The sequence below is a fragment of the Blennius ocellaris genome (assembly GCF_963422515.1).
Source record: "Blennius ocellaris genome assembly, chromosome: 2".
Lineage (NCBI taxonomy): Eukaryota > Metazoa > Chordata > Actinopteri > Blenniiformes > Blenniidae > Blennius > Blennius ocellaris.
Window position 1 is genome coordinate 4,158,505 of NC_137651.1, and position 71,877 is coordinate 4,230,381.

A 71,877-nucleotide genomic window follows, 5' to 3' on the forward strand; every position below is an offset into this window, starting at 1 on the left:
TTGTCTCTTTTTGAGCCACAAATTAGTAGAGAAGGATGTTTTATACCTGGCATGTTTCGACTGTGTCAAAGTTTTTCCTCACGCACCATCTGACGTGTGTCATGCCTTGTCCTTTCATCTTTTTTCTTTTCACGAGTGGCCCTGATGCGCTCCCGTACAGACTTGTGTGTCTCTCTGCACATGCGGCTCATTTATTTGGTGCACAGTTTGCTGTGATTGTTTTTAACGTCACATTCGGGACAAACTAAATTGTCCTGCAGCCGGTCTGTCTCCGAGCAGCTGTTTCAGTACAGCAGAGAGTTGAGTTTTGTTTTCACATTGACACTGCCAAACTTTTTCTCTAGTTCTCAGCCTTCCTGGTGTTTTTTTTTCTGTGTGTGTGATTTTTCTGCGTTCAGAGAATGCTGGACTACCTGAAGGATAAGAAGGATGTGGGATTCTTCCTGAGCGTTCAGGCTCTGATGCAGACCTGCAGGTCTGTGACTGTACAAAGTCTGCATTCCAAAACGTGACACGTGAAAATGTCAGTGGTTTAAATTTTTGTCGTGTATTTGTTGACAGCGTTTTGGACTTGAATGCGTTTGAGAGACAGAACAAGGCCGAGGGTCTCGGGATGGTTTCAGAGGAAGGCACGAGTAAGTATGATTAGTTTGTTTTGTTTGTCTCACGCGCGCACACACACACACACACACACACACACACACACACACACACACACACACACACACACACACACACACACACACACACACACACACACACACACACACACACACACACACACACACACACACACACACACACACACACGATAAGCTGCTATATTTCTGGTTCTCCTGCCTTATTTTCCAGTGGTTGTTGATACGAGCATCTTTTCAGATACGGCATAAACTCTTGTTCCAATGTTGCATTTTTGTGTCTTAAGTGTGCATTTTTCCTGTGATGGCCTGATTGCACAGTATGTTTTTCACGTAAGTGTGTTTTAGAGGCCTACAGCCGTGACACACTTGTATAAGTCACAGCATTCTGACTGTAGCTGTATGAAACTGTTTTATCATCCACTGACAGCCATGAGATTTGTGCACTCACTTCGTCTCTCTCTGTTCTTCTCTCCTCTACATCATTTGTTCACTTTGCCTGTTTCAACTCTTTACCGCTCGCGCCCATGTCCCTCCTTCCCGTCAATTTGCTGCTCTCACGGTTCTCAGATATGAAGCTAGAACGTGGTAAATGAATCTTTGCTGTCATATTATTTCCTTTCACTCCCTCTTTCCTGTCCTCCCTGTCTCTTTTAGCTCTCAGTCACCCGACTGGCCTTTTTATTCCCCCTTGCTGTGAACTTACTATGCATTTCATTTCACACTCAAGGAAACAGTGTAAACAAACCTTATAGTCACTTGCTCACTGTTGCATTACGATAGAAAACTCCCAAAAACAACACTTGATGCTAAAAGCATGTTATCTCAATTTTCTTTCTTTTTGAAGTGATTATAAAGTTTGAGCTTCACGCTTGAGTGTTTAATCACAGATCTACTGTAACTCCAACAACCTCAGTCGAGACACTGATCAGCGGGAAGGTAACCCCAATAACCTCAACCCTCCTCTCCCACTTTTGTCTCTAATAGACTGCAGATTGACAGCTCCTCTCCTCTGAAATGAATTGCAGCAGCAGTAATAATCACTTAATCATCGATTATCCTCCATTTCCCCCACCGGCTGGTGTGAACCACGAGCGTGAAATCTCTGCACAAACCCTAACACAAAACTTACCTGAATTCTTCCGTCAATTCTATCCTGAGCATCATGCAAAGAGAAGGATATTTGTATGAAATAGAAAAAAAAACAGTCGATTAGTCCAGTTAGCTGGAAAAAAAAATGAGGCGAGAGTCCAGACCACTGCAGATCAGCATATTTACCTCACTGCCTCTGTCCCAGCAAGAATTTATTTTCGTCCTCCAAATACTCCAAAGCTTAAATACAAGGATGCAAATTGGGTTTCAACGCCAACGTTTACTCATTCGTTCACCTGTGCAGCCTGTATGTCATGCTGAAACTCTGTTGGTTGTGACCCCGACACCTTGCTTGCTCCGGAGACAGTAATCGTTACGAGAACCGCGTCTCCCCTCCTGCACCATCTCTGTGATTGTTGTTGTACAAAAAAATAAATACCACCCAGCTTTCACTGTCTTGTTGTCGTGACTCAGCCAAAGCAGGCTTGTGCATGTCTGAAAGGTTATTTTTAAAATACGCCTTGCATTTTTTTTTTTTCATTTCATTTTATTTATTCTTTTTTCAAGGTAATGCAACCTAAAATAAAGCAACAATCCAACAAAAAACAAACAAGCAATACATTCCATGAAAAGAAGAACAGGAGTTGGATGAAGAAAAAAAAATCTTATAAACTCCAACCCCATTCTTGAAGAAAAACGTACAAACTAGATGGCCTAACCGATGTAAAAAACAGCAACAACAAAAAAACAACAATTTCATATACACATACATACACATACACATATACACACATATACATACATTTACACACATATACACACATATACACACAATACACACATATACATACACATACACACGCAAAAACCAGATGTAATCAACTTTCGATTTTAACTTTTTATTTTTTTATTTTTATCATTATTATTACTATTATTATTAATGATTGTTTGCTAAAACAACAGTGATGCAATGGTGACAACAGTGGCAATGGAAACAACGACAAGGCCACCAGACCACACAACGAACACCCACACACGCACACAGGCAGGCATGCACGGGCACACACAGGCACACACACAGCACACACACAAAAAGAAGAAGAGGATGTATGGATGTATATGTGATGAGCCCTATGCTGTGTATTGCATTAAAAAACAAGGTTTGAGTGGGCATCTGTCGAAAGATGTTCACCCTCTCACAGCTGCCCAGCACCTGCTTGTCCTACATTTGTGATTGACTGTGTGATGCCCTAAAATAGGTGGTGTGTTTAAAAAAGAGACAGGAGTTAGCAGAAGTCCAGAGGTGCTACGCCCCAGACATTCCCCCACTCCTGCTTACCCTATACTGAGGAGGATGTGTATGTTCGTGATGAGCCCTATGCTGTATGGTGTGTTAAAAAAGCGAGGTTTGTGTGGGCAGATGTTGACAGATGTATGACCTCCCACAGCTGCCCAGCACCTGCTTACCCTGCACTAAAGAATCTTTAATGATTTTATTATTATTGTTTTTTTTCCTCTTTATTACTTTTTTTTTTTTTTTTTAAATATACTTTTGTTTCATATACTGTAAGCATACCCGTATGCACCCATACACACACACCCATACGCATGCATAGGTACACGCCACACAACCAGACAGTCCCGCCACCGCCCCCATCACCACCGCCGCACCACCACATCACCACCACATTAAAAAAAAAAAAAAAGTCAACAAAGATCTATACATTCAGTAATGTTTGACATGTAGTAAAGCGCAGTCCACACCCTCCCGGAGTCTTTCATTGTAACTTGTCAGTAGACAACAACAACAACAACAACAACATATCCACTTATCATGTTTTTATGGAGTTTGTTAGTGTGTACTCGGTGTTTCCTCCCCATTAATACCGAAAGCTAACTGGAGTTTGTTGAGTTCAGTAGATCTGTCCTGCATGATGTGGTGTCTGTCTGTAATGTTCCATCACAGTGTTCACATGTGTATTTTTATGTGTCGTTCCCTGATTTGTGCCGTCTTCTTTCAATGTTTCCCCTGTCCATTTGACTGTGATGTGACCGGTGTTTGTTCTGCAGTCCATCTGAGTTCTGTTAGATACGTCTTTTCTGTGGGAAGAATTTCATTAATGAGCCAGACTCACTGCTGACGCCTCAGCCTCCAGTGGTCCCGTTGACAAGGACTCGGAGGTCTTTTTGGGTTTCACTAACATTTCCTAATGAGAGCAGGAGAATGATATGAGGTGACATTCCTCAACAATATCATTCTTTCTGTGGTTCGTCTGTAAATACCCTCCCTTTATGTCACAGCCATACATTTATTAAAAATTACTATAACACTTTGTCATGGGTATAATAGATATTAGAAATGTTAATACTACTTTAAAGTACTGTGCATCACTATATTTTTATTTTACCACAATATGTGAATCACATCTGTTATAATAAAATACAAATAACTAAATATAATAGAATAATAATGAAAATAATTGTGAAAAACTGTCGATTCTTTCATCACACCTGATGATAATGTTTATTTTATTTTCAAGAGGATTCTGACAAAAAGTGAATTTATATTTGGATCTGTTTACAGGAAGGAGACCTACATCAGATTTATAGTCCATGTGAGGACCGACTATTGGTTTATTTTATGACAAACAGCACAAATCTGACTTTTATTCAAATCAGATCCTGATCATAATCATGAAAAAAAATCAGATCTTGGTGTAGCCCATCTATAGCCTGCAAGCCGATAGAAATAGGGCCCTGAACTCGTTATTATAAAAACAACAATAATATTAGTTTGGGATTTGAAAATTAAGAGTACCAGGAAACAATCAATGGCAGCCGATGATGGTAAGTAGAGTTCACTGTTTGGTTTTTTCACCTTTCACCTCAAAACAATTCACAGCCAACAATATGACAAAGAAAGTTTAGTAAAAGTTAACAAATAAGATGCTACTTTATTACAAAAAAAAGAAACATTGCAACAATAAACAAACAATCATGAAAACCTCGGCTAAGCCGGCATAAAAGTCTTTCAAATCAAAATAACCCGTAGCGGGCCAGTTAAGTGGGAGTTCATAGGGAAAAATAAACTCAGTCTTGTTCTCCCAAACAAGTGGAATCAAATTCCATGCAATACCTTCTAGAGGTGGTGAGGTGAGTCGGTGGTACAAGTTGGAGCTGGGACAGGAGCAGGATGCAGGAGGTGGTGCAAGTTGGAGCTGGGGGCAGAAGCAGGATGCAGGAGGTGGTGACGAGGGGCGGCTGGGGTCCCACGTGGCCAGAGGAACTCTGAGCCTCTCGGGGCTCAGAGCGCTATCTGGTGATGGCTGGTCGTCTTCGGAGGGAAAACAGTTCAGTTGCCGTTGATAGCTCGGACACACGCTGCGAGGAGTGGACGTCTATTCCACCACTGCTCACTTGGTTGATGGCAGTACATCTACAATGAAGTTCTGGGCTAAAACTTCATCTGTCGTTCGCTCAGTCCACACTTTGCTTTGTCAACAAAACTCTCTCCCTCTCTCTGTCTGTGTCTCCTTCTCTGCTCTCTCGCTCTCTCTCTCCTCACACCTGTTTCCCTGCACCCCCTCTGCTCACCTCAGCTTCCCAATTATCCAATGAGCAGCCATCAGGCTGCAGCCAGGCCCACAGCCATCTCTCCACCCAGAAACATCACATTTCGGAAATACACAACATGAAGTACACAAATAAACAGTTGAATACACAAAATGAAATACATCAAACATTCAAATAAACTTTTACATGTTGTACCTTTAACAAACCAAAATAAATGTATTTGAATCACCTTTTAATATATTTTAAACTTTTTATCCCACTACCAGGGGCATATATTTATCAATGTTTTAATAATATTTTCCACTGGGCTACACCCTCCCCCTTCTGAAGGTCTGATGTCCTCAGCAGACTATCAATAGTTCACCTAGTGGACAAGAAGTGGGAAGTGGTCAAGTGAAAAGAAAATGTAGGAATTGAGTATAGAACCTGTTGTATGAACATAGTTGTTTCCATTTTAAAAGATTATTCTTGGAAGATAGTACGAACAACAACAAGCTTGCTACGAATGCGTTTGGAGATTTGTTTTTTGAGATAAAAACTTTTAAGGAAGGAAAAAAAAGTACAATATTCGCAATTCTTAAAGGTGAGGACAAATATGTTTCAAGATTATTCAGAAATATTCACATACCATTGAAAAGTCATGGGTTTGTATAACCCTACTATAAATCACAGGTCCAAAGTTTCAGGCATTTCCTTAATGCCACTGAGTGAGTGGTGCGTTTTGACCACTGTGTATTCTAACAGAACGACACAGTCAAACTGCAGACGTCACACAGACTTGTTGGTTTTACACGGATTAATGAGCATTACTCTTGTTGCTTCGCCCAGATGAGAAAGTGATGGCGGACGATGAATTTACCTGTGACCTCTTCCGCTTCCTGCAGCTTCTTTGTGAAGGACACAATAATGGTGAGTCAATCAAAAAAAACTAAAAAAACTGAACTCTTTATCACAGGTGAACCTCCACCGTTAGAATGTGAAGCATACATACACATATGTGATATGTGGACCAATCAGAATCTTTGCTGTCTTTCTCACATTAAATGACATACATTTGATGTAAATAGTAACATATTTGCTTGAAGAAAAAGGCAGTTGACTCTCCCATGATGAACTTGAAACACTGTTACGTAAAAAGATATTAAGAGGGAGTTCTTGTAGTTTGAAATATTGCAATCAAGCACTGAATACGTTTGGACTTCACTGAAAAAACAAGTTTGGATGCTTTCGCCCATTTTCCTCATCTCGACCACAGATCCATGCTGATCTTGTGTCTGGATTTGTTTTCCGTTTTCATATTGTTTCAGATTTTCAGAACTACCTGAGAACTCAAACGGGCAGCACCACAACCATCAACGTCATCATCTGTACCGTGGACTACCTGCTTCGACTCCAGGTCACTCTGACAAACTCATACCGATCGACATATGGAATGGAATCAAAATCCAGAAGATCGAGAAAGAAATAGTCCCATTCTCATTTTGTTGTTTCTGGAGAAGCGTATACACATAATGATGATAATGGGGAGTTACTTTGGTGGGGTTTCAGGTCGTAGGTTCACAACGTTTCACAATAAGTAACAAGTGACTGTAATCCATTTTCTTTTTCAGTAACTTGCACAACACTGTTAATAGTTGAAGTCCTCCCAAGTCACAGAAATCAAAAGTTGATGTGTTCTTCCTTCCTTTCTGTTAACAGGAGTCGATCAGTGACTTTTATTGGTATTATTCAGGAAAAGACATCATTGATGAGCCTGGTAAGAGGAATTTCTCCAAAGCAATGACTGTGGCCAAGCAGGTTTTCAACAGCTTGACTGAGTACATCCAGGTACCAGAGTTACTGTCTGAACTGTCCTGAGAATGAAATCTTCATTATGATGAAACGCTAAAAGCTCTGGTGGAGCAGCTTCGTCCTTCACACGGCGCCTCTGTGTCCTTCAGGGTCCCTGCACCGGGAACCAGCAGTCTCTGGCTCACAGCAGGTTGTGGGACGCTGTCGTCGGCTTCCTGCACGTTTTCGCCCACATGATGATGAAACTGGCACAGGTAAGAAACACCATATATTAAAAAAATATATAATCATTTCTTTCAAGCCATGATATTTATCCAATTTGTTTCACGTTGAAAATTTAAGGGAAGAATATAAGGAATCCATGAAATCAATACTTTCTTGCATCAGTGGCTCATATTCATACTATTTATTTACATTATATTGTAATTCATTTGTCCTTTTTGAGTATAATAAACAGTCTCTCAATGATTCCTGCAGAGCAAAGTATGTATTTATTTGATTATTATTCCATTTAATGAACCTTCTTCCTCCGTCTTTCACTTTGCATCTTTCATGCTACATTTAATACAGTAGTTAAATTCTTGGTTAGTATTATTATTATTATTAATAGATATTCACCCAGCATTCCATTCTGCTTTGGATAAAATATGTGCAGTAAATTTGCTCTAATGAGTCACGGCACTCTTATGTTAACAATGTTTTGCTGATTAAAGAGCTACTCTTCTAACTGACTTACAATTAGTTTAAAAAAATTTTTTTTACCACAATTTTCATCAATCTTACTTGTTTCAGCCTCTTGTAGTGAGAGGAAACATGTCGTTGCATCATGGAGATCAAAGTTGCTCATCCTTTAAACTCCTTAAACTGTCCATCACTGAAGGCCAGAGGAAATTCACTAGTCCAAATGTTTTAGCAAAGACTAATGGCAAACCTTTATGTTTCAATTGAATATGAACTTGTATTCAGAAAATACCACAGATACACGAGTTTAGGTGCTTGTACACTAGTTAATAACTGCCTGTTTGATTTACATATAAAATACATCTGGAGGCATTAAGGTAAATACATCTTAGTGTCAAGATGAAATTCAAAATTAAATGTACTGAAAATTACTTTGATGTTTTTATTTTGAACGAGAAGGTTTATTCATACTGTTGTATTAAACTCCAAAACGCCAAACTTGCCTCATGTAATGTCCCGGCTCACACCATCAAGAAATAGAGTTAAGATATTTTTGTGCAACGTTTTTATTTTCATATGTAATCCTGCTAGATGCACCCCGATCTTGGACAACGGAACGGCGTAAGAATCTGTGTTTTTCGTTCCGACGCCATCTTTTTTCAGGCCCTCCATGTTTCTTTGCTAATTTTCTTTACCGACCTGCCTCCTCGACGTTCTCCTCTGTCAGTTCATTCTGCAGCAGTCCGTCTTGTCATATGGCCGTTTATTTTTCTTGTTTTTGCGGTTATGCAAAGGTTTTTATCCTAATTATTCTTCATCATGTATAGGTGTAGACATCTCTCTGTACATGTAGATATGAATCCCGTATGTGAATTGATAGATTGATTATTTTACTGTATGTTGCTCTGAAAAGCATTTGAATGTTTAGCATTGCTTTCCTCCATTTACTTTTGTTGTTTTTGCTGTGGGAGAAAGGTCCTGCTCAGTTTTTATTGGCAGCTTTCCACAGGCGTGTCCCGGTATCATTTTCTTCCTTTAAATGTTTTCATGTATTTGCGTTTCTTGTAATCTGACAGGAGTGCAAAGATCAGCTTTTGCAATTCACAGTTATGTTTTTCCATACCGCAGCCTCATTTATTTCCTTATGTTTTTGACCTGTTGAAGAGCCAATTCGTTCCCTTCTCTCTTCCTCGTCTGTGTTTTTAGTGTCTGTTTCTAAAATGCCTATTCTTGATTTAATAATGCAAACCAAGGATCATTTTTGGAGTAGAGCACACTCTGAGGTAGTGTCTTCCACTTGTGACTTAAAACAAGCACACTCACACCCTGAATTTGAAATGTGCTGTTGAATTAAAGTTGTAATTCTCACTCGGTTGTTCCTGTTGCTGCGTGTCCGTGTGTCTGGCCTGGTGGCAGGACTCCAGTCAAATCGGTCTGTTGAAGGAGCTGCTGGATCTGCAGAAGGACATGGTGGTGATGCTCCTGTCGCTGCTTGAAGGTAAACTATTTTGTGTATTTTACTATTGTAAAATAGAAAAGGGACTTCCTTAAAGGTGGTACCAGGTTTGAAAACCTTTGGCCCAAATGAAGAACTCCAACAAGTGAAAACCAAGTGATTTTAATGTTTCTTTCTTTTGAAGAAATAAGTAAATAAGCTTTGCTACCTCCTACTCTTTTTCCGATATGTCGGGCCATTATTTATTTAGCTAACAATTACATAGTTTTTTTTCTTGCGTTGCTCTGTTATGTTTGTTTGTTTCTTTGTGTTTTTATTGTATTTTTTGTTTTGTTGTACCCACATGTCCGAAATTAACAAAAAAAGAAGTTATGACAATGTGAATTTTCTGTTCTTCTTTGAATATTTTAAATGATATTTATGACTTTTTTTTATATTGCTCTTGATATATGTTTTTCTTTCAAATTAATGCTTAATATTTAATTTATAGTTATAATTTCAACATATAAAATGTGTGTCTGATTCAATTTTGTCTCATATTTCACAATTGAAACTTTTCCAAAAAACAATTAATTCATTTCAGATGCACACTGATACTCCATCTGCTCATACATATACTCACATACATGTACATGTCCATATATAAAGCCCTCTTGATAATCAATATAAATAGTTAATGTATATTTTATGACAATATGTTTACACAAAATAACTAATGTGTTTCCAAGTATATCCACATACATACATACATACATACACACATACATACATACATACATGATGTACATGACGATGTTCTAAGTGCACAAGATGTTTTATTTCTCTTATTTCTACTCAATTTGGAACATGTTGCTCTGTTCTTTCACGCAACTATTTTTCCCTGTTATTTTATTATTATTTTTTTTTGTTAAATTGTATTACTTTGTAATTTTTTTTGATGATCTTCAAAGTAATTTTTTTTTTTTATTATTTCATTGTATTTCAAAAATAATCATTTTCTTTCTGCCCTCAGGAAACGTGGTGAATGGCACCATCGCCAGGCAGATGGTGGACATGTTGGTGGAGTCTTCCAGCAACGTGGAGATGATCCTCAAGTTCTTCGACATGTTCCTCAAGCTGAAAGACATCGTGGCGTCGGACGCCTTCCGCGACTACGTGACCGACCCGCGCGGCCTCATCTCCAAGAAGGACTTCTCCAAGGCCATGGACAGCCAGAAGCAATACTCTCCCTCGGAGATCCAGTTCCTCCTCTCTTGCTCCGAGGCCGACGAGAACGAGATGATCAACTTTGAAGAATTCGCTGACCGTTTCCAGGAGCCGGCCAAGGACATCGGTTTCAATATTGCCGTTCTGCTCACGAACCTGTCGGAGCACGTGCCCCACGACACTCGCCTGCAGAACTTCCTGGAGCAGGCGGAGAGCGTGCTCAATTATTTCCGGCCTTTCCTCGGTCGCATCGAGATCATGGGCGCAAGCAGGAAGATCGAACGAATTTACTTTGAGATCAGCGAAGCCAACCGCAACCAGTGGGAGATGCCCCAAGTCAGGGAGTCCAAGCGGCAGTTCATCTTCGACGTGGTCAACGAGGGCGGCGAGAGCGAGAAGATGGAGATGTTTGTCAACTTCTGCGAGGACACCATCTTTGAGATGAACATCGCCGCGTCCATCTCCGAGCCCGAGGGAGACGGCGCCGAAGAGGAAGACGATGAGGAGGAGGAGGAGGGTGGAGGAAATGAAGGCGAGTCCGGAGAAGGAGAGGAAGGCAACGGCGAGGAAGAAGCTCCCGAGTCGACGTCCGCCTTTGCAGAGTTCTTAAAGAGCGTGGTTGACTTCTTCAACATGTTCACCTTCCGTAATCTGAGACGTCGTTACCGCAAGCTCCGAAAAATGACCGTGAAAGAGATGGTGATCGGACTGGTAACGTTCGTCTACACTATTCTGATGGGCATCCTGATGTTCGTCTACGGTATCTGCAAGGGCTTCTTTACGCTAATATGGAAAGTCCTGTTTGGCGGCGGCTTGGTGGAGGGCGCCAAGAAGATGACGGTGACTGAAATCCTCGCCAGCATGCCCGATCCCACGCAGGACGAAGTTCACGGCGACCTGCCGCCTGAACCCGGCGTTCGAGAGATCCAGGATGCAGACGGGGTAGCGGACCACTTGGACGCTGGGGGAGGAGAGGAGGAGGAGGAAGACGGAGAGGAGAGGGAAGGTGGACGCCTGCCTGGCTTCAATACTCCCGGAGGACTCGGTGACTTTGGAGAGACGACTCCAGAGGAGCCTCCGACTCCCGAGGGCACGCCGCTGCTGAAGAGAAAACTGGTAAAAATGAGATGTTTTTCTGTGTTAGTTGTGCAGCACACTTTAATTAATACGTAATTAACTGCTCTTTGTCATTGAAGCAATTGGCTGCTACAGCCGGTGGACAAGGAGAGGAGGAAAAAGTGGAAACCGAAGAAGAAGTCCCTCAAGAGACCGAGAAAGCGGAGTGAGTTTTCTGTGACCCGCAGGAAAAAGACTGGTTCAGTTTGGATGTGACCTTGCTTTGCAGAGTGTTCACATAACACGTTAAGTGAAAACTGCACTTTTACACTAAGACTAATTTCTTTTATGCATTACGTCTTAAAGGAAATGCTGAATTTGTTGGTATTCATGGGTCATTTTAGGCAAATCAGGCTCAAAGTGCAAAACACAATTATTAAAACTCTAGTTCCCGCTATATTAAAGTATCATACTTTAGTGCTCTATATGTTTATTCCAGCACTGAGAATGGAGAGAAGACGGAAAAGGAGGAGAAGGTGGAGCCTGAGCCGGAGGTGCAGGAGGAAGAGGAGGCGGAGAAGGAGTCACCAGCAGTGAAGACCAAAGTGAAGAAGGACAAGCAGCCTGCTGAGGAAGGCTTTGAGCTGTGGAACGAGCTGGAAATCCAGAGGATTAAATTCATGGTGAGCAGTTCTCTCATGTAGTGCATGTTTGAAATGTTTGATGCCTTTTTGGGGCCAAATGAACCTCACAGGTTCAGTAAGCGACCTCAAGAGCTTTTATATTGCTCTAATCCAGGAAGCTTGTTTTATGATATTCTATATCAATAAGATTGAACACTTCATCGTTGTGTCTAAATCAATTTTAGTCTTCAAGCAATTAATCTTTTTAGTGTTCTGTTTTGCTGAGTGTCTCACTCCTTCCTCTGTTGCGTCACAGAACTACCTTTCTCGTAACTTCTACAACTTGCGCTTCCTGGCTCTGTTCATCTCCTTCGCTCTCAATTTCATTCTGCTCTTCTACAAGGTCTGTGCGTTTCTGCCGCACCTCAGATAAAGCTGAGACAAATAAACCATGTTCACTATTCCTGACACGTTTGAAAGTTTTCAGATTCCCTCAATGACCTTTTGACCTTTCCAGGTATCTGACAGTCCTCCGGGCGAGGAGGAGTTTGAAGCCTCTGGTCTGTTTGAGGGATCCGGCTTATTTGAAGGCTCCGGTGCTGAGGAGGACGGTTCTGGACTAGAGGAGGGAGGAGAAGATGACGACGAAGAAGGCCCCATGTACTACTTCCTGGAAGAGAGCACGGGCTACATGGAGCCGGCCATGGCGTTCTTCGGCATCGTCCACACCATCATCTCCTTCCTCTGCATCATCGGATACAACTGCCTCAAGGTGTGTTTGCACAGAGCTTTTCCTGATTCTGCTGGTAATGTTCATGCCACATGTCGTCTGCTCCTTATGTTTGTATCTGTGTCGGCGTTTTAGTCGTCCGTGTTGAGAAACAGCTTTTTCCTGTTTTCTATCAGACTTGTGAACTTAAAAGAGTGTCACTTTTAATGCGTTTAATGCCCTTAACGTGGTAAGATTTTATTACCTCCCACACTCTATTGTGTATATCTTGCCTCTTATTGCATATGTTTGTATATTTTAATATAGTCATGCTTTATATGTACATTCGATTTTGTTATTTATTGTTTTTAATGTAGCTTGTTATCAATGCACTGTCCAATGGTAGCCATTTATGTACAATGACAATATAGATATTCTATTCTATTCTAAATTAGGGCTGGGTGGTTTGGCCTGAAAAAGATTGTGATTTAAAAAAAAAAAAAAAAAAAATAGTTTTAGCTACAAACTCGATAAATCGATTAAATTGATGTTTAACCCTTCAGGTACCCCTGGTCATCTTCAAAAGGGAGAAGGAGCTTGCCAGAAAGCTGGAGTTTGACGGTCTGTACGTCACTGAGCAGCCTGAGGACGACGATATCAAGGGGCAGTGGGACAGACTCGTCCTCAACACTCCGTAAGACCTTCCGTTACGCCTTCAGATACGTGCGCGAATGAATGTAGACATCGAATACTCCTGCCCGGAGTTACCAGCCTGGACCAGCTCCGCGATATGAACGATACAGTTCTGATGGCTCTGTAGCGCCGATTAGTGGCAGGTGGCTGCATAACAGTTGAGCAGCCTTGTAATTCTGATGGCAACTATTGAATGATCAGTGTGTTGAATAGATGCATGCATTTCTATTATTAACAGATAACAGAGTCGAGCAATTCCAACTTAAAACCTGTTTACTAAAACTTCATGACTGAAGTGCTGAGATGCCAAACATTTTTAAAAAAAAGTTTATAAAGGAAAAGTAATATTAACAAACTCTGACTTTCCATGCAGGAGTTTCCCAAACAATTACTGGGACAAGTTTGTGAAAAGAAAGGTGATTTATTTTTTTTTTTTTATTATATCACCCATGTTTTTGCACTATTATGTCATAAGTGGAATAAAAAAAATCCTAGCGTCTATGTGTGATATCCAGGTTTTGGATAAATACGGTGACATCTACGGCAGAGAGAGGATTGCCGAGCTGCTCGGTATGGACCTGGCTTCTCTTGACGTCAGCACCATGACACACGAGAAGAAGCCTGAACCCGACACCTCCATGTTCAGCTGGTACGTACGGCTCAGCTTTAAGGGAAACCAGCAAATTGAAATCCAAAGTGTAACTGTGTAACTGTGCGTCTCCCTGTAGGATCACTTCTATCGACATCAAATACCAGATCTGGAAGTTTGGTGTTGTCTTCACTGACAATGTGAGTTCAACGGGTGGTTTCAACAATGACGCATGCATTTTGAGCTGCGGGATGTTACTTGACACACGTCTTTTATTTTGTAGACTTTCCTGTACCTGGTTTGGTACATGGTGATGTCTCTGCTTGGGCACTACAACAACTTCTTCTTTGCCTGTCATCTTCTGGACATCGCCATGGGTGTGAAAACCCTGCGCACCATCCTGTCCTCCGTCACCCACAACGGCAAACAGGTGAGACTCGATGAGGCTTCCCGGGGCTCCCCGTCCCCCTCCACCTTGTTTTTCACCGCCACTCTAAGCTGCCCTTGTACCGTCCGTTCCTTGCAGCTGCTGATGACCGTGGGCTTGTTGGCCGTCGTGGTGTATCTCTATACGGTGGTGGCCTTCAACTTCTTCCGCAAGTTCTACAACATGAGTGAGGACGAGGACGAACCGGACATGAAGTGTGACGACATGATGACTGTGAGTGGCGCCGTGTCGGGCCAGACTGTGGAAAAGAGCAGATGGGATTAATGCATGAAAGTCGTATTTAATTTATGAGTCCAGGCTTCTTTTTTTCTTTTTTGTTCCCCCTCCCTGGAAAACCGTTCTGTCCAGCCACAGCAGGAAGCCTCATAAATGAGAGGATTCTGTTGGATATGAACAGCAGAAGGTTGTCTTGCCGGGGGATGAAAAGTCACCTTCAAATGCTGGACGGTGATAACAAGTCTTTCAAAATGATGTGGTTCAAATGCTTGTGATGGCAGAGACCATAAAACCAAATGGGAGAAGCAGAAGTGGAGGAATCGGCGTGACCAGAGCAGGAATCAAACACACCTCACCACGTCACCTTGTTTTTTTCTTTTAAATTTGACATGTTTTCATTATCAAGAAATCAAACTTCATCAAAACAAGATTTCATGAACAAAATTTGTACCCAAATGCTTTATAAAGCTGCTGAATGTGTCGGCTCATGAGATATAAAAACAGTGTTGCTTGTCGTAATTGCTTTTGGTTGTCATTTCAAAAATTAAGTTGGGGAGAAAAAAAAAGGCAAAATTTAAAACAAAACCCCACAGAAAAAAATGAAAATAATTGAAGTTAGGGTATAATGAAACAGAGTTGTTAGGGCCTTTGCTGTGCGACTCAACAGGATGATGTGGGATCAATTGTCTTTGCTGACCTCCTTCCTCTCCTCCTCCTCCTCCTCCTCCTCCTCCTGCAGTGTTACCTGTTCCACATGTACGTTGGCGTCCGTGCTGGCGGTGGCATCGGTGATGAAATTGAGGATCCAGCTGGGGATGAATATGAGCTCTACCGAGTCGTCTTTGACATCACCTTCTTCTTCTTCGTCATCGTCATCCTGCTGGCCATCATCCAGGGTGAGTGGCTCTTCTCTCTTGTGTTGCCAGTCAGCCATTTCCATCATTGACTGTGTTGTTTTCAGAGTAGAAATTATAGCTTTGGATAAAAGTCACTTTGGGGGAGTGCACCGTTATTAATGCCAGTTAGTCTGATTGATCTGAGAAAACGAAGCAGGGGAAAGCGTCTTTGAAGTTGAGTGTCGAGAAGTTTTACATTTAAAATCGTCATTAGATTTCACTCAAATGAACAATTATCATTTGTGAGAAGCCGGTTGGTCCTCAGACTAGTGAGAGAAGGGTGTGTCTGTGTGTCAGGTCTGATCATTGACGCCTTCGGAGAGCTGAGAGACCAGCAGGAGCAGGTCAGAGAGGACATGGAGGTAAGACAATCAGTCTGAACGGAAAACTAAATGGTTGCTTTTCTCTCTTTTCCATTTTTACTCAAGAATGTGTCTCATCTAACTCGATCTGTGTCCCTGCAGACAAAATGCTTCATCTGCGGAATAGGAAGCGACTACTTTGACACGACGCCGCACGGCTTCGAGACGCACACCTTAGAAGAGCACAATTTGGCCAATTACATGTGAGTTTAAGTACAAGCTGTAGACGTAACTGTTTCTTGCATGTTTTCTGTGAGTAACCTGGAAAGCAGACACCTTGTTTTGTTTGACAGGTGCACACAATGACAGTGAGGGGTTTCTCAGTTGAAATCAACTCCAGGAAATGCAGCTGTTTATAGCCGCTGTATGTTTTCTCATAATTACAGAAGTTTTAGTTATTCTAGCAATTAGAAAAAAAAAAATTTAATAATTTTTTTGTTTTTTTTCATGCGATTTGTTTTCAATTCCCCCCCCATTTTTTTTTCATTTTATATTTTTTTCAGAATTTCTTTTTTCTTTTTGCCACCTTCTTTTTTTCTTCCCTTTTTTAGTCTTTCCTTTTTTTCTTCCTTTTGTCCTTTTTTTCTCTTCCTCGAAGCTGCCTGACTTAGCTATTTTATCTTATTTGGCAGTTTTCAGCCTGGAGATTGGACCAATTCTGAAAATCAGTGTGGAATGCAAATAAAACTTAATTTAAAACAAATATTAATACAAAGTATAGACAATACAAAAAAGAATTGTTTTTGCTGTCTCAGCTTGCCTCTATTTAAATAGTTTCTGTCCTGATGTATTTGCAAATACAATCTTTTTTTTTTTTTTTAACCTTTCCCAGGTTCTTCTTGATGTACCTGATCAACAAAGATGAAACAGAACACACAGGACAGGTTAGTCAATATAGTTAACACATGTAAAGTACACACAGTTGAATTCTATGAAGATTATTTTATCCAACGCCGTTGCGCTTTCTCCTCGTCTTCCAGGAGTCATACGTGTGGAAGATGTACCAGGAGCGATGCTGGGACTTCTTCCCTGCTGGAGACTGCTTCAGGAAGCAGTATGAGGACCAGCTCGGATAACGTCCAGCTTCCATTCAGCTCGTAGGGGAAAGAGAGAAGAGAGGAGGCGATGATTGGCGAGATGATCTGAACATGTCTTTTATTTATTTTTTGTCTTTTGTCTGCACATTTCTCTCCTCTTTTGAAGCTATGCACAGTTTGACTGCACTGTTGTGACACCTGCGGCACAATACTGATGGAATTGATCGAACAACAAGAACGACACAAGAAGCCAGGGGCCTTTTTTATTCCGAGATGAATACACTACATGGCCTTTTTTGTGTAAAGTCTACATAAATTGCCTTGTTTATCACCTGTGTATTTACACAATGTGCTATTTTAGTCACTGCTGCTGTAAACATTATAGTGCCTATAGTGATCTCACTGCTTCTTAGCCATCACACAGATCAGATTTGTAGTTTTAAATGCTTTTTAGAGTGAATATTTATTTTATTTTTACTGTTTGTGAGACTGGGATTTTTTTTTTTAATGTTATTTCTTGTGTGATATGTTGAGAGAGTTTGAAAAACGATGGCTCTGTGACTTGCAGTCGTAACTGCAAGCAGTGAACATTGCTGGTCCCCACTCTCCCTCTCTCGCTCTCTCTCTTTCTTTCTCTTGCTCTCGTTTTCCCTCATGACATAAGAAACTTGTCTTCACATGATTAGGAGTTGAAGTTAATGGACTGACTTGCCAAGATGATATCATCTAAATCAGCGGTACTCAATAGGCGGCCTCCGGGCCGCATCCGGCCCGCCGGCCACCTATTTGTGGCCCCCGAACTGTTATTCCTTCAGTACGTGTTTTGGTTGGGTCAACACGTGTATATCGGGACTTGTCTCCATGCCAACGATACATACACAGCCTTCTACTGGGTGGCGCTGCGAGCGCATTTTTAAGTTTCACTTTCGTTTTTGAAGGCGTCCTCATATTGCCACTTTGCCAGAGAAGGAGCCTAGATTGCGCACAGAGGAAAAAACAAAAAAAAGATTGCATGAAAATGGCGTGTTCCAAGTTCTCTGCCAAAAGAAAGGTGGACAGTGAAAATCGCCAATTCAAAGAAGAATGGACTGAAAAATGTGCATTCATTCTCCCTCCAACCAGCACAAGACCCATGTGCTTAATATGCCAGGAGACTATCGCTGTGATGAAGATTTCCAATTTGAAACGGCATTATGAGGCAAAGCACACAAATTTGGAAGAAACATATCCTCAAAATTCAGAGGTAAGAACAACAAAAATAAATGCACTAAAATCATCATATCAAGCTGCAAGCAGGATTCTTGTCACATCTATGACACAACAACAAAAAGCAACAGAAGCCTCACTTAGAGTGGCTTGGATTTTGGGCAAACACAAGAAGCCATTCTCAGATGCAGAAATATTAAGAGAATGCATGACTGAAGTGATGGACACAATGTTTGAAGGCAAACAAAAAGAAGAAATTAAAGCTAAAATTAAGCAAGTCCCCCTCTCAGATTCCACAGCAAGCAGACGTACTGAAGTTCTGGCAGGTGATCTAGTTAAGCAGCTGTGTGATGGAATAAAAAATGCAGAGTGCATTTCCCTAGCTGTGGATGAATCCACTGATACCACTGATAATGCACAGTTGATGGTCTTCGTGAGATATTATGATGAGTCAAGAAGGGAGTTTGTTGAAGATGTGTTGGGCATGGTAAACCTCTGTGGACAGACAAGAGGTGAAGACATTTACAAGGCAATACTGCAAATGCTGAATGAAAAAGAAATTGATGTGAAGAAAGTTGTGTCAGTTGCTACTGATGGAGCTCCATCTATGATGGGCAGAGAGAAAGGACTGGTTCAGCGGCTGAAAGTTCTCCACCCTCACCTGATATCTTATCACTGCATAATTCACCAGTCCGTCCTTTGTGCAAGTCTTGGGGAAATCTACTCTGAAATCATGGTGACAATGATGAAACTCATAAACTTCTTGAGAGCATCATCTGCACTGCAGCATCGTTTGCTGCGCTCGTTCCTGACAGAGGTCAATGCTGCCTTTGAAGATTTGCTCCTGCACAACAACGCCAGATGGCTGAGCAAAGGCAAGGTCCTGGAGCGTTTTGGGGCCATCAGGAATGAACTACAAGTGTTTATGGCAGAGCAAAAGAGTGCTAAAGCAAAACTGTTCACAGACTTCCTGCAAAATCCAGAAAAGATGGAAGCTGTGGCATTTTTGACTGACATAACATCTCACCTGAATAACCTATACCTGAAGCTCCAAGGGAAGAACAACACAGTGTGTGACCTGATCTCAGCAGTGCGGGCTTTCCAAAGGAAACTGGAAGTCTTCAAGAGTGACCTACAGGTAGGCTGTTTAACATTTTCTACCACACACATTATCTGGGTTTTACTTCTTTTCTTTTTTTTAAACTTCATGCCCTTTTTTTAATTGATTGTACCTTTTTCATTTTTACCTATAGGAGGAATTGCTTCATTTCCCCAAACTGTTGGAACAGACCAAAGACAAAGCAGCTCATCAGCAACATGTTCAATTTGTGGAGAAGCTGATTGAAAACTTCAAGACACGCTTTGATGACTTCATATTGGGAAAACAAGTCCTTCTTTGCATTGACAATCCATTTTTGGTCAGAAATCTGAGAGAGTTCACTTCAGAAGCACAACAAATCTTCCCATGGGCCACAGCTGCTTCACTGCAAAGTGAGCTAATTGACCTGCAGGAAAACATTGCACTGAAAGAGACTCAGTGTGACGTTATCACCTTCTGGACGAAGATGGTAACTGCAGCTAGTTTCCCTCTGCTGCAGAAGATGGCACTTCACATTCTGACGACGTTCGCATCAACCGACTGCTGCAAATCTGCGTTCTCAACAATGAATGTGGTGAAGAACCAGTACCGCAGTGCACTTACCAATGAACACTTGCAACAGTGTGTCCGCCTGGCCATCACACCATTTGAGCCAAAGTTCCAAAAACTGGCAAAAGACACAAGATGCCATTTCTCCCATTAAGCAGTGTTTCATACTGACAGGAAGGATGTAAAATAGTTTTTCGTTACACTTTGACTCCTTTTTTTGGGTCCCATGACAGGTGTCATTTCTTGTTTTATTCAAATATTTATTTTAATTTAGTCAAAATGGAAATTATATTTTATTTAACTGCAGTTGTTATTGTTTTGAATAAAAAGGACATCTTTTGAATATTTCAGTACAGTACCGACCTCAATAAATGGACCTTTGAGTCACTGAAAAATATCTTTGTGGCCCTTGAAGATTTGTATTTGAGTACCCCTGGTGTATATGTTGGCTGAAGGGTCATCTGTATAACTGAGTGACGACGAGGCTGCTGAAGTGGCCTTTTGATGAGAAGACATATTTTACATAAGTCATAGATACATATATTTATTTTTCTCCTGTTTGCTTAGAGGTGTTTGAATGAGCCATGCTGCTCCATCAGACACCTGTTTGTGACCCTGATGAAGAAAAATCAGTCTTAACACTGAAGCAAATGCCCAGTTTGCAGTCAGAAGAGAAAACTCACTTTTGGATTTTTTTTTTTTCCTGCCAGTTTTAAGTTATTACAATAGATATTTTTAGGAACTCTGCATACAAGTTATTTTTCTCGGTCCAGGAAATCATGTGCGATGCGTTGATCTCAGACTCAGTTCTCTGTCATTACGCTTCTTTCAGAGCAGATCCTCCATCGTGTGATGACTCTGGAGTGTGTTGACGGTATGGAGCTGATGGAGATCACTACTTTCCACTTGACTGAGTGTCCTCTGACTGAACTCTGTGTTTAAATACAGATTAAACAGATTATTTTAAGGAAATTTCCAATGTGCTTCATTTATTGTATGTGATGTTTATCCACTGACAGTCTGTGGGGAGCAGTTGGACGATGTGTAAAAATCAATTTAAACCCTGAACTGGTTGACGGTCCATCATAAAGCAAATGCAGCGGAACAGACGGCCACATTAGTGTCTACAGATACTTTAGGGTTACCAATTCACTTAAAAGTCATGTTTTCACACTGGCAAGATATGAGAGTACCATGCACACATAAGAACATGCAAACTTCCATTTATGTAGGTTCACTGTGTTTGAAAGATTAGTTTGAGTCATGATCCGACAAAACATGTGTGGCAGTATGAGTAAGTTCATGATTGGAAATAGTTTCCCACCCCCATTTTATTCCTAAAGTCACTTGATGTTTATGAATGTAATTTCAAGAGTTAATCTGTGGCACTCGCGGTCAATAGTAGTTATTATAGGTTTCACCAGCAGAGGGCACTCGGTGCGCATCAGTGGCTGACCGCTGGAGCGGAAGTCAGTACAGGATGCGGTGGAGTAGGAATCACACCGAGCGTGCTCCGGTTGACCGATGTTTTTCTGTTTTACAGTGATACGAGCAGAAAATAAATATGTTGCATGGGAGATGAGTGGCTCATCATTTTCACAAGTATGACACATGCAAAGAAATACAAAGAGTTAACAGATGCACGTCAGTATGTTACATGTCTGCTTTTATAAAGACATTAATTCCTACTGAGGCCCATCACAGTCTTCATTATTTTACATGTGGTTCCCCTCAGGGGAATTCATTGTTTCATCTGAACAACCTAGCTCACACAGTAATGGAGGGAAAATATTCAAACTCTCCAGAAATGTCCCAAAGCCAGAAGCTGAACCAAGGACATGGCCTTTACATTAATGTATAATTGAGCTATTATTAAAATAATCAAATCTACTCTTGGCCGTCTGTCTGCAGACTTCCTGTTGGGTTTGGCCCAGTTTTATCGAAATCAAACAAAAAAATTGCATTCTTGAGAACTCGGCTGTTGGAAACATCCAAGTTTCACCTTAACAGCTTTTGTTCTCAGAGTTCTGCCGTGTGTTTGTCTACAAACCCTCCCAGTGTGTGTTTGCTCTCCAGAGGATCAACCTGCAACCTCCTTTCATCACGTGTGTTGGGATCTCACAAGACCACAGAAAGTTTGTTCATTTCAAGGGAAAGACAATTTTCATTTGTCATGATACACAGTCAGGACATATGAATTCGGACCCAGGAATGTGATTAACCATCAACCTGCACAAAGTTTCCTCAGAGCAAGACAAGTGCTGCTTGCGTTTCTATTTGCCTTCAGTGGATTGATTCGACTTCTCTAATCAAGGCCGAGGGGAAATGTGACGTACATTTAATGAACAGATGAATGAATGAATGAATGAATGAATGGCATTTATTGTCATTGTAACAGGTACATCAAAATTACTTAGAAGTTTGGGGGAACGAAGGACAACAAAAGGTGAGGAGACGAGGAAAAAAAAGACAGATTACATACTCTGAGGAGCACAGTATGTAATTAGAAAAAAATATCCACCTCAGGCACAATGAAACATTAGCACAGACAGTTTACAACAAATCTCAACAACATAACTCAAGACAAGGCACTTTGGTCATAGGAAGGGTAGTTTTTCACGCCTGATGGCTGCAGCCCAACAGGCGTGCAGCCATCTTCCCCCCACAGCCTCTGCTTGGAGTTGGGGAGGGGGGGTGGGGGGCAGCAAAGGCAGTGAAAGGTACTGGTGAGTCCCAGTGGGCCAAGGTAGGGAAGGGGGGGGGGGGGGGTAGACCTTCGTTCCACGCTCACATCCAGGAGAGTTGAAGACAAAGCACCAGCCTTGGTGACTGGGTGTCTGGGAATCCGAAATGTAGATTGGGTTTGTTTTCGTTCAGGTGATTCAGTTTTATCTGTCGACCTTGAGTGTCTCTGGTCTCCAATGCTGCTCCTATATTGGCAAGATTTTAACTTTCCAACCGAGTTCTAATATTCTCCAAGATGGTTCCAAATTCGCGTAAACGTTCAAGAGTCGTGACTTGCGTACTCTTGAGTTTGTTGATGTAGGAAGGTTAAATATTGTTCTGCAGTTATTCACATTTCCGTGTTTAAAAAAAACCTATGAGAATGAACACGAGCCACTGTGGCATTGATAAAAGGAAGTAGATGAGATGTATGTCTCACACACTGTGTTAACATTCATTCATTCATTCATTCAGTGTAGTCCTACTCTGAGATGTCATGGGTCTGTAACCTGCAGTTCTGAAGCCACATGTGGCTCTTCAGCTCTTCTGTAGCGGCTCCGTGAAGCTTTAAATATATTTTATGGTGAGAAGCATTTTATTTTTATTTTATTTAGACACCAGAGTTATTTTCAAAAGGACTCATCTCTGGACTATAAAAATAGCTTTTAAAACAAAAAGCACAAGAGCTAAAATATTGAGAAACGGGGGGAATAAAATGCAAAAGCAGTTGAAAAAAAAACTCAAATGAATTTCTGAAACCAAAGAAATGTTAAAAATGGAAACAAATAACTACTATAAGAAGAGCCCGAATGGTTGAAACAGATAAATGATCAACATTGTCAAAAAATGTTGAATAAAAGGGTGAAACACATACAATCATGTAAATGAACTTTACTCAAAATTGTAATTAAATGTTGTCAGGATCTGAGGACGACCCAGAAGCAGACTCACACACAAGACTGGCGTTTGCAGGTTTTATTGGATTATCAGGGCAAACAAGTGTATGACCGGCGTTCACGGAGGCAGTCCAGGCCCAGGCAGAGGTCGGGACACGGGAAGACGTATGACTTTCCCTCCACTACATTTCAAAGTCAATTATTGTACTTTCGACTAAATTTCAAGGAAGCTTGTCGTCACTCGTTCCTTTTAAGCTCAGCAAAGTCAGCTGTTGGTGTTTTTAATTGTTTAAATGTAATTGGCCACATGCTGTGTTCCTCACGCACAGAAGAGAACCAATCACAGTCAGCGCTCACACCTGGGATGGATTTGGAAATACGTCACCTCCGCTGTGTGTAGCAGCTCTCCCGCCTTCATTGGAACAAAACTCTGTAATGGAGATGGTAGGAGAACCTCCAGCTGAGGAACCAACACACCCATGGCGAAATCTCAACAAAATGTTGTTTGTCTTGCTGAAAGAAGTATTGCTGAGCCAAGTATTGAGCTAAATTCATCTGTGCAGAGCATTCATTGCATTGTAAGCTTGTGCTGTGTTGAAGTGTGGCAGTACATTCAATTATCAGTGGTACTGTTTCCTCTCCTGCGTTACTAAATGTGCATCATCATCTTTTAGAGATTTCTATCACTTTCCAGCGACATGGAAAAATGCCGGACGGATATTCTGCGTCGTTTACAGATTTTTATTAAGGTATGTGTCATGTTGCCATGAAGCCAAGTGGTTCAACAGCTTGATGTGTTCTTGAAAGCAGAGTTCAGGTTTGTTTGCGGTAATGGACTGAATAAAAAAAGAGGCCCTCTTGTTTTTTGGGTGGGGATGTTTTAAATAAAAAAATTCAATGACAGTAGATGTCCTTATTGCTTTTGATTGCATTTTCATGCTGAAGTTTTTACAGATGTTTCTATAGACTTTTTGTAGCAGAGTGGTTCTACATGTAAGTCAGTACATCAGTTGCTGGTTTCAGAGTTACAAGGTTCTGTAAAAGCACTGAGAAAACAAATAGCAACGCACCGATATTAGAAAATGTACTTTTGAATACCTAAGTACTTTTTAAAAGTAGGTACTTTAGTACTTTAACTTGAGTAAAATTTTGACCAAGCAACCTTTACTTGTAGTTGAGTAAAATTTGACCATGAGTAATCAGTACTTTGACTCAAGTACTGGAGTACTTTGTCCACCACTGGTTAATAATAAATTCAGAAAAACAGAAATGTGTTCAATTTGTTAATGTTTATAAATATTTATGCTCATATGTATTAATGACTGAAATTCTAAAGCTTAAAGAAACTGTTTATTTTACGCTTCTTTATTGAGGTTTCATTCAAAGCATTCTAAAAAAATGGTAAATGGTCTAGATTTATATAGCGCCTTCTAACCACACTGAGGTAGTCCCAAAGCGCTTTACATATCAGCTCACTCACCCATTCACGCTCACATTCACACACCAATGGGACAGAGCTGCCATGCAAGGCGCTAGTTGACCACTGGGAGCAATTTAGGGTTCAGTGTCTTGCCCAAGGACACTTCGACACATAGACCGGGATCGAACCTCCGACCTCTCACTCTGAAAGACGACCACTCTACCACCTGAGCCACGGTCGCCCACAAATATAAAAATAAAATGAAAAAATAAAATGCCTTGAAAGATGAATTAATGTGATGTTTAAAAATATACCTGATATACCTTTTGTTTTCTCTAAACTCAGACTAACTGTTGTTTCAAGTAAACCAGCCCTGAAACACATGAATTTTCTAAAAGGGACTAATGAAGCTTGTTAGAATTATGACGTTTTCTTTGACCTCCGAACTGTGATGTTTCATGCATAGACTTACTTAAAACTGTCAACATGGCGGCGAACTGTTTGTTATTGAGCTGTAGATTGTGGAAAAATACTGAAATGCATTATGGGTAGCGTAGTTTATTCAGTCTGTGTGAAGGCCCGCCAATAGGAGATGACGTTGCTTACGCCTCTTTCTAGCGGTGGCCAATGGGAAGAGGGGATATAGCGGAGCGCAGGTTTTAATTAGTGGGAGCTCCGGCTGGCTCTCTCTCTCTTGTTTCCTCTCTGCTACTGACCTGACGCGCGTTTATCCTCAGCTGCTTTTCTCCGCGTTTAACGGCTAAGTATAAGGCAAATCTTTGTAAGGCCAGTACTTCTGTCTTTTGTAATAAATTACTGTGTTAATCCAATCTCAAGGTTTGTAGAATTACGACTCACTGTTCACCGTTCCTTCCCAATAGGAGATTGTGTCCTCTCCTCCGTGTGCGGTGAGATACAGAGACATAAACGGACAAGCTTCTGCTTGTATTTGTTTAGTATATTAATAACATAGTCTTAATAAGTGTCTTTATTCACTTACTGTTTCAAAGAAGCATAATGTTTCATCACTGAGGGCCTCATTCAATCTAAAAACATCTAAAAAAAACTTATGAACTTATTACAATATTCTAAGATTGTGCATGCAATGCAGTTAAACTCCTGTTTTTGTCAGCTATTGAAATGTTATTAATTACATTGTTGGTTCTTACAAATGTGACCTCCATTGTACGTTAAGCGTTAAGCTTTTATTCCATTTAAATAAATAAAAACTAAACCAGATTCACTCGTGTTTCTTTAGAATTTAAGAAAACCAAATTCATTGTCAGTTATGTGTTTTGTGGTTAACCAAATGAAAACTGATACAATTACTGCAATGCAAATTATTAACTGAAACTATTTAATTTAATTTAATAGCACTATACCAAATAAATTAGCTTACGTATATGTGATTGGTTTGGTTTTGGAAAATGTGAAAACGTTTAGCGCAGTTTGATTGTTGTGCAGAAACAAACCCAAATTGAGTTGGATTAAGAAACTTTATTGGATGGAAAAACTGCCCAAAATACAATTGAGTTAATCCAATGAGTTATTTGTTTGAGTGTACTGTGATAACAGCATTTCATGCGTCTTGTCTTGACTTGTTTTACTCCTTGTTTCCTCCCATTCTTCCTCCTGTTCAGGCCTGAAAACACAAATAGAAAGAGAAAATGACACATGAATGTTTTATCATAGCAGATTAGTAAGACGAGCAATGATGTAAATGTAAGACATCTGGGGGGGGGGGACCACATTTCTTTGAGAACTAAGGAACATGTGGATACCACGGGAAAAAATTGACAGTGGTCACGTGACGCCCCCTTCGACTTCAACAATTATCACCCCATCTCCAATTTATTTATCCTTTTATCCTTTTATTAATGAATAAGTAATGAATGTATTCAAATAAATGATTTTTCATTAATAAATGATTTTTGATCATTTATTAATTTTAAGTAATTACTTTAGGAGTTGTTAATGAGTAAATGACCGTTTACTTCCAGTAATCATTTAGATTTTTCATAAATTACTTCCAGTGATTTATTACTTTCAGTAATCTATTATTCACAGTAATGTAATGCTAATAACCAACCATGAATCCCAACACATTCAACGTCAGTGAGAACAAAACAAACTGAAGCTTTTATCTTTTAATAATTATAATACTCGCTCCCTTTCCTCCGGGATACTGATTCATGCCTCCTCCTGCCCCCTGGCACACACACAGAAATCCTCACTATCATTTCTGACTTGTAGCAAAGCAGCAAGCAGCATGTGGAGGAGTTCAACCCTCACCTCATTCACATCGATAACGTGGATGGTAACGTCTCCTCCGATCTGCAATGCAGCAACTCTATTCACAGGCATACGAAAGGCGAAGGTGTAGAATTCTCTTCCATCCACATGAATCTGCAAGGAAACGACTTCCTTAAATTATATGTGACAACAATATCATTTCATACAATTTAAACACGGGTTAAGGGAAAAATAAGAAATCTCTTTTAGAGAGGGATGGTTGCTTAAAAATTCAATTAAGTGCTTTGATTAAACTGCAAGGTTAAGTTACTCTTTTTAGTAGTAACTAATAATGTTGAAAGAACTAACTAGTAACTATAATTAAATAGTAGAGAGAGAGAGTGATATCTATTGAATACTCAACTATCATTTACTCTTAAAAGCCAGCATTCAATTCACTTCACTTCACTTCACTTCACTTCACTTCACTTCCATTCAATTCAATTTTACTTAAAATAATCACATTTTTTAGACAAATATTAAAGTATATGAAAAAATACCCTCAGATAATTTGAGTTCTGGAAGAAATGAAGATCAAAAGCAGGAGTTTTGTCTCCAATTGGGTAGATTAATGAATAAGGTTTGAACATGATTTAATATTGTGATTGTAATCAGTGTTGTAATGAATTATGAATTTCTGAATTATAGCAAAGAAGGAGGTTGGATTATATAATTTGTACTTAAGTATGAGTAACATTGCATCATTACATATTTTACCATTGCCTAAAATAATGCATATAGAAAATCCTATCGTACAAGAATAGGATTGGCACACAACCTCTTTACAGTAATGTCATGACAGAGTATAGTAATCAAGTATTTGATAGTATTTGGTCATTTTCAGTACCTTGCACAACTGTGATTATTATTATATTTCCTTATAAACTGTTTTGACAGGGAGAATTTGACATTTTCTTCCATTTGAACACACAGACTCCAGCGCTCATCCTCCAAATGCATGTTTCTTACTAATATGGCTCAATTAGTCAGGGTAATAGTGAGACTTTTCAACATCATCAGAATTATTGCTAAGAATCATTGTTACAATGGAACTGTAAGTAACATGAATCTAAAAAAAAAGAAAATCAGCAGAAGTTCAGTGTTCCAGATGAAAATGTTTGTACGGTGAGTTTGTTCTGACCTGGAAGCGGTTAGCAGTGATGGTGATCTTCATCTTAAAGGCCAGGCCTTGGGAGAAAGGCATGCTGTTCACAATTTGCTCGGAGCCCCACTCGTCATTCTCCTGAGTGTTGAACACCACTTTGGCACCTTGGTCAAAGCGAGGATTGATGTGCAGGGCGATGTTGTCGTATTCAGACTTTCCACAGAGGAGGTTGACGTAAAACCTGCCAGGTTTGGACAAAAGATATATATTGATATATATTTTGTTACGTGCAGTTGGGATTCGTGGTGTGTGTGTGTGTGTGTGTGTGTGTGTGTGTGTGTGTGTGTGTGTGTGTATTTGTGCATGTGTGTTTATTTTATTTTATTATATTTTATCTATTTTATGTGAAGCACATTGTGTTGCAATTTGTTTTTGTATGAAAAGTGCTCTATAAATAAAGTTTGATTTGATTTGATTTGAGAGAAAAGTCTCACCGAACAAAGGAGCCTGAGATGTAGTGTGAATGTGATGTGAAAGAACCTAAATGGAGCTTTAAAACATGCATGTGCACCAATCAGCCAGAACATTATGACCACTTAAAGTCAAGTCAATACTACCTCTGTTACAGGTGAGTTTTACATCATTCGATCTTCACTGTTGAGGCACTTCATAGAGAAATCAAGTGCAAGTGTGACGATTTCGAAAGAATTTGACATTGACTGGATCAGAAAATCTCTAAAACTGCAGCTCTTGTGGGGTGTCACTGGTCAATATCCATCAAACGAGGTTAGAAGTACCAGCTCTTGCTGATGGGAAAACACTGTGAAGCTTCAAACACATTAAGTTATCAAATAGTGAGATGTTGGAGCTCTTTTTCTTTCCAAACTGACCTCTTTGCATCTTCAGGAGTGGAGCCCTCAAGGGAGATGCATGAACCCTCATCCTGAATCGATGGGATCGGCCCCAGGTAGGGGATAGTCTGGAATCAACAACAATAAACATCATCAGTGTAGGTTAGACACATCAGGAAATCGTAGTCACGTAGATTACTAATCGATGGCACGCCGCTCAAAATATAAAGTTTTACAGCTTCAAAAATGCAGCATTTTGTTTGTCAGTTCAGTTCCTGTTATGATAAAGATTCAATAGATTCATAATGGGGTCCTCATGCAATCATTTCTAATTGTGTCAGCATTGCAAATGTTGGAAATTATTTGTGTAAAATAGTTCAAATGTAGGTAGTGACTAGGTTTCGGAGGGTATTTGATATTTCTTGCATCATAAGTTGATCTTTACGTCTGTGAAGATTCAATGAACACTCTAAGTACTTTCACTGAATGGTACTGAGGTCAGCTACAATCTCTCCTTCAGACCATACTTTTATAATTCAGAGAAAAAGACATTAACACAGCATTTTCACTTCATAATGTCTCTGTTTGGTTTCGACATGATGTAAATTGAAATATATTCTAATGTAATATAATACATCTTTTATCAGCAGGAAGTAAGAATAAATTCAATAAATAAATTAAGCTGGCAGCAATTGATGACAAGTGGTGTTAATTTGATGCTGTTCTAAAACACATTACTAATGATGCTGGATGGAAGGAAAACATATTAATCATGTTACATAGTTAGCAGTGCAAATGCACTTATTTTGAATACTTACAGGGTTGACGATATGCATGGCAGCAGTTGGTGAACTGGACCCAGAGACAGAAAGAGAAGCAGGATTGCTGAGCTGTGTTTCATGTCTCATTTTATACTGGAGTGACGAAGGAGCAGGGTGGAGAAGCTGTTGCATCACAGTTTACTTTACCGGAGGGACCAAATCACCTGAATCACCTGTGTGCCAACAGAGCTGTGTGTGTGTGTGTGTGTGTGTGTGTGTGTGTGTGTGTGTGTGTGTGTGTGTTGGGGGATCAATATTCCACTCACTGTATTCTTTTCTACGTAGTTGTGAATATGTTGTTAATTAATGTGGAACTATGGGATGTTATTATGTTATTCTGTTATGTTAGCCTGGTCATTTTTGGATACAGGCCCATACAGTACATATTAATGATAAATTCATCATTTGCTTTGTGCTTATTTGATTCAGCATGTTATTCATCTTTTGCAACACTGCTCTTCTTAAAATGAATTAATTACAATGAGAGGTACCAGATACAAAAAGAACTGATACAATATTGAAAACAAAATACTATTGAGAACACCTGAATGGACCATCAAGCTGAGCTCACCTGTTATTTTAACTACGGTTTCCTTTAGGTGCAGATTTAAGAGTTACATCAAACATGTATGACCTGAGTTAAGTCCCCAGGAACACTGGGTCATTAAAGCAACAGGCTTATAACTGTTGTATCTGGCTTCACCATGTCATCAAACTGTGGGGCTTCTCAGCTTTCTTCATTGATCAGTAGCACAGTTCTTTTTTAATTTCTCTGTGTCTTGTTTTATTTCTATGAGTTACATGTTGAGAATGTTGTAAAAGCAGTTCCTGAGAAACACTGACCTTGGGCATGTTGATGGTGTTGTGTAAGTAGTTCCTGAGAAACACTGAGTTTGGGCATGTTGAGAATGTTGTTCAAGCAGTTCCTGAGAAACACTGAGTTTGGGCATGTCGATGGTGTTGTGTAAGTAGTTCCTGAGAAACGCTGAGCATGTTGGTGGTGTTCAAGTCACGCTTCAAAGGTTTACACAGGAGACACGTCAACTACAGCTGAAGATAACTTTATACAAAGCATCACAGATAACGATGAACTACAACAGAGAACACTTAATTATACAAACCACCACCTACTGGGCTTGGAAAATGACATTAAACCTGGACAATATTTTTTTTCTACAATATCAAGGACACCTGCTGTTACTACACAGAAGGACAATATAACCAGAAATTAAACACAGATGGCAGATTATAAATAATTCATTTCAATAGTAGAAGCTTCTATGCAAACTACAGCAATGTCAAAGAGTATTTAGGCAAATTCATTAAACCAGTCAAAATAGTTTAATATCTGAAGCCTGGATTAATGATGATAAAGGACTTAACTTTGAATTAGATAGTTAGGAATTTCATGATATAAAGAGAAATAACAAGTGTGGAGGAGGAGTAGCTATATATATAGAAAATTACGTGAACTATAAGATAGTAGAGAATATGACAACTGCTATTGATAAATATTAGAATGCACAACAATAGAAATTTGTAAAGAAAAAAAGAAAAATGTGCTAATTAGCTTCTTATATAGAGCATCAGGCTCCAATGTGGAAGCATTAAAGTACTGGGTGGAAGATATGTTCTTATTTTTATTGGTGGTGATTTCAACATTGACATGCTGAATCAAATAAGCACAAAGCAAATGATGAATTTATCATTAATATGTACTGTATGGGCCTGTATCCAAAAATGACCAGGCTAACATAACAAAATAACATAATAACATCCCATAGTTCCACATTAATTAACAACATATTCACAATTACATAGAAAAGAATACAGTGAGTGGAATATTGATCCCCCAACACACACACACACACACACACACACACACACACACACACACACACACACACACACAGCTCTGTTGGCACACAGGTGATTCAGGTGATTTGGTCCCTCCGGTAAAGTAAACTGTGATGCAACAGCTTCTCCACCCTGCTCCTCCGTCACTCCAGTATAAAATGAGACATGAAACACAGCTCAGCAATCCTGCTTCTCTTTCTGTCTCTGGGTCCAGTTCACCAACTGCTGCCATGCATATCGTCAACCCTGTAAGTATTCAAAATAAGTGCATTTGCACTGCTAACTATGTAACATGATTAATATGTTTTCCTTCCATCCAGCATCATTAGTAATGTGTTTTAGAACAGCATCAAATTAATACCACTTGTCATCAATTGCTGCCAGCTTAATTTATTTATTGAATTTATTCTTACTTCCTGCTGATAAAAGCTGTATTATATTACATTAGAATATATTTCAATTTACATCATGTCGAAACCAAACAAAGACATTATGAAGTGAAAATGCTGTGTTAATGTCTTTTTCTCTGAATTATAAAAGTATGGTCTGAAGGAGAGATTGTAGCTGACCTCAGTACCATTCAGTGAAAGTACTTAGAGTGTTCATTGAATCTTCACAGACGTAAAGATCAACTTATGATGCAAGAAATATCAAATACCCTCCGAAACCTAGTCACTACCTACATTTGAACTATTTTACACAAATAATTTCCAACATTTGCAATGCTGACACAATTAGAAATGGTTGCATGAGGACCCCATTATGAATCTATTGAATCTTTATCATAACAGGAACTGAACTGACAAACAAAATGCTGCATTTTTGAAGCTGTGAAACTTTATATTTTGAGCGGCGTGCCATCGATTAGTAATCTACGTGACTACGATTTCCTGATGTGTCTAACCTACACTGATGATGTTTATTGTTGTTGATTCCAGACTATCCCCTACCTGGGGCCGATCCCATCGATTCAGGATGAGGGTTCATGCATCTCCCTTGAGGGCTCCACTCCTGAAGATGCAAAGAGGTCAGTTTGGAAAGAAAAACAGCTCCAACATCTCACTATTTGATAACTTAATGTGTTTGAAGCTTCACAGTGTTTTCCCATCAGCAAGAGCTGGTACTTCTAACCTCGTTTGATGGATATTGACCAGTGACACCCCACAAGAGCTGCAGTTTTAGAGATTTTCTGATCCAGTCAATGTCAAATTCTTTCGAAATCGTCACACTTGCACTTGATTTCTCTATGAAGTGCCTCAACAGTGAAGATCAAATGATGTAAAACTCACCTGTAACAGAGGTAGTATTGACTTGACTTTAAGTGGTCATAATGTTCTGGCTGATTGGTGCACATGCATGTTTTAAAGCTCCATTTAGGTTCTTTCACATCACATTCACACTACATCTCAGGCTCCTTTGTTCGGTGAGACTTTTCTCTCAAATCAAATCAAATCAAACTTTATTTATAGAGCACTTTTCATACAAAAACAAATTGCAACACAAAGTGCTTCACATAAAATAGAAAAATATAATAAAATAAAATAAAAACACACGCACGAATACACACACACACACACACACACACACACACACACACACACACACACACACACACACACACACACACACACACACACACACACACACACACACACCACGAACCCCAACTGCACGTAACAAAATATATATCAATATATATCTTTTGTCCAAACCTGGCAGGTTTTACGTCAACCTCCTCTGTGGAAAGTCTGAATACGACAACATCGCCCTGCACATCAATCCTCGCTTTGACCAAGGTGCCAAAGTGGTGTTCAACACTCAGGAGAATGACGAGTGGGGCTCCGAGCAAATTGTGAACAGCATGCCTTTCTCCCAAGGCCTGGCCTTTAAGATGAAGATCACCATCAGTGCTAACCGCTTCCAGGTCAGAACAAACTCACCGTACAAACATTTTCATCTGGAACACTGAACTTCTGCTGATTTTCTTTTTTTTTAGATTCATGTTACTTACAGTTCCATTGTAACAATGATTCTTAGCAATTATTCTGATGATGTTGAAAAGTCTCACTCTTACCCTGACTAATTGAGCCATATTAGTAAGAAACATGCATTTGGAGGATGAGCGCTGGAGTCTGTGTGTTCAAATGGAAGAAAATGTCAAATTCTCCCTGTCAAAACAGTTTATAAGGAAATATAATAATAATCACAGTTGTGCAAGGTACTGAAAATAACCAAATTTCATATACATAATTATTTTTCAAAAAAATGTGACTTAAATGTGAATATTTTAAGTAAAATTGAATTGAATTGAATTGAATTGAATTGGATGGAATGCTGGCTTTTAAGAGTAAATGATAGTTGAGTATTCAATAGATATCACTCTCTCTCTCTACTATTTAATTATAGTTACTAGTTAGTTCTTTCAACATTATTAGTTACTACTAAAAAGAGTAGCTTAACCTTGCAGTTTAATCAAAGCACTTAATTCAATTTTTAAACAACCATCCCTCTCTAAAAGAGATTTCTTGTTTTCCCCTTAACCCGCGTTTAAATTGTATGAAATGATATTGTTGTCACATATAATTTAAGGAAGTCGTTTCCTTGCAGATTCATGTGGATGGAAGAGAATTCTACACCTTCGCCTTTCGTATGCCTGTGAATAGAGTTGCTGCATTGCAGATCGGAGGAGACGTTACCATCCACGTTATCGATGTGAATGAGGTGAGGGTTGAACTCCTCCACATGCTGCTTGCTGCTTTGCTACAAGTCAGAAATGATAGTGAGGATTTCTGTGTGTGTGCCAGGGGGCAGGAGGAGGCATGAATCAGTATCCCGGAGGAAAGGGAGCGAGTATTATAATTATTAAAAGATAAAAGCTTCAGTTTGTTTTGTTCTCACTGACGTTGAATGTGTTGGGATTCATGGTTGGTTATTAGCATTACATTACTGTGAATAATAGATTACTGAAAGTAATAAATCACTGGAAGTAATTTATGAAAAATCTAAATGATTACTGGAAGTAAACGGTCATTTGCTCATTAACAACTCCTAAAGTAATTACTTAAAATTAATAAATGATCAAAAATCATTTATTAATGAAAAATCATTTATTTGAATACATTCATTACTTATTCATTAATAAAAGGATAAAAGGAAAAATAAATTGGAGATGGGGTGATAATTGTCGAAGTTGAAGGGGGCGTCACGTGACCACTGTCAATTTTTTCCCGTGGTATCCACATGTTCCTTAGTTCTCAAAGAAATGTGGTCCCCCCCCCAGATGTCTTACATTTACATCATTGCTCGTCTTACTAATCTGCTATGATAAAACATTCATGTGTCATTTTCTCTTTCTATTTGTGTTTTCAGGCCTGAACAGGAGGAAGAATGGGAGGAAACAAGGAGTAAAACAAGTCAAGACAAGACGCATGAAATGCTGTTATCACAGTACACTCAAACAAATAACTCATTGGATTAACTCAATTGTATTTTGGGCAGTTTTTCCATCCAATAAAGTTTCTTAATCCAACTCAATTTGGGTTTGTTTCTGCACAACAATCAAACTGCGCTAAACGTTTTCACATTTTCCAAAACCAAACCAATCACATATACGTAAGCTAATTTATTTGGTTTACTGCTATTAAATTTAATTAAATAGTTAATAATTTGCATTGCAGTAATTGTATCAGTTTTCATTTGGTTAACCCCAAAACACATAACTGAGAATGGATTTGGTTTTCTTAAATTCTAAAGAAACACGAGTGAAACTGGTTTATTTTTTTTTTATTTAAATGTAATAAAAGCTTAACGCTTAATGTACAATGGAGGTCACATTTGTAAGAACCAACAATGTAATTAATAACATTTCAATAGCTGACAAAAACAGGAGTTTAACCTCATGCACAATCTTAGAATATTGTATGTATAATATGGTTTTCTTAAATTCTAAAGAAACACGAGTGAAACTGGTTTAAAAAAGAACGGCTCCCAACCAAACGCGACTCGGTTCCCATCGTTCATGTTAATGATCCAGTCAAAAGATCCTGTTCGTTCGTGAACATCACAACTCTAGTGAACTTAGTTTTTTCTTTCAGAAGTAAGTAATTTATTTATGGAGCATTATTACCATCGGTTACTGATTTGTATATTCTTCATTTGTTACAGAAAGCCATTCATTCATCCATTCATTCATCAGTCATTCTACATTCATTCGTCATTCATCGTTCATTCATTCATCATTCATTGAAATCCACGTGCTGTACTGCCGACCGACTCTATTAAAGAGGATAAAGTCAACACTCAGGGTCCGTCTCTACTCTCTGACCGGAGTCGTCGTCGTGGATAAAGTGGTCCCAGCATCGTCTTCAGTTACAACCACATGATCAGCAAAACTAACATTCATGCAGAATACTGAAATAAATCTTTAATATTCAGCTTTTACCTTACACCCTCTGTTGTTGCTCCACACTTTGGTTTAGCAGAGAGCACAGCCATTTTATCCACAGGACCTGGATGATTGCTTCAACACAAGTTAAAACCAACATAGTTTAGAGAATATCATGAATGTGTGACAGGAAAATATGCTTTTTACTTTACTTACTAAACTACTGTACTCGACTTCATCTATAAATCATTGTCAATATTGTGCAGACATGAACAGTAAAGCAACACGGTGGTTGATAAAGTTTCTCCAGCAACATGGTGGTTGATAAAGTTTCTCCAGTAACATGGTGGTTGATAAAGTTGCTCCAGCAACATGTTGGTTGATAAAGTTTGTCCAGCAACACGGTGGTTGATAAAGTTTCTCCAGCAACATGGTGGTTGATAAAGTTTCTCCAGTAACATGGTGGTTGATAAAGTTGCTCCAGCAACATGTTGGTTGATAAAGTTTCTCCAGCAACACGGTGGTTGATAAAGTTTCTCCAGCAACATGGTGGTTGATAAAGTTGCTCCAGCAACATGGTGGTTGATAAAGTTGCTCCAGCAACATGTTGCTTAATAAAGTTGCTCCAGCAACACGGTGGTTGATAAAATTGCTCCAGCAACATGATGGTTGATAAAGTTGCTCCAGCAACATGGTGGTTGATAAAGTTGCTCCAGCCACTGTGATGCACCAACTCCACAAGCCTCGAATCTTTCAGCACCACCTGGAATTAAAAGGTCACAGTTTATACTTATTAATCTCAGCTTGTTTCATTGTTGACTCATTCTTTTAGAACATAATCGGGGGGTTCCCGTCCTGCTGGGGCCTCCTGATGTTCTCCATGGTTCTGAGAGCCCTGCTGTCAAAGACATCGATTCTTGTGGACAGAGTTTTGTTTAAAGGCCAAGTCTCTGAGCCATAAAGCGGGATGGAGAGAACTGCAGGCGGGGCTTCACTGCCCCTTTTTTGTGATTGCTTCATGTTTGTCTGTGCTTTCCAAAGTAAAAGCACGTTAATTCAACCACTGGGACCTCCTGTCTGAGCTGTCAACAAACTGCAACTGTTTGGTTGTGTATCACTGTGATACAGACATGCTCATATTCTTGTGACCAACTCCAACTTTCGTTGGATATTAAACGCACGGACGGAGTTACAACAAATGATAGGCACGTGGCACTGTGGGGATACGTTTGTTCTTTGCAGCCTTGATTTAATGAACGTTGCCGTGTAAAAAAGTTGTAAAAGAGTTGGAGATCATGTTTGTATGATCAATGATCAAATATATATGATCAATGATAATATATACATATATATATATATACATATATATATATATTGTAGCGCGCAGGAACGGGAGTCGTAGGCGGCGTGTCAAATGACAGTGCCAACGTCGGCAATTTTATTGACATAAAGCCTTATAACAATTAACAGGAACAGAACGTGACTCGTTGCGCTGCGGTTGCTAACTAACTAACCACATCCGCTTGTGTGTCGGTATAAACAGTCCCACCGGAACCAATCTATGTAACCCAGGTTCCGTGGGTGAATTATGTAACGCCCACTACACAAGCCCCCCCAGAATTCACCCATAGTCAAAGTCACAATGTCGAAAGGGGACGATAACCCGACCACGGCGGGCACGGGCAACCGGGGCGAAGGGGGAAACAGGGGCAACAGGCGTAGCTGGACTGACCACAGAATCGGGTGGCAAGGGCGCTGACACAGTGGCAGGGAGTTCAACCGGAGCAGTGGAAACAGTCACTGGGGGACGCCCACGGCGTGGGGCCCGGGCCAATTCCACTGGCCTGGAAACATCCACATGAGCGGGCTTAACCCGATCCAGGGAAATAGGCTCAAGTCTTCCGCCCATGTCCACCACCAGGTTCTTACCTCCATGCTGCAGGACCTTAAACGGTCCGTCATAGGGTGCACGCAACGGCCCGCGGTGTGCGTCGTGGCGGATGAACACGAACTTCGCTGAATGCAGATCGGGGGACACCTGAGGGACTGGGGTACCGTGCTGTGATGTGGGGACCGGTGCAAACGATCCGACGACCTCCTGCAGAGAAGACCGCTGCCCGGCTGCCCGACCATGGTGTCGTGGCGTCGGGGATGAACTCCCCAGGTACTCTCAGCACCTGGCCGTAGACAAGCTCGGCGGACGACGACTGCAGGTCCTCCTTCGGGGCCGTCCTGAGGCCCAGCATCACCCAGGGGAGCTTGTCCACCCAGTTGCCATCCTTCAGGCCTGCACGTATAGGCCTGGGTATTCGTTATGAGACACCGCACCTTCATGAAGCGGTGGAAACGTTCACACAAACCATTCGCCTGGGGGTGATATGCGGTAGTGCGGTGTAACTTAACCCCCAATTCCCTGGCGACAGCAGTCCAGATCTCCGAAGTGAACTACGCACCTCGGTCGGAGGACAGGTCTGAAGGGGTCCCGAAACGTGCGACCCACGTCCCGATAAACGCCCGGGCCACGTCGGCAGACGATGTTGAGGCGAGGGGAACCGCTTCCGGCCAGCGGGTCGTCCGATCCACCATTGTGAGGAGATAGGTGAAACCGTGCGAGGGGGGGAGCGGCCCTACCAGGTCAACGTTGACGTGGTCGAACCTCCTCTCAGGAACCGCAAGAGTCTCTAGGGGGGTCTTAGTGTGGCGGTGCACCTTTGCACGTTGACAGGCCACACATGAGTCAACCCAGGACCGCACGTCCTTCTTCAAGCCCCTCCAGACGAACTTCTGAGCCACCAACTTTGCAGAGGCTTTTCTGCCGGGATGGGAGAGACTGTGTATGGTCTCGAACGCGGCCCGCTGCCAACTGACAGGGACCAGTGGCCTTGGCTGGCCAGTAGAGAGGTCGCACCATAACTTAACCCCTGAGCCGCCGACAGCGACCTCCTCCAGGCGCAGTCCAGTGTCCGCCTCTTTCAGTGACTGAACCTCGGGGTCCGAGGCCTGCTCCTCGCTCATACGTGCGTAGTCGAGACCCAGCTGCACCGTGTGAACTATTGCTCTGGAAAGACAATCCGCGACCACGTTGTGCTTGCCGGCGATGTGGCGGATGTCAGTGGTGTATTCAGAGATGAACGACAGCTGGCGCTGTTGGCGGGCGGACCACGGTTCAGTCACTTTGGCCATGGAGAACGTGAGAGGCTTATGGTCGACGAAAACCGTAAACTTACGGCCTTCTAGCAGGAAGCGGAAGTGTCGGATTGCCAACCAGATGCCGAGCAGGTCCCTGTCGAAGGTACTGTATTTCTGCTCTCTAGGGGCCAGCTGGCGGCTGTAAAAGGCGAGCGGTTGCCACGCACCCTCGACCCACTGTTCCAGCACGGCTCCAACAGCGTAGTCCGAAGCGTCGGTTGTAAGGGCAATCGGGGCCCCGGGTGACGGGTGGACCAACATGGCGGCCTGGCATAACGCAGTCTTCGTGTCGTCGAATGCCCTGCCTCTCTCGTCGGTCCAGTCGATGTCTTGGTTGGGGGTCTTACCCTTCAGGGCGTCGTACAGCGGGTGCATAATGTGAGCTGCCCGGCGGATGAATCGGTGGTAGAACGTGTCCATGCCAAGGAATTCCCGGAGTCCCTGAACCGAGCGTGGGCGGGGAAAGGCGTACACGGCCTCCACCTTCGACGGTAGGGGGACGGCCCCATCATTACCGATGAGGTGCCCCAGGAACGGTATGGACTTCGCTCCAAAGACACATTTAGCCGGGTTGATAATCAGGCCGTGCTGGTCAAGCTGTGTGAAAAGGGCCCGGAGGTGCTTCAGGTGCTCTTCCTCAGATGAGCTGGCGACAAGGACGTCGTCCAGGTAAAATGGTAAAAAAATGGTCTAGATTTATATAGCGCCTTCTAACCACACTGAGTGTAGTCCCAAAGCGCTTTACATATCAGCTCACTCACCCATTCACGCTCACATTCACACACCAATGGGACAGAGCTGCCATGCAAGGCGCTAGTCGACCACTGGGAGCAATTTAGGGTTCAGTGTCTTGCCCAAGGACACTTCGACACATAGACCGGTGTAGACTGGGATCGAACCTCCGACCTCTCACTCCGAAAGACGACCACTCTACCACCTGAGCCACGGTCGCCCCAACTGGTAGACACGGTACCCCAAGGTAGACAAATAGGAAAGGCATGTCTCTGAGTGCCGAGTCCATTAGTCGTTGGAAGGATTGAGCCGCGTTTTTTAGGCCAAACGGCATCCTGAGGAACTCGAATAGTCCGAAAGGTGTCACCACCGCTGTTTTTGGAATGTCTGCCGGGTGCACCGGAACCTGGTGGTAACCGCGCACCAGGTCGACCTTTGAAAACAGGCGCTTCCCTGCCAAATGCGCTGAAAAGTCCTGAATATGGGGGACTGGGTATCGGTCTGGTGTGGTGGCATCATTAAGGCGCCGGCAGTCGCCGCACGGACGCCAGCTGCCATCCGGCTTTGGGACCATGTGGAGTGGCGAGGCCCATGGGCTGTCGGAACGACGGATGATGCCGAGGCGCTCCATGTTTTCAAACTCGGACTTCGCCATCGCCAGTTTCTCTGGGTTGAGCCATCGCGCACGAGCATGGACGGGGGGGCCTGTAGTGTCAATATGATGCTCAACTCCATGTTTAGCCGTGATGGCCGAGAAGGTGGGCTGGGTCAGGCAGGGAAACTCTCCGAGAAGCCGTTGGAATTTGTCACCTTCAGAGAGCGAGCTGGAGAGGCCGTCATAAGTCCCCTTGTCGCGGATGCACGCAAAAGAGGAGAAGGTCTGGGCATCCACCAAGCGGCCATTTTTAACGTCCACCAACAGTCCATGGGCACACAAGAAATCAGCGCCGAGGAGGGGAAAGGTGATGTCGGCCGTGACAAAGTCCCAGGAAATCTGCTGTCCCCCAAAACATACGGTCACAGTCCTCGTGCCATACGTCCGGATGGGGGTGTCGTTGGCGGATGATAAGGGGGGTCCCTGTGACCCTCCAGCGGCGTCTTCCACCGTAGCTGGCAGGACGCTTCTCTGGGCGCCGGTGTCACAGAGGAATTTACGTCGTGAGAGGGTGTCCTCTATGAATAGCAGCCGGCCTTTAGCGCCTGCGCTCATGGCTACTACTGAGCGCAGGCCTTGGCGTTTCCCGTCTCATTGAAGGTGCACGGTGAGCGACACCTTTTGGCTTTCACACCAAAACGGGCGTGGAAGTAGCACAAACCCGGGCTGGCACGGTTGTCTGTGGCAATGTGTCCTCTGCCAGTGGGGATGCGGGCCCGTGTGGGTGTGTGGCTGTACGTCGGGGCCAGCACGTTTGGTGCGACGCGTTGTGTGGCCAGGAAGAACCGGTCTGCTTCTTCCGCCAGAGCACGTGGCTCAGTAATGGACGTATTGGCGAGCGCAGTCTGGACGTGTGGAGGCATGTGATGCAAAAACAGTTCAATGAAGAGGAAATTGGGCTCCTCAGCACCCAATAAGTTCAACATCATCTCCATGTGTTCAGAGGGTTTGCTGTCTCCCAAACCCTGGATCGCAAGGAGACGTCGAGCACGCTCAGACCGGGACAATTCAAAAGTTTTTAGTAGGTACGCCTTGAGCCCGGCGTATTTATTCTGGGCCGGAGGGGCTGTGATGAAACTCACTGCTCTGGCTGCAGTGGAGCTCCCCAGTGCAGACACGACGTGGTAATAGCGTGTAGCATCATCCGTAATACTACGGAGGGCGAACTGAGCCTCCGCTTGCGCGAACCACGTCGCCGCGGATGTCTCCCAAAACTCCGGTAGTCTCAGCATGGCGGCACTTGCCATGTCAATTCGCTCGGTTCGCAGATCAGCCTCGGGAACTTCAACGGGGCTGACGTCGGGGTCACCAATGTAGCGCGCAGGAACGGGAGTCGTAGGCGGCGTGTCAAATGACAGTGCCAACGTCGGCAATTTTATTGACATAAAGCCTTATAACAATTAACAGGAACAGAACGTGACTCGTTGTGCTGCGGTTGCTAACTAACTAACCACATCCGCTTGTGTGTCGGTATAAACAGTCCCACCGGAACCAATCTATGTAACCCAGGTTCCGCGGGTGAATAATGTAACGCCCACTACAATATATATATATATATATATATATATATATATATATACATATATACAGAGCAGGTAGACACAGCAGGTAGACAGAGCAGGGAGACAGAGCAGGTAGACACAGCAGGTAGACACAGCAGGTAGACAGAGCAGGGAGACAGAGCAGGGAGACACAGCAGGGAGACACAGCAGGTAGACAGAGCAGGGAGACAGAGCAGGGAGACACAGCAGGTAGACAGAGCAGGGAGACAGAGCAGGTAGACACAGCAGGTAGACAGAGCAGGTAGACAGAGCAGGGAGACAGAGCAGGGAGACACAGCAGGTAGACAGAGCAGGTAGACACAGCAGGTAGACACAGCAGGTAGACAGAGCAGGGAGACAGAGCAGGGAGACACAGCAGGTAGACAGAGCAGGGAGACAGAGCAGGGAGACACAGCAGGTAGACAGAGCAGGTAGACACAGCAGGTAGACAGAGCAGGGAGACAGAGCAGGGAGACACAGCAGGTAGACAGAGCAGGTAGACACAGCAGGCAGACACAGCAGGTAGACAGAGCAGGGAGACAGAGCAGGGAGACACAGCAGGTAGACAGAGCAGGGAGACACAGCAGGCAGACACAGCAGGTAGACAGAGCAGGGAGACAGAGCAGGGAGACAGAGCAGGTAGACAGAGCAGGGAGACAGAGCAGGGAGACACAGCAGGTAGACAGAGCAGGGAGACAGAGCAGGGAGACACAGCAGGTAGACAGAGCAGGGAGACACAGCAGGGAGACAGAGCAGGGAGACACAGCAGGTAGACAGAGCAGGTAGACAGAGCAGGTAGACAGAGCAGGGAGACAGAGCAGGTAGACACAGCAGGGAGACAGAGCAGGTAGACAGAGCAGGGAGACACAGCAGGGAGACAGAGCAGGTAGACACAGCAGAGAGACAGAGCAGGGAGACAGAGCAGGTAGACAGAGCAGAGAGACAGAGCAGGTAGACAGAGCAGGTAGACAGAGCAGGGAGACACAGCAGGGAGACACAGCAGGTAGACAGAGCATGTAGACAGAGCAGGGAGACACAGCAGGTAGACAGAGCAGGGAGACACAGCAGGTAGACACAGCAGGTAGACAGAGCAGGGAGACAGAGCAGGGAGACACAGCAGGTAGACAGAGCAGGTAGACACAGCAGGCAGACACAGCAGGTAGACAGAGCAGGGAGACAGAGCAGGGAGACACAGCAGGTAGACAGAGCAGGGAGACACAGCAGGCAGACACAGCAGGTAGACAGAGCAGGGAGACAGAGCAGGGAGACAGAGCAGGTAGACAGAGCAGGGAGACAGAGCAGGGAGACACAGCAGGTAGACAGAGCAGGGAGACAGAGCAGGGAGACACAGCAGGTAGACAGAGCAGGGAGACACAGCAGGGAGACAGAGCAGGGAGACACAGCAGGTAGACAGAGCAGGTAGACAGAGCAGGTAGACAGAGCAGGGAGACAGAGCAGGTAGACACAGCAGGGAGACAGAGCAGGTAGACAGAGCAGGGAGACACAGCAGGGAGACAGAGCAGGTAGACACAGCAGAGAGACAGAGCAGGGAGACAGAGCAGGTAGACAGAGCAGAGAGACAGAGCAGGTAGACAGAGCAGGTAGACAGAGCAGGGAGACACAGCAGGGAGACACAGCAGGTAGACAGAGCAGGGAGACACAGCAGGTAGACACAGCAGGTAGACAGAGCAGGGAGACAGAGCAGGGAGACAGAGCAGGGAGACAGAGCAGGGTAACTCCGTGGTTATGTGGCGCACCAGCGGGTTGCAGATCGTGTGATCTTGTGAGATCCCAACTCGTCCATCCCAACCAGTAGATGGCGTTTGAAGAGCTCTGCGGAGACGAGAGGGACCTCATGCAGGCGCAGCTTCAGAAATAAAACAACACTAATAGAAAAATAGAGGGGGTGTTTATTTCCTCACAAAACTCAAGATTTGGCATTGTTCATGGACGCAGACGGTCTTGAAACAGGAAAACCACTACAACAGAAACAGTCATGCCCAGATACATGGGGAGAGAAACTAAAGCTGCACAAATGATCATTCTTTGTGCAAAACCAGCACTGATGCAGCGCAAATGATTAACACCATTTTTTGTTCAATTGGGCCGTTGTGGGGTGCTGCGTGATGTCATCAACTTACAATACATGTTATATATTAAAAACCAAAGCAGCACAAATTCTATATTTTCTTCCAGCACGAACCAGCACTTACTCAGCATAACAATTGAGACATTTCTTGTTCAATTTGTAGAATGTGGGGTCTGAGTGACGTCATCACTGTATAATAAACTGTTATATCTCAAAAACCAAAGCTGCACAAACGGTCACTCTTTCAGCACAAACCAGCACTAATGCAGCACAAATGATTAACACATTTTTGCTCATTTTGGACATTGTGGAGGACTGAGTGACATCATCACCTCATGAGAAAATATTATATATTGATATAGTATTGAAAAAGGTCCCTGGAGCAGGTCCGCTATCGTATCATTGATCTTGCTGTTAAATTAGCCGCCATCATTCCAGAGTAGTAGGTAACAGCAGTGCGTCATCGCCACCTGCCCATGGGCCAAACAGTCAAGCTTATTTCAATGACGACACCAAAACCAGCGCTAGAAACTCCATTTGCCCGATGGTGTTCTGTCAATAACACATCAAAATCAGATTGGCTGATGATACTGTCACTCAACATAAAGTTGCTAAAGTCACTAATTGATTCCAGACACAGATTTCAGAATCACTTCTTAATTATTAAAAAAAAAAAAGAACAATTACTGCACACTACTTCTACAACCATTAAGGAGCAATTGTTATGGATGAACCCGAAATTATATTGAGAAGAAATGTTTGTTTTGTTGCTGAAAGCAGAAAATGTGTAATTTGGTTTCTTGCAGGAGTTGGATAGACAGCGGGCCTATTTATTTTGAGAAGCAGTGAAGCAGCCTGCTGGAATCAGTTCTGCCGTCCTCGGGTGTAGGTGAGGTGACGAGAAGATCATCGGCGTACTGAATGAGTGTGCTTCCTTTCGGGAGGCACAGTTCTTCGAGGTCACGCTTAACCGTTGCTGCATACACCCCTGGACTCTCCACAAAGCCCTGTACCAGCCTAGTCCACGTATACTGTTTACCCTTATAAGTGAATGCAAACAGATACTGACTATCTGGGTGCAATGGAATGGAAAAGAATGCTGAGCACAAGCCCACGACTGTGTGGCACGTGCTGTTTGAAGGCAAAGAAGCCAAAATGGTGTTTGTATCTGGAATTACCGGTGTGCTGGTACAACAATGTTATTAATAGCTTGCAAATCTTGAACAAATCTCCACTCGTTTGGTCTGCCTGGTTTTAGAATTGGCATGAACAAACGAACAAACTTTGAACAAACTTTTTGTGGTCTTGTGAGATTCCAACATCTATCATGACAAATAAAAATGGTCTTTCCCTAGAAATGAACAAAGTTTCTGTGGTCTTATGAGACCCCAACATCCCCCGGTGTCTTCAGAAGCAGACTCAATGTGTGATTCTGAGGGCACACACGTTCAGTCTGACAAACCTTTTGTGCGCATGGACTGAGTGCCTGTGTTTATCTGTCCTCAGTGTAGCCCTGCTTGAACTGCACCCTCAACATGGCCAAGCCCATGTGTTTCTCAGGAACTACTTGAACAATACCATCAATGTGCCCAAGCTCCGTGTTTCTTAGGAACTGCTTAAACAACACCCTCAACATGTCCATGCCAATGTGTTTCTCAGTAACTGCTTGAACAACATTCTCAACATGCAAACCATAGAAATAAAACAAGACATTGAGAAAATATAAAAAGCATTTAAAAGATAAAAGGCAATTAAAACAGTCAAGCAGACCTCAGGTGTTCAACAAATTTGTTCCACAAGTGAGAAGCAGATAAACTCAAAGGTGCTTCACTTTGTTTGGTTCTGGTTCTGAAACACACAGTAGACCTGTCCCAGAACACCCAAGAAGTCTGAATGCTTCATCCTCCAAGACCATTCAACGCTTTGTAGAGCAGCAGGAATATTCTAAAATCCATCCTTTGACTCACAGGAAGCCAGTGTGGTGTTTGTAGGACCGGTGTGATCTGGTCCAGTTTCTTGGTGTTTGTAAGAACTTTGGCAGCAACATTCTGGATCAGCTGAAGCAGGTTGATGCTGAAGTAAAATTGTGTTTAAATAATGTTGAAATTAGTAATAATCAGTAGAGTGTGGTGGTGTTTCAGTCAGGGCCAACAGTAACAAAATACAACCCACCTCGCTGTATCTGAGTACTGTATCCATCAGGTACTTTCTGCTGGGTGATGGAGGAAGTACTGTATCCATCAGGTACTTTCTGCTGGGTGATGGAGGAAGTACTGTATTCTGCTGGGTGATGGAGGAAGTACTGTATCCATCAGGTACTTTCTGCTGGGTGATGGAGGAAGTACTGTATTCTGCTGGGTGATGGAGGAATTACTGTATCCATCAGGTACTTTCTGCTGGGTGATGGAGGAAGTACTGTATCCATCAGGTACTTTCTGCTGGGTGATGGAGGAAGTACTGTATTCTGCTGGGTGATGGAGGAAGTACTGTATCCATCAGGTACTTTCTGCTGGGTGATGGAGGAAGTACTGTATTCTGCTGGGTGATGGAGGGAGTACTGTATCCATCAGGTACTTTCTGCTGGGTGATGGAGGAAGTACTGTATCTATCAGGTACTTTGTGCTCAGTGACGGAGGGAGTACTTTACACATGCCTACTTTATCTCAATAATCACGATCATGAACACTAAGGCGACACAATACATTCTACTACTACTGCTCCTGAAGTATGACCTGCAGGCCTCAGAGTAGGACTACATCTAGACAGGAAGCTCTCCTTGTGTAGTCATGTTCTATAGAATAGAATAGAATAGAATAGAATAGAATAGAATAGAATAGAATAGAAATGTAGTTATATTGTACCTTTCCCAGAAATGAGCCACAAGGTGATTAACAGCACTTAAAAACAGAAAAGAAGAAGAAAAAATATGTAAATAGTTAAAAATAAGTCAAACAGAGATATGATTATTAAAGGTATAGAGTACATAGTTCTACAAAAGAGTAAGAACGAGCAGCTACGGGTCAAAGGCCTGCCTGAATAAAAATGTTTTTAACAGCTTCATAAAGGAGCCACAAGAGTCGACATATCTTAACTGAAGTAGAAAACTTTCCACAGCTTTGGTGCTGCAGCTTCAAATGCACAATGACCACGGGATTTGAGCTTAGTGTGTGGGACCGGGAGCAACATTTGGTGGCCAGACCTCAGTGCTCTTTTTGGGGAATATGGGTGAAGGAGGTTGGAAATATAAAATGGTGTTTGGTCATGTAATGTTTTAAAAGTTAGCACTAGTATTTTAAAACGAACACGGAACGTGATTGGGAGCCAGTGAAGGGAGGAGAGGACGAGGTAATGTGGGCTCACCGGGTTGTTCCTGTTAAAAGATGTGTGGCTGAATTTTGGACGGTTTGAAGGCGATTTAAAGATGACTGATTCAAACAGGTAAAAAGGGCATTACAATAATTTAAACGAGAAGAGATAATAGCATGTAAAATCATCTCCAGCTCCACCTTGGATACCAGACCTTTAAGTTTGGCGATGTTATGCAGGTGGAAAGAACAGGAAGGTGTCAACAGGCTGACATGGCTGTCTAGTGACAGAGACTGGTCAAAAGACACGCCCAGGTTACAGAGGCAGGGTTTTATATAATCATTCAATGGCCCAATATGCTGTCTGATGGCTGGAATCCATTTTTGGGGGTCAATTATTATAGACTCTTTTTTGCTTGGGTTTAAACAAAGGTAATTGTCAGTCGTCCAAGTTTTAATGGCCAGTAAACAGTCATTTAAAATGGAAAGTTTATTGGTCTCTTTAGGATTAAAATAATTAAATAACTGAATGTCATCTGCATACAGATGGTAAGAAATCTCACTAAAACTGCTAATTACCTGATCCAGAGGCAATAAATACAACAAGAATAGTAATGGGCCCAGGACAGATCCCTGGGGTACACCACACGACAGAGGGACTGTGTCAGACATGAACTGTCCCACTGAAACAGACACCCTCCTGTGGTAGAGGTAGGAGGAGAACCAGTCCAATGCAGAACCTGAGATACCCACAACCTGCTTTAGCCTGTCCAGTAGAATATTGTGATTCACAGTGTCAAAAGCAGAGCTGAGGTCCAGAAGTATCAATACAGAGCATTTCCAATCATCTGCTGCCATCAAAAGGTCATTGGTGACTTTAGTCAGAGCAGATTCTGCGTAGTGAAGTTTACGGAAGCCAGATTGGAACGGGCCATACATACCATATTCCTCGAGAAAAGATGTAAGCTGTATGGCTACAACTCATTCAAATATTTTTGATACAAAGGGCAGTTTGGAAATAGGCCTTGTTGGAATTCGTACCTGTGTTCCCCTGAATTCCTGCATGTTCGTTTGATCCGGGAGAGGCAGAAAGCGAGCGATAATTTCTTCAATAATGTATTTAATAATCACACAAACAAGAGATTACAAAAATGCAAATCAGATTATACAATGCTACAAAATTCCATATATCAGAGTTTACATTATACGAGCTCGGACCGTTCTTCCTTGCAGACCCAAGTATATAGGCTGGATCTACAGTGAAGAAGGGCCCCGCTGCAACGCGTGGTTCATATTTGTACATCTGCATATGACACCTCAACCTCACATTGGTCAGTTCCTCGTGATGTATGCGTTGCTATGGTGAAGTTGCTATTCCTTTGTCTCCAAAACTGCTTAAAACTGGTTCTTCTCAGAGCTTGACGTTCCGTGGGACCAAAGTGACCTTGGACCTCTTATCTGTTCCAACCTTACCTTCAACCACTTTTTTTGCAACGTGGAGCGCTGAGGAGACATCGCCAACCAACTTGGAATGTCCCTGAACATGAATTTATAGCTTTGTTATTCCCAACTTGAGCAGTGGGAGGAATCGCAGCTGTGGAGAAACACAAGTGAATACAATGTGTTCAGTTGTCCCACAGAAATCAAATGTTTAACTTGTATATTCCTTCAGCCTATCGTTCATTTTAATGGTGGGGTCCAGATTTGTTTTGTTCAGCAGAGGCTGGATTCACTTTCGTCATGTGTAAATATATTGAGATAGATGAAAAAAGACATAGACATTAACAGAGAGATGTAAACATGTTATTCATCTTTTGCAACACTGCTCTTCTTAAAATGAATTAATTACAATGAGAGGTACCAGATACAAAAAGAACTGATGCAATATTGAAAACAAAATACTATTGAGAACACCTGAATGGACCATCAAGCTAAGCTCACCTGTTATTTTAACTACGGTTTCCTTTAGGTGCAGATTTAAGAGTTACATCAAACATGTATGACCTGAGTTAAGTCCCCAGGAACACTGGGTCATTAAAGCAACAGGCTTATAACTGTTGTATCTGGCTTCACCATGTCATCAAACTGTGGGGCTTCTCAGCTTTCTTCATTGATCAGTAGCACAGTTCTTTTTTAATTTCTCTGTGTCTTGTTTTATTTCTATGATTTGCATGTTGAGAATGTTGTAAAAGCAGTTCCTAGGAAACACTGAGTTTGGGCATGTTGAGGGTGTTGTTCAAGTAGTTCCTGAGAAACACTGACCTTGGGCATGTTGAGAATGTTGTTCAAGCAGTTCCTGAGAAATACTGAGTTTGGGCATGTTGAGGGTGTTGTTCAAGTAGTTCCTGAGAAACACTGACCTTGGGCATGTTGATGGTGTTGTGTAAGTAGTTCCTGAGAAACACTGAGTTTGGGCATGTTGGTGGTGTTGTGTAAGTAGTTCCTGAGAAACGCTGAGCATGTTGGTGGTGTTCAAGTCACGCTTCAAAGGTTTACACAGGAGACACGTCAACTACAGCTGAAGATAACTTTATACAAAGGATCACAGATAACGATGAACTACAACAGAGAACACTTAATTATACAAACCACCACCTACTGGGCTTGGAAAATGACATTAAACCTGGACAATATATTTTTTCTACAATATCAAGGACACCTGCTGTTACTACACAGAAGGACAATATAACCAGAAATTAAACACAGATGGCAGATTATAAATAATTCATTTCAATAGTAGAAGCTTCTATGCAAATTACAGCAATGTCAAAGAGTATTTAGGCAAATTCATTAAACCAGTCAAAATAGTTTAATATCTGAAGCCTGGATTAATGATGATAAAGGACTTAACTTTGAATTAGATAGTTAGGAATTTCATGATATAAAGAGAAATAACAAGTGTGGAGGAGGAGTAGCTATATATATAGAAAATTACGTGAACTATAAGATAGTAGAGAATATGACAACTGCTATTGATAACATATTAGAATGCACAACAATAGAAATCTGTAAAGAAAAAAAGAAAAATGTGCTAATTAGCTTCTTATATAGAGCATCAGGCTCCAATGTGGAAGCATTAAAGCACTGGGTGGAAGATATGTTCTTATTTTTATTGGTGGTGATTTCAACATTGACATGCTGAAACAAATAAGCACAAAGCAAATGATGAATTTATCATTAATATGTACTGTATGGGCCTGTATCCAAAAATGACCAGGCTAACATAACAGAATAACATAATAACATCCCATAGTTCCACATTAATTAACAACATATTCACAATTACATAGAAAAGAATACAGTGAGTGGAATATTGATCCCCCAACACACACACACACACACACACACACACACACACACACACACACACACACACACACACACACACACACACACACACACACACACACACACACACACACACACACACACACACACACACACACACACACACACACACACACACACACACACAGCTCTGTTGGCACACAGGTGATTCAGGTGATTTGGTCCCTCCGGTAAAGTAAACTGTGATGCAACAGCTTCTCCACCCTGCTCCTCCGTCACTCCAGTATAAAATGAGACATGAAACACAGCTCAGCAATCCTGCTTCTCTTTCTGTCTCTGGGTCCAGTTCACCAACTGCTGCCATGCATATCGTCAACCCTGTAAGTATTCAAAATAAGTGCATTTGCACTGCTAACTATGTAACATGATTAATATGTTTTCCTTCCATCCAGCATCATTAGTAATGTGTTTTAGAACAGCATCAAATTAATACCACTTGTCATCAATTGCTGCCAGCTTAATTTATTTATTGAATTTATTCTTACTTCCTGCTGATAAAAGATGTATTATATTACATTAGAATATATTTCAATTTACATCATGTCGAAACCAAACAAAGACATTATGAAGTGAAAATGCTGTGTTAATGTCTTTTTCTCTGAATTATAAAAGTATGGTCTGAAGGAGAGATTGTAGCTGACCTCAGTACCATTCAGTGAAAGTACTTAGAGTGTTCATTGAATCTTCACAGACGTAAAGATCAACTTATGATGCAAGAAATATCAAATACCCTCCGAAACCTAGTCACTACCTACATTTGAACTATTTTACACAAATAATTTCCAACATTTGCAATGCTGACACAATTAGAAATGGTTGCATGAGGACCCCCATTATGAATCTATTGAATCTTTATCATAACAGGAACTGAACTGACAAACAAAATGCTGCATTTTTGAAGCTGTGAAACTTTATATTTTGAGCGGCGTGCCATCGATTAGTAATCTACGTGACTACGATTTCCTGATGTGTCTAACCTACACTGATGATGTTTATTGTTGTTGATTCCAGACTATCCCCTACCTGGGGCCGATCCCATCGATTCAGGATGAGGGTTCATGCATCTCCCTTGAGGGCTCCACTCCTGAAGATGCAAAGAGGTCAGTTTGGAAAGAAAAACAGCTCCAACATCTCACTATTTGATAACTTAATGTGTTTGAAGCTTCACAGTGTTTTCCCATCAGCAAGAGCTGGTACTTCTAACCTCGTTTGATGGATATTGACCAGTGACACCCCACAAGAGCTGCAGTTTTAGAGATTTTCTGATCCAGTCAATGTCAAATTCTTTTGAAATCGTCACACTTGCACTTGATTTCTCTATGAAGTGCCTCAACAGTGAAGATCAAATGATGTAAAACTCACCTGTAACAGAGGTAGTATTGACTTGACTTTAAGTGGTCATAATGTTCTGGCTGATTGGTGCACATGCATGTTTTAAAGCTCCATTTAGGTTCTTTCACATCACATTCACACTACATCTCAGGCTCCTTTGTTCGGTGAGACTTTTCTCTCAAATCAAATCAAATCAAACTTTATTTATAGAGCACTTTTCATACAAAAACAAATTGCAACACAAAGTGCTTCACATAAAATAGAAAAATATAATAAAATAAAATAAAAACACATGCACGAATACACACACACACACACACACACACACACACACACACACACACACACACACACACACACACACACACACACACACACACACACCACGAATCCCAACTGCACGTAACAAAATATATATCAATATATATCTTTTGTCCAAACCTGGCAGGTTTTACGTCAACCTCCTCTGTGGAAAGTCTGAATACGACAACATCGCCCTGCACATCAATCCTCGCTTTGACCAAGGTGCCAAAGTGGTGTTCAACACTCAGGAGAATGACGAGTGGGGCTCTGAGAAAATTGTGAACAGCATGCCTTTCTCCCAAGGCCTGGCCTTTAAGATGAAGATCACCATCACTGCTAACCGCTTCCAGGTCAGAACAAACTCACCGTACAAACATTTTCATCTGGAACACTGAACTTCTGCTGATTTTCTTTTTTTTTAGATTCATGTTACTTACAGTTCCATTGTAACAATGATTCTTAGCAATAATTCTGATGATGTTGAAAAGTCTCACTATGACCCTGACTAATTGAGCCAGATTAGTAAGAAACATGCATTTGGAGGATGAGCGCTGGAGTCTGTGTGTTCAAATGGAAGAAAATGTCAAATTCTCCCTGTCAAAACAGTTTATAAGGAAATATAATAATAATCACAGTTGTGCAAGGTACTGAAAATTACCAAATACTATCAAATACTTGATTACTATATTCTGTCATGACATTACTGTAAAGAGGTTGTGTGCCAATCCTATTCTTGTACGATAGGATTTTCTATATGCATTATTTTAGGCAATGGTAAAATATGTAAGGATGCAATGTTACTCATACTTAAGTACAAATTATATAATCCAACCTCCTTCTTTGCTATAATTCAGAAATTCATAATTCATTACAACACTGATTACAATCACAATATTAAATCATGTTCAAACCTTATTCATTAATCTACCCAATTGGAGACAAAACTCCTGCTTTTGATCTTCATTTCTTCCAGAACTCAAATTATCTGAGGGTATTTTTTCATATACTTTAATATTTGTCTAAAAAATGTGATTATTTTAAGTAAAATTGAATTGAATGGAAGTGAAGTGAAGTGAAGTGAATTGAATGCTGGCTTTTAAGAGTAAATGATAGTTGAGTATTCAATAGATATCACTCTCTCTCTACTATTTAATTATAGTTACTAGTTAGTTCTTTCAACATTATTAGTTACTACTAAAAAGATTAACTTAACCTTGCAGTTTAATCAAAGCACTTAATTGAATTTTAAAACAGTCATCCCTCTCTAAAAGAGATTTCTTGTTTTCCCCTTAACCCGCGTTTAAATTGTATGAAATGATATTGTTGTCACATATAATTTAAGGAAGTCGTTTCCTTGCAGATTCATGTGGATGGAAGAGAATTCTACACCTTCGCCTTTCGTATGCCTGTGAATAGAGTTGCTGCATTGCAGATCGGAGGAGACGTTACCATCCACGTTATCGATGTGAATGAGGTGAGGGTTGAACTCCTCCACATGCTGCTTGCTGCTTTGCTACAAGTCAGAAATGATAGTGAGGATTTCTGTGTGTGTGCCAGGGGGCAGGAGGAGGCATGAATCAGTATCCCGGAGGAAAGGGAGCGAGTATTATAATTATTAAAAGATAAAAGCTTCAGTTTGTTTTGTTCTCACTGACATTGAATGTGTTGGGATTCATGGTTGGTTATTAGCATTACATTACTGTGAATAATAGATTACTGAAAGTAATAAATCACTGGAAGTAATTTATGAAAAATCTAAATGATTACTGGAAGTAAACGGTCATTTACTCATTAACAACTCCTAAAGTAATTACTTAAAATTAATAAATGATCAAAAATCATTTATTAATGAAAAATCATTTATTTGAATACATTCATTACTTATTCATTAATAAAAGGATAAAAGGATAAATAAATTGGAGATGGGGTGATAATTGTTGAAGTCGAAGGGGGCGTCACGTGACCACTGTCAATTTTTTCCCGTGGTATCCACATGTTCCTTAGTTCTCAAAGAAATGTGGTCCCCCCCCCCCAGATGTCTTACATTTACATCATTGCTCGTCTTACTAATCTGCTATGATAAAACATTCATGTGTCATTTTCTCTTTCTATTTGTGTTTTCAGGCCTGAACAGGAGGAAGAATGGGAGGAAACAAGGAGTAAAACAAGTCAAGACAAGACGCATGAAATGCTGTTATCACAGTACACTCAAACAAATAACTCATTGGATTAACTCAATTGTATTTTGGGCAGTTTTTCCATCCAATAAAGTTTCTTAATCCAACTCAATTTGGGTTTGTTTCTGCACAACAATCAAACTGCGCTAAACGTTTTCACATTTTCCAAAACCAAACCAATCACATATACGTAAGCTAATTTATTTGGTATAGTGCTATTAAATTAAATTAAATAGTTTCAGTTAATAATTTGCATTGCAGTAATTGTATCAGTTTTCATTTGGTTAACCCCAAAACACATAACTGACAATGAATTTGGTTTTCTTAAATTCTAAAGAAACACGAGTGAAACTGGTTTAGTTTTTTTATTTAAATGTAATAAAAGCTTAACGCTTAACGTACAATGGAGGTCACATTTGTAAGAACCAACAATGTAATTAATAACATTTCAATAGCTGACAAAAACAGGAGTTTAACTGCATTGCATGCACAATCTTAGAATATTGTAATAAGTTCATAAGTTTTTTTTAGATGTTTTTAGATTGAATGAGGCCCTCAGTGATAAAACATTATGCTTCTTTGAAACAGTAAGTGAATAGAGACACTTATTAAGACTATGTTATTAATATACTAAACAAATACAAGCAGAAGCTTGTCCGTTTATGTCTCTGTATCTCACCGCACACGGAGGAGAGGACACAATCTCCTATTGGGAAGGAACGGTGAACAGTGAGTCGTAATTCTACAAACCTTGAGATTGGATTAACACAGTAATTTATTACAAAAGACAGAAGTACTGGCCTTACAAAGATTTGCCTTATACTTAGCCGTTAAACGCGGAGAAAAGCAGCTGAGGATAAACGCGCGTCAGGTCAGTAGCAGAGAGGAAACAAGAGAGAGAGAGCCAGCCGGAGCTCCCACTAATTAAAACCCGCGCTCCGCTATATCCCCTCTTCCCATTGGCCACCGCTAGAAAGAGGCGTAAGCAACGTCATCTCCTATTGGCGGGCCTTCACACAGACTGAATAAACTACGCTACCCATAATGCATTTCAGTATTTTTCCACAATCTACAGCTCAATAACAAACAGTTCGCCGCCATGTTGACAGTTTTAAGTAAGTCTATGCATGAAACATCACAGTTCGGAGGTCAAAGAAAACGTCATAATTCTAACAAGCTTCATTAGTCCCTTTTAGAAAATTCATGTGTTTCAGGGCTGGTTTACTTGAAACAACAGTTAGTCTGAGTTTAGAGAAAACAAAAGGTATATCAGGTATATTTTTAAACATCACATTAATTCATCTTTCAAGGCATTTTATTTTTTCATTTTATTTTTATATTTGTGGGCGACCGTGGCTCAGGTGGTAGAGTGGTCGTCTTTCAGAGTGAGAGGTCGGAGGTTCGATCCCGGTCTATGTGTCGAAGTGTCCTTGGGCAAGACACTGAACCCTAAATTGCTCCCAGTGGTCGACTAGCACCTTGCATGGCAGCTCTGTCCCATTGGTGTGTGAATGTGAGCGTGAATGGGTGAGTGAGCTGATATGTAAAGCGCTTTGGGACTACCTCAGTGTGGTTAGAAGGCGCTATATAAATCTAGACCGTTTACCATTTTTTTAGAATGCTTTGAATGAAACCTCAATAAAGAAGCGTAAAATAAACAGTTTCTTTAAGCTTTAGAATTTCAGTCATTAATACATATGAGCATAAATATTTATAAACATTAACAAATTGAACACATTTCTGTTTTTCTGAATTTATTATTAACCAGTGGTGGACAAAGTACTCAACTCCAGTACTTGAGTCAAAGTACTGATTACTCATGGTCAAATTTTACTCAACTACAAGTAAAGGTTGCTTGGTCAAAATTTTACTCAAGTTAAAGTACTAAAGTACCTACTTTTAAAAAGTACTTAGGTATTCAAAAGTACATTTTCTAATATCGGTGCGTTGCTATTTGTTTTCTCAGTGCTTTTACAGAACCTTGTAACTCTGAAACCAGCAACTGATGTACTGACTTACATGTAGAACCACTCTGCTACAAAAAGTCTATAGAAACATCTGTAAAAACTTCAGCATGAAAATGCAATCAAAAGCAAGAAGGACATCTACTGTCATTGAATGTTTTTATTTAAAACATCCCCACCCAAAAAACAAGAGGGCCTCTTTTTTTATTCAGTCCATTACCGCAAACAAACCTGAACTCTGCTTTCAAGAACACATCAAGCTGTTGAACCACTTGGCTTCATGGCAACATGACACATGCCTTAATAAAAATCTGTAAACGACGCAGAATATCCGTCCGGCATTTTTCCATGTCGCTGGAAAGTGATAGAAATCTCTAAAAGATGATGATGCACATTTAGTAACGCAGGAGAGGAAACAGTACCACTGATAATTGAATGTACTGCCACACTTCAACACAGCACAAGCTTACAATGCAATGAATGCTCTGCACAGATGAATTTAGCTCAATACTTGGCTCAGCAATACTTCTTTCAGCAAGACAAACAACATTTTTTGAGATTTGGCCATGGGTGTGTTGGTTCCTCAGCTGGAGGTTCTCCTACCATCTCCATTACAGAGTTTTGTTCCAATGAAGGCGGGAGAGCTGCTACACACAGCGGAGGTGACGTATTTCCAAATCCATCCCAGGTGTGAGCGCTGACTGTGATTGGTTCTCTTCTGTGCGTGAGGAACACAACATGTGGCCAATTACATTTAAACAATTAAAAACACCAACAGCTGACTTTGCTGAGCTTAAAAGGAACGAGTGACGACAAGCTTCCTTGAAATTTAGTCGAAAGTACAATATTTGACTTTGAAATGTAGTGGAGGGAAAGTCATACGTCTTCCCGTGTCCCGACCTCTGCCTGGGCCTGGACTGCCTCCGTGAACGCCGGTCATACACTTGTTTGCCCTGATAATCCAATAAAACCTGCAAACGCCAGTCTTGTGTGTGAGTCTGCTTCTGGGTCGTCCTCAGATCCTGACAACATTTAATTACAATTTTGAGTAAAGTTCATGTACATGATTGTATGTGTTTCACCCTTTCATTCAACATTTTTTGACAATGTTGATCATTTATCTGTTTCAACCATTCGGGCTCTTCTTATAGTAGTTGTTTGTTTCCATTTTTAACATTTCTTTGATTTCAGAAATTCATATGAGGTTTTTTTCAGCTGCTTTTGCATCTTATTCCCCCCGTTTCTCAATATTTGAGCTCTTGTGCTTTTTGTTTTAAAAGCCATTTTTATAGTCCAGAGATGAGTCCTTTTGAAAATAACTCTGGGGTCTAAATAAAATAAAACTAAAATTTTTCTCACCATAAAATATATTTAAAGCTTCACGGAGCCGCTACAGAAGGGCTGAAGAGCCACATGTGGCTTGTTAGAATTATGATGTTTACATGACCTTCGAGAGGATGTTCTCGATGGTGCCTCTGTAGAAGGTGTGCCCGACCCCCATCTTGCACACCTTCTACAGAGGCACCATCGAGAGCATCCTCTCCAGCTGCATCACCGTGTGGTACGGCGCCTGCACCGTATCCTGCCGCAAGACTCTGCAGCGCATCGTGAGGGCAGCCGAGAGGATCATTGGTGTCTCTCTCCCCCCCCCCTGCGTTACATATACAACACCCGCCTCACCCGCATAGCCATCAGGATCGCAGGTGACCCCACCCACCCCTCCCACAGCCTCTTCAGCCTGCTGCCGTCGGGGAGGAGACTTCAGAGTCTCCGAGCCAAAACCAGCAGCTCATAGACAGTTTCTGCCACCAGGCAGTCAGGAGACTCAACTCCCTCCCTGCTCTGCCCCCCCTCCCCCCTCTGCCTCTGCCCCCTGCCACAGCCACCCTTACACCCCCCCCTCCCCTCCGGCACCTGACATTATGCCCCACCCCCCTTTACTATACTGTTTATATGTTTATAAGGTGTATAGATTTTAGATGTATAGATTTTTAAGTCTTATAATTGTTCCTAATATATTATTACGCTGTGCACTGTGGGTCTGAGAGGACTGGAATTTCATCTGGGCTGTATGCCATGCATTCGGCATATTTGACAAATAAAGCTGACTTTGACTTTGACTTTGAACTGTGACGTTTCCTGCATAGACTTACTTAAACTGTCAAAATGGCGGCGGCCTGCTTGTTATTGAGTTGCAGGTTGTGGAAGAATACTGAAATGCATTATGGGTAGCGTAGTTTGTTCAGTCTGTGTGAAGGCCCGCCAATAGGAGATTACGTTGCATACGCCTCTTTCTAGCGGTGGCCAATGGGAAGAGGGGATCTAGCGGAGCGCGGGTTTTAACTAGTGGGACCTCCCGCTGGCTCACTCTCTGTTTTTCCTTCTGCATGCTCGGTCCCGTGTGGTATTCTCGGCCGCTTCGTCGACTTTAGAATTCCACAATTCTCTGGAAGGCCAGTATTTCTGTCTTTTATAATAAACTCCTGTGTTAATCCATTCTCAAGGTTTGTAGAATTTTGACTCACTGTTCACCTCTCCTTCCTTCCCAAGGAGATTTTTGTCCTCTCCTCCGTGTGCGGTGAGATACAGAGACACGATCGGACAGGCTTCAGAACTGCAGGTTACAGACCCATGACATCTCAGAGTAGGACTACACTGAATGAATGAATGTTAACACAGTATGTGAGACATACATCTCATCTACTTCCTTTTATCAATGCCACAGTGGCTCGTGTTCATTCTCATAGGTTTTTTTTAAACACGGAAATGTGAATAACTGCAGAACAATATTTAACCTTCCTACATCAACAAACTCAAGAGTACGCAAGTCACGACTCTTGAACGTTTACGCGAATTTGGAACCATCTTGGAGAATATTAGAACTCGGTTGGAAAGTTAAAATCTTGCCAATATAGGAGCAGCATTGGAGACCAGAGACACTCAAGGTCGACAGATAAAACTGAATCACCTGAACGAAAACAAACCCAATCTACATTTCGGATTCCCAGACACCCAGTCACCAAGGCTGGTGCTTTGTCTTCAACTCCCCCTCTGCTCCCCCCCCCCCCCCCCCCCCCCCTTCCCTACCTTGGCCCACTGGGACTCACCAGTACCTTTCACTGCCTTTGCTGCCCCCCACCCCCCCTCCCTAACTCCAAGCAGAGGCTGTGGGGGGAAGATGGCTGCACGCCTGTTGGGCTGCAGCCATCAGGCGTGCAAAACTACCCTTCCTATGACCAAAGTGCCTTGTCTTGAGTTATGTTGTTGAGATATGTTGTAAACTGTCTGTGCTAATGTTTCATTGTGCCTGAGGTGGATATTTTTTTCTAATTACATACTGTGCTCCTCAGAGTATGTAATCTGTCTTTTTTTTCCTCGTCTCCTCACCTTTTGTTGTCCTTCGTTCCCCCAAACTTCTAAGTAATTTTGTTGTACCTGTTACAATGACAATAAATGCCATTCATTCATTCATTCATTCATCTGTTCATTAAATGTACGTCACATTTCCCCTCGGCCTTGATTAGAGAAGTCGAATCAATCCACTGAAGGCAAATAGAAACGCAAGCAGCACTTGTCTTGCTCTGAGGAAACTTTGTGCAGGTTGATGGTTAATCACATTCCTGGGTCCGAATTCATATGTCCTGACTGTGTATCATGACAAATGAAAATTGTCTTTCCCTTGAAATGAACAAACTTTCTGTGGTCTTGTGAGATCCCAACACACGTGATGAAAGGAGGTTGCAGGTTGATCCTCTGGAGAGCAAACACACACTGGGAGGGTTTGTAGACAAACACACGGCAGAACTCTGAGAACAAAAGCTGTTAAGGTGAAACTTGGATGTTTCCAACAGCCGAGTTCTCAAGAATGTACTTTTTTGCGTTTGATTTCGATAAAACTGGGCCAAACCTAACAGGACGTCTGCAGACAGACGGCCAAGAGTAAATTTTATTATTTTGATAAAAGCTTAATTATACATTAATGTAAAGGCCATGTCCTTGGTTCAGCTTCTGGCTTTGGGACATTTCTGGAGAGTTTGAATATTTTCCCTCCATTACTGTGTGAGCTAGGTTTTTCAGATGAAACAATGAATTCCCCTGAGGGGAACCACATGTAAAATAATGAAGACTGTGACGGGCCTCAGTAGGAATTAATGTCTTTATAAAAGCAGACATGTAACATACTGACGTGCATCTGTTAACTCTTTGTATTTCTTTGCATGTGTCATACTTGTGAAAATGATGAGCCACTCATCTCTCATGCAACATATTTATTTTCTGCTCGTATCACTGTAAAACAGAAAAACATCGGTGAACCGGAGCACGCTCGGTGTGATTCCTACTCCACCGCATCCTGTACTGACTTCCGCTCCAGCGGTCAGCCACTGATGCGCACCGAGTGCCCTCTGCTGGTGAAACCTATATTAACTACTATTGACCGCGAGTGCCACAGATTAACTCTTGAAATTACATTCATAAACATCAAGTGACTTTAGGAATAAAATGGGGGTGGGAAACTATTTCCAATCATGAACTTACTCATACTGCCACACATGTTTTGTCGGATCATGACTCAAACTAATCTTTCAAACACAGTGAACCTACATAAATGGAAGTTTGCATGTTCTTATGTGTGCATGGTACTCTCATATCTTGCCAGTGTGAAAACATGACTTTTAAGTGAATTGGTAACCCTAAAGTATCTGTAGACACTAATGTGGCCGTCTGTTCCGCTGCATTTGCTTTATGATGGACCGTCAACCAGTTCAGGGTTTAAATTGATTTTTACACATCGTCCAACTGCTCCCCACAGACTGTCAGTGGATAAACATCACATACAATAAAGGAAGCACATTGGAAATTTCCTTAAAATAATCTGTTTAATCAGTATTTAAACACAGAGTTCAGTCAGAGGACACTCAGTCAAGTGGAAAGTAGTGATCTCCATCAGCTCCATACCGTCAACACACGCCAGAGTCATCACACGATGGAGGATCTGCTCTGAAAGAAGCGTAATGATAGAGAACTGAGTCTGAGATCAACGCATCGCACATGATTTCCTGGATTGAGAAAATAGGCTTGTATGCAGAGTTCCTAAAAATATCTATGTAGGCCTGGCGTGTGTACTCCATGGCCTTGAGGCCTCGTGTTGAGCCGTGTTCATTGTGTGAACCATAGGGGTGAACTCGGGGAGAGAGAAAAAAAGAACGGCTCCCAACCAAACGCGACTCGGTTCCCATCGTTCATGTTAATGATCCGGTCAAAAGATCCTGTTCGTTCGTGAGTTTTTTCTTTCAATAATAAGACGGTAGTGGACCCCTCATTGCATGTTGAATGTGTTCGTGAAGAAGTAAGTCATTAATTTATGGAGCATTATTACCATCGGTTACTGATTTGTATATTCTTCATTTGTTACAGAAAGCCATTCATTCATCCGTCATTCTACATTCATTCGTCATTCATCGTTCATTCATTCATCATTCGTTGGAATCCACGTGCTGTACTGCCAACCGACTCTATTAAAGAGGATAAAGTCAACACTCAGGGTCCGTCTCTACTCTCTGACCGGAGTCGTCGTCGTGGATAAAGTGGTCTCAGCATCGTCTTCAGTTACAACCACATGATCAGCAAAACTAACATTCATGCAGAATACTGAAATAAATCTTTAATATTCAGCTTTTACCTTACACCCTCTGTTGTTGCTCCACACTTTGGTTTAGCAGAGAGCACAGCCATTTTATCCACAGGACCTGGATGATTGCTTCAACACAAGTTAAAACCAACATAGTTTAGAGAATATCATGAATGTGTGACAGGAAAATATGCTTTTTACTTTACTTACTAAACTACTGTACTCGACTTCATCTATAAATCATTGTCAATATTGTGCAGACATGAACAGTAAAGCAACACGGTGGTTGAAAAAGTTTCTCCAGCAACATGGTGGTTGATAAAGTTGCTCCAGCAACACGGTGGTTGAAAAAGTTTCTCCAGCAACATGGTGGTTGATAAAGTTGCTCCAGCAACATGGTGGTTGATGAAGTTGCTCCAGCAACATGGTGGTTGATAAAGTTGCTCCAGCAACATGGTGGTTGATAGAGTTGCTCCAGCAACATGGTGGTTGATAAAGTTGCTCCAGCAACATGGTGGTTGATAAAGTTGCTCCAGCAACATGGTGGTAGATAAAGTTGCTCCAGCAACATGGTGGTAGATAAAGTTGCTCCAGCAACATGGTGGTTGATAAAGTTGCTCCAGCAACATGTTGGTTGATAAAGTTGCTCCAGCAACATGTTGGTTGATAAAGTTGCTCCAGCAACATGGTGGTAGATAAAGTTGCTCCAGCAACATGGTGGTTGATAAAGTTGCTCCAGCAACATGTTGGTTGATAAAGTTGCTCCAGCAACATGGTGGTAGATAAAGTTGCTCCAGCAACACGGTGGTTGACAAAGTTGCTCCAGCAACACGGTGGTTGATAAAGTTGCTCCAGCAACATGGTGGTTGATAAAGTTGCTCCAGCAACACGGTGGTTGATAAAGTTGCTCCAGCAACACGGTGGTTGATAAAGTTTCTCCAGCAACATGGTGGTTGATAAAGTTGCTCCAGCCACTGTGATGCACCAACTCCACAATACTCGAATCTTTCAGCACCACCTGGAATTAAAAGGTCACAGTTTATACTCATTAATCTCAGCTTGTTTCATTGTTGTCTCATTCTTTTAGAACGTAATCGGGGGGTTCCCGTCCTGCTGGGGTCTCCTGATGTTCTCCATGGTTCTGAGAGCCCTGCTGTCAAAGACATCGATTCTTGTGGACAGAGTTTTGTTTAAAGGCCAAGTCTCTGAGCCATAAAGCGGGATGGAGAGAACTGCAGGCGGGGCTTCACTGCCCCTTTTATTGTGATTGCTTCATGTTTGTCTGTGCTTTCCAAAGTAAAAGCACGTTAATTCAACCACTGGGACCTCCTGTCTGAGCTGTCAACAAACTGCAACTGTTTGGTTGTGTATCACTGTGATACAGACATGCTTATATTCTTGTGACCAACTCCAACTTTCGTTGAATATTAAACGCACGAACGGAGTTACAACAAATGATCGCCAGGTGGCACTGTGGGGATACGTTTGTTCTTTGCAGCCTTGATTTAATGAATGTTGCCGTGTGAAAAGAGATACAGCAAACACGCGAGTTGGAGATCGTCTTTTTATGATCAATGATCAAATATATATGATCAATGTAAAAAAAATAAATAAATATATATATATATATAACTTTTATATAACTTTTAGTTATATTTTTAACTTATATATGTACACATATACACACATATATATATCTATACACACACACACACACACACACACACACACACACACACACACACACACACACACACACACACACACACACACACACGCACACACACAGCTCCCCTCCGTATTTCGCATCCAGTCTTTCAGTTTTAGTTCATCTCCCTCTTTCCCAACTGTAAGCATCATTAAGCATCGTCGGCCAGGGCTGCACACCTGAATGCTCCGTGTTTCACCTGCGCAGACATTCACACATCCTCCCACACGTGACTCTTACCGGCGACATGACGCCTCGAAGCAGTGAGCAGGTAGACAGAGCAGGGAGACAGAGCAGGTAGACAGAGCAGGGAGACAGAGCAGGTAGACAGAGCAGGTAGACAGAGCAGGTAGACACAGCAGGTAGACAGAGCAGGTAGACACAGCAGGTAGACAGAGCAGGGAGACACAGCAGGTAGACACAGCAGGTAGACACAGCAGGTAGACACAGCAGGTAGACAGAGCAGGTAGACAGAGCAGGGAGACAGAGCAGGGAGACAGAGCAGGTAGACACAGCAGGTAGACAGAGCAGGGAGACAGAGCAGGGAGACACAGCAGGTAGACACAGCAGGTAGACAGAGCAGGGAGACAGAGCAGGGAGACAGAGCAGGTAGACAGAGCAGGGAGACAGAGCAGGGAGACAGAGCAGGTAGACACAGCAGGTAGACAGAGCAGGTAGACACAGCAGGTAGACAGAGCAGGAAGACACAGCAGGTCGACACAGCAGGTAGACAGAGCAGGGAGACAGAGCAGGTAGACACAGCAGGTAGACAGAGCAGGGAGACACAGCAGGTAGACAGAGCAGGGAGACAGAGCAGGGAGACACAGCAGGTAGACACAGCAGGTAGACACAGCAGGTAGACAGAGCAGGGAGACACAGCAGGTAGACAGAGCAGGGAGACAGAGCAGGGAGACAGAGCAGGTAGACACAGCAGGTAGACAGAGCAGGGAGACAGAGCAGGGAGACACAGCAGGTAGACACAGCAGGTAGACAGAGCAGGTAGACACAGCAGGTAGACAGAGCAGGGAGACAGAGCAGGTAGACACAGCAGGTAGACACAGCAGGTAGACACAGCAGGTAGACAGAGCAGGGAGACAGAGCAGGTAGACACAGCAGGTAGACACAGCAGGTAGACACAGCAGGTAGACAGAGCAGGGAGACAGAGCAGGTAGACACAGCAGGTAGACAGAGCAGGTAGACACAGCAGGTAGACAGAGCAGGGAGACAGAGCAGGGAGACAGAGCAGGTAGACAGAGCAGGGAGACAGAGCAGGGAGACAGAGCAGGTAGACACAGCAGGTAGACACAGCAGGTAGACAGAGCAGGTAGACACAGCAGGTAGACAGAGCAGGGAGACAGAGCAGGGAGACAGAGCAGGGAGACACAGCAGGTAGACAGAGCAGGGAGACAGAGCAGGGAGACAGAGCAGGGAGACACAGCAGGTAGACAGAGCAGGGAGACACAGCAGGTAGACACAGCAGGTAGACAGAGCAGGGAGACAGAGCAGGGAGACAGAGCAGGTAGACACAGCAGGTAGACACAGCAGGTAGACAGAGCAGGGAGACACAGCAGGTAGACACAGCAGGGAGACAGAGCAGGGAGACAGAGCAGGTAGACAGAGCAGGGAGACACAGCAGGGAGACACAGCAGGTAGACAGAGCAGGGAGACAGAGCAGGGTAACTCCGTGGTTATGTGGCGCACCAGCGGGTTGCAGATCGTGTGATCTTGTGAGATCCCAACTCGTCCATCCCAACCAGTAGATGGCGTTTGAAGAGCTCTGCGGAGACGAGAGGGACGTCATGCAGGCGCAGCTTCAGAAATAAAACAACACTAATAGAAAAATAGAGGGGGTGTTTATTTCCTCACAAAACTCAAGATTTGGCATTGTTCATGGACGCAGACGGTCTTGAAACAGGAAAACCACTACAACAGAAACAGTCATGCCCAGATACATGGGGAGAGAAACTAAAGCTGCACAAATGATCATTCTTTGTGCAAAACCAGCACTGATGCAGCGCAAACGATTAACACCATTTTTTGTTCAATTGGGCCATTGTGGGGTGCTGCGTGATGTCATCAACTTACAATACATGTTATATATTAAAAACCAAAGCAGCACAAATTCTATATTTTCTTCCAGCACGAACCAGCACTTACTCAGCATAACAATTGAGACATTTCTTGTTCAATTTGTAGAATGTGGGGTCTGAGTGACGTCATCACTGTATAATAAACTGTTATATCTCAAAAACCAAAGCTGCACAAACGGTCACTCTTTCAGCACAAACCAGCACTAATGCAGCACAAATGATTAACACATTTTTGCTCATTTTGGACATTGTGGAGGACTGAGTGACATCATCACCTCATGAGAAAATATTATATATTGAGATAGTATTGAAAAAGGTCCCTGGAGCAGGTCCGCTATCGTATCATTGATCTTGCTGTTAAATTAGCCGCCATCATTCCAGAGTAGTAGATAACAGCAGTGCGTCATCGCCACCTGCCCATGGGCCAAACAGTCAAGCTTATTTCAATGACGACACCAAAACCAGCGCTAGAAACTCCATTTGCCCGATGGTGTTCTGTCAATAACACATCAAAATCAGATTGGCTGATGATACTGTCACTCAACATAAAGTTGCTAAAGTCACTAATTGATTCCAGACACAGATTTCAGAATCACTTCTTAATTATAAAAAAAAAAAAAAGAACAATTACTGCACACTAATTCTACAACCATTAAGGAGCAATTGTTATGGATGAACCCGAAATTATATTGAGAAGAAATGTTTGTTTTGTTGCTGAAAGCAGAAAATGTGTAATTTGGTTTCTTGCAGGAGTTGGATAGACAGCGGGCCTATTTATTTTGAGAAGCAGTGAAGCAGCCTGCTGGAATCAGTTCTGCCGTCCTCGGGTGTAGGTGAGGTGATGAGAAGATCATCGGCGTACTGAATGAGTGTGCTTCCTTTCGGGAGGCACAGTTCTTCGAGGTCACGCTTAACCGTTGCTGCATACACCCCTGGACTCTCCACAAAGCCCTGTACCAGCCTAGTCCACGTATACTGTTTACCCTTATAAGTGAATGCAAACAGATACTGACTATCTGGGTGCAATGGAATGGAAAAGAATGCTGAGCACAAGCCCACGACTGTGTGGCACGTGCTGTTTGAAGGCAAAGAAGCCAAAATGGTGTTTGTATCTGGAACTACCGGTGTGCTGGTACAACAATGTTATTAATAGCTTGCAAATCTTGAACAAATCTCCACTCGTTTGGTCTGCCTGGTTTTAGAATTGGCATGAACAAACGAACAAACTTTGAACAAACTTTTTGTGGTCTTGTGAGATTCCAACATCTATCATGACAAATAAAAATGGTCTTTCCCTAGAAATGAACAAAGTTTCTGTGGTCTTATGAGACCCCAACATCCCCCGGTGTCTTCAGAAGCAGACTCAATGTGTGATTCTGAGGGCACACACGTTCAGTCTGACAAACCTTTTGTGCGCATGGACTGAGTGCCTGTGTTTATCTGTCCTCAGTGTAGCCCTGCTTGAACTGCACCCTCAACATGGCCAAGCCCATGTGTTTCTCAGGAACTACTTGAACAATACCATCAATGTGCCCAAGCTCCGTGTTTCTTAGGAACTGCTTAAACAACACCCTCAACATGTCCATGCCAATGTGTTTCTCAGTAACTGCTTGAACAACATTCTCAACATGCAAACCATAGAAATAAAACAAGACATTGAGAAAATATAAAAAGCATTTAAAAGAAAAAAGGCAATTAAAACAGTCAAGCAGACCTCAAGTGTTCAACAAATTTGTTCCACAAGTGAGAAGCAGATAAACTCAAACGTGCTTCACTTTGTTTGGTTCTGGTTCTGGAACACACAGTAGACCTGTCCCAGAACACCCAAGAAGTCTGAATGCTTCATCCTCCAAGACCATTCAACACTTTGTAGAGCAGCAGGAATATTCTAAAATCCATCCTTTGACTCACAGGAAGCCAGTGTGGTGTTTGTAGGACCGGTGTGATCTGGTCCAGTTTCTTGGTGTTTGTAAGAACTTTGGCAGCAACATTCTGGATCAGCTGAAGCAGGTTGATGCTGAAGTAAAATTGTGTTTAAATAATGTTGAAATTAGTAATAATCAGTAGAGTGTGGTGGTTTTCAGTCAGGGCCAGCAGTAACAAAATACAACCCACCTCGCTGTATCTGAGTACTGTATCCATCAGGTACTTTCTGCTGGGTGATGGAGGAAGTACTGTATCCATCAGGTACTTTCTGCTGGGTGATGGAGGAAGTACTGTATTCTGCTGGGTGATGGAGGAAGTACTGTATCCATCAGGTACTTTCTGCTGGGTGATGGAGGAAGTACTGTATTCTGCTGGGTGATGGAGGAAGTACTGTATCCATCAGGTACTTTCTGCTGGGTGATGGAGGAAGTACTGTATTCTGCTGGGTGATGGAGGAAGTACTGTATCCATCAGGTACTTTCTGCTGGGTGATGGAGGAAGTACTGTATTCTGCTGGGTGATGGAGGAAGTACTGTATTCTGCTGGGTGATGGAGGGAGTACTGTATCCATCAGGTACTTTCTGCTGGGTGATGGAGGAAGTACTGTATCTATCAGGTACTTTGTGCTCAGTGACGGAGGGAGTACTTTACACATGCCTACTTTATCTCAATAATCACGATCATGAACACTAAGGCGACACAATACATTCTACTACTACTGCTCCTGAAGTATGACCTGCAGGCCTCAGAGTAGGACTACATCTAGACAGGAAGCTCTCCTTGTGTCGTCATGTTCTATAGAATAGAATAGAATAGAATAGAATATAATAGAATAGAATAGAATAGAATAGAATAGAATAGAAATGTATTTATATTGCACCTTTCCCAGAAATGAGCCACAAGGTGATTAACAGCACTTAAAAACAGAAAAGAAGAAGAAAAAATATGTAAATAGTTAAAAATAAGTCAAACAGAGATATGATTATTAAAGGTATAGAGTACATAGTTCTACAAAAGAGTAAGAACGAGCAGCTACGGGTCAAAGGCCTGCCTGAATAAAAATGTTTTTAACAGCTTCATAAAGGAGCCACAAGAGTCGACATATCTTAACTGAAGTAGAAAACTTTCCACAGCTTTGGTGCTGCAGCTTCAAATGCACAATGACCACGGGATTTGAGCTTAGTGTGTGGGACCGGGAGCAACATTTGGTGGCCAGACCTCAGTGCTCTTTTTGGGGAATATGGGTGAAGGAGGTTGGAAATATAAAATGGTGTTTGGTCATGTAATGTTTTAAAAGTTAGCACTAGTATTTTAAAACGAACACGGAACGTGATTGGGAGCCAGTGAAGGGAGGAGAGGACGAGGTAATGTGGGCTCACCGGGTTGTTCCTGTTAAAAGATGTGTGGCTGAATTTTGGACGGTTTGAAGGCGATTTAAAGATGACTGATTCAAACAGGTAAAAAGGGCATTACAATAATTTAAACGAGAAGAGATAATAGCATGTAAAATCATCTCCAGCTCCACCTTGGATACCAGACCTTTAAGTTTGGCGATGTTATGCAGGTGGAAAGAACAGGAAGGTGTCAACAGGCTGACATGGCTGTCTAGTGACAGAGACTGGTCAAAAGACACACCCAGGTTACAGAGGCAGGGTTTTATATAATCATTCAATGGCCCAATATGCTGTCTGATGGCTGGAATCCATTTTTGGGGGTCAATTATTATAGACTCTTTTTTGCTTGGGTTTAAACAAAGGTAATTGTCAGTCGTCCAAGTTTTAATGGCCAGTAAACAGTCATTTAAAATGGAAAGTTTATTGGTCTCTTTAGGATTAAAATAATTAAATAACTGAATGTCATCTGCATACAGATGGTAAGAAATCTCACTAAAACTGCTAATTACCTGATCCAGAGGCAATAAATACAACAAGAATAGTAATGGGCCCAGGACAGATCCCTGGGGTACACCACACGACAGAGGGACTGTGTCAGACATGAACTGTCCCACTGAAACAGACACCCTCCTGTGGTAGAGGTAGGAGGAGAACCAGTCCAATGCAGAACCTGAGATACCCACAACCTGCTTTAGCCTGTCCAGTAGAATATTGTGATTCAGTGTCAAAAGCAGAGCTGAGGTCCAGAAGTATCAATACAGAGCATTTCCAATCATCTGCTGCCATCAAAAGGTCATTGGTGACTTTAGTCAGAGCAGATTCTGCGTAGTGAAGTTTACGGAAGCCAGATTGGAACGGGCCATACATACCATATTCCTCGAGAAAAGATGTAAGCTGTATGGCTACAACTCATTCAAATATTTTTGATACAAAGGGCAGTTTGGAAATAGGCCTTGTTGGAATTCGTACCTGTGTTCCCCTGAATTCCTGCATGTTCGTTTGATCCGGGAGAGGCAGAAAGCGAGCGATAATTTCTTCAATAATGTATTTAATAATCACACAAACAACAGATTACAAAAATGCAAATCAGATTATACAATGCTACAAAATTCCATATATCAGAGTTTACATTATACGAGCTCGGACCGTTCTTCCTTGCAGACCCAAGTATATAGGCTGGATCTACAGTGAAGAAGGGCCCCGCTGCAACGCGTGGTTCATATTTGTACATCTGCATATGACACCTCAACCTCACATTGGTCAGTTCCTCGTGATGTATGCGTTGCTATGGTGAAGTTGCTATTCCTTTGTCTCCAAAACTGCTTAAAACTGGTTCTTCTCAGAGCTTGACGTTCCGTGGGACCAAAGTGACCTTGGACCTCTTATCTGTTCCAACCTTACCTTCAACCACTTTTTTTGCAAGGTGGAGCGCTGAGGAGACATCGCCAACCAACTTGGAATGTCCCTGAACATGAATTTATAGCTTTGTTATTCCCAACTTGAGCAGTGGGAGGAATCGCAGCTGTGGAGAAACACAAGTGAATACAATGTGTTCAGTTGTCCCACAGAAATCAAATGTTTAACTTGTATATTCCTTCAGCCTATCGTTCATTTTAATGGTGGGGTCCAGATTTGTTTTGTTCAGCAGAGGCTGGATTCACTCTCGTCATGTGTAAATATATTGAGATAGATGAAAAAAGACAGAGACATTAACAGAGAGATGTAAACATGTTATTCATCTTTTGCAACACTGCTCTTCTTAAAATGAATTAATTACAATGAAGGTACCAGATACAAAAAGAACTGATACAATATTGAAAACAAAATACTATTGAGAACACCTGAATGGACCATCAAGCTAAGCTCACCTGTTATTTTAACTACGGTTTCCTTTAGGTGCAGATTTAAGAGTTACATCAAACATGTATGACCTGAGTTAAGTCCCCAGGAACACTGGGTCATTAAAGCAACAGGCTTATAACTGTTGTATCTGGCTTCACCATGTCATCAAACTGTGGGGCTTCTCAGCTTTCTTCATTGATCAGTAGCACAGTTCTTTTTTAATTTCTCTGTGTCTTGTTTTATTTCTATGAGTTACATGTTGAGAATGTTGTAAAAGCAGTTCCTGAGAAACACTGACCTTGGGCATGTTGAGGGTGTTGTTCAAGTAGTTCCTGAGAAACGCTGAGTTTGGGCATGTTGATGGTGTTGTGTAAGTAGTTCCT

At 42.0% G+C, this 71,877-nt stretch overlaps 4 protein-coding genes and 1 long non-coding RNA gene across 5 annotated transcripts; 4 read left to right on the forward strand and 1 right to left on the reverse strand.

Moving 5' to 3' along the window:
* The first annotated feature begins 12,080 nt into the window (after positions 1-12,080).
* Positions 12,081-12,736, forward strand: LOC308142030. Its single transcript, XR_013936990.1, has 3 exons — positions 12,081-12,176; positions 12,433-12,519; positions 12,634-12,736. It is a non-coding gene; the product is annotated as an uncharacterized lncRNA (long non-coding RNA).
* Positions 12,737-12,751: 15 nt separating this feature from the next.
* Positions 12,752-17,105, forward strand: LOC308136992 (ryanodine receptor 1-like; the record flags this gene model as incomplete). Its single annotated transcript, XM_080505548.1, has 12 exons — positions 12,752-12,888; positions 13,389-13,519; positions 13,892-13,934; positions 14,034-14,167; positions 14,247-14,307; positions 14,391-14,537; positions 14,634-14,768; positions 15,511-15,667; positions 15,965-16,029; positions 16,132-16,232; positions 16,862-16,913; positions 17,010-17,105. The coding sequence occupies exons 1-12, from the start codon at positions 12,775-12,777 to the stop codon at positions 17,103-17,105; spliced, it is 1,236 nt and encodes a 411-aa protein (XP_080361674.1). The 5' UTR covers positions 12,752-12,774.
* Positions 17,106-26,442: 9,337 nt separating this feature from the next.
* LOC308140241 (galectin-4-like) lies at positions 26,443-30,076 on the reverse strand. Its single transcript, XM_080509926.1, has 5 exons — positions 30,027-30,076; positions 29,248-29,336; positions 28,394-28,598; positions 27,253-27,366; positions 26,443-26,602 (listed from the first exon to the last, which is right to left on the reverse strand). Exons 1-5 carry the CDS (start codon positions 30,042-30,044, stop codon positions 26,597-26,599), a joined length of 432 nt encoding a protein of 143 aa, XP_080366052.1. The 5' UTR covers positions 30,045-30,076; the 3' UTR covers positions 26,443-26,596.
* Positions 30,077-32,086: 2,010 nt separating this feature from the next.
* On the forward strand, positions 32,087-35,415 carry LOC308136535 (galectin-4-like). The gene is made up of 5 exons (XM_080504886.1): positions 32,087-32,134; positions 32,825-32,913; positions 33,606-33,810; positions 34,494-34,607; positions 35,256-35,415. Exons 1-5 carry the CDS (start codon positions 32,117-32,119, stop codon positions 35,259-35,261), a joined length of 432 nt encoding a protein of 143 aa, XP_080361012.1. The 5' UTR covers positions 32,087-32,116; the 3' UTR covers positions 35,262-35,415.
* A 15,986-nt stretch (positions 35,416-51,401) lies between these two features.
* On the forward strand, positions 51,402-55,048 carry LOC308143650 (galectin-4-like). The gene is made up of 5 exons (XM_080514532.1): positions 51,402-51,449; positions 52,141-52,229; positions 52,910-53,114; positions 54,125-54,238; positions 54,889-55,048. Exons 1-5 carry the CDS (start codon positions 51,432-51,434, stop codon positions 54,892-54,894), a joined length of 432 nt encoding a protein of 143 aa, XP_080370658.1. The 5' UTR covers positions 51,402-51,431; the 3' UTR covers positions 54,895-55,048.
* Positions 55,049-71,877: the final 16,829 nt, after the last annotated feature.

Bases quoted from the DNA above. Each gene is read 5' to 3' on its own strand.
- LOC308140241 (XM_080509926.1), bottom strand. The intron at 28,599-29,247 runs GTCAGTTTGGAA...CAAACCTGGCAG, and splicing joins ACTCCTGAAGATGCAAAGAG to GTTTTACGTCAACCTCCTCT. The intron at 27,367-28,393 runs GTCAGAACAAAC...GTTTCCTTGCAG, and splicing joins TCACTGCTAACCGCTTCCAG to ATTCATGTGGATGGAAGAGA.
- LOC308136535 (XM_080504886.1), top strand. The intron at 32,914-33,605 runs GTCAGTTTGGAA...CAAACCTGGCAG, and splicing joins ACTCCTGAAGATGCAAAGAG to GTTTTACGTCAACCTCCTCT. The intron at 33,811-34,493 runs GTCAGAACAAAC...GTTTCCTTGCAG, and splicing joins TCAGTGCTAACCGCTTCCAG to ATTCATGTGGATGGAAGAGA.
- LOC308143650 (XM_080514532.1), top strand. The intron at 52,230-52,909 runs GTCAGTTTGGAA...CAAACCTGGCAG, and splicing joins ACTCCTGAAGATGCAAAGAG to GTTTTACGTCAACCTCCTCT. The intron at 53,115-54,124 runs GTCAGAACAAAC...GTTTCCTTGCAG, and splicing joins TCACTGCTAACCGCTTCCAG to ATTCATGTGGATGGAAGAGA.